Consider the following 70,901-nt stretch of genomic DNA (forward strand, 5'->3'; position numbering starts at 1 on the left):
GGTATGGGACTCAGTCTACCAAGAGCCCTGTTCCTACATCCCGTCTCTGAGCTGTCAGACACCCTCTTGAAGATGACATGGGAGTAAGACCCATGGAACGTGAGTTCAAAGGGAGAGAGCGAGAATGGAGAGAGAAAAAAAACGAGGTTGAGTCAGAGGAGGAGATTTTAACACACTGATCGCTTAAACTAACACATCAAAAAGACAATTCACCCACTTGCTGAGCACTGGTGTCTAAAGCTTGTCATCCTAACTACTAAGGAGGCTGAGATCTGAGGCTCATGCTTCAAGGCCAGCCCGGGTTGAAAAGCCTGTGAGATTCTTATCTCCAATTAGCCAAAGAAAAAGCAAAAAGGGGAGGCGCGCCTCCAGTGGAGAGCCATTACCCTCCAGTGAAAGTGCACTCAGCTCTGAGTTCAGGCTCCGGGTCTCTCTCTCTCTCTCACACACACACACACACAGAGAGAGAGAGAGAGAGAGAGAGAGAGAGAGAGAGAGAGAGAGAGAAAATAGCAAAACACTGAAAACAATTTCAATTCCGATCAAGAGAAGAATAAATAAAACATGGCGTGCTGACACAAGGCATCAGAACGATGTATGTAAATCATTTAAACCAGGACCACATGTGTCTTTGGGAGAGAAATCTCAAAAGCAACAGTAAAGGATAAAATGTGAGGTGTAGTTCAACACGTTTCATACACAACGTCCAACACATCAACCAACAATGCTTGTTAATACTGCATAGAACCTTCCAGAGAGGCTTACATCTGCTGAGAAAGACACTTTGCAACTTGGAAATAGCTAGACCTACAGAGGGAGAGAACATGAGAGGAACAGACAAAGATTTGAAAAAACAGGCTGTAATCATATCTGTTCCTTTATTTTAAAAAATCCAAATCAAACGAGGCAAATTTAAGATCCATCCAGTCTGACTCTCATTTAGCACAGCAAGATTCCAGTCAGTATTTTCTGCACATCTGAAGCACTTGTATCATCTTGAAGTCTTTTCGAGACTGTGTTTCAATCAGGAGTAATGTGTTCAATTAGAAAACATGTGATTGGACTGGGGGAGGGGACCGCTTGCCAGCATGTGTGAAGCCCTGGGTTCAAATCCCAGCCTGGCAAATACTACGACTACTACTAGTAAGAAGAAGAACAACAACAATGAACGTATCTAATCAAGTACCATTTCCGGTGCTTTCCTTCCCTGTTGTTTGACCTGTCTTTCTTTTCTTCACATGCTGTAGATAGAATGTTGGCAAGATGACCACCTTTTTTTTTTAATGCACAACGTTAGAAGTAGAGGACGGACAGCACCGTCGGCTGACGGGTGTGTGATTCTATCACCAGCTCACATTGAATAAGCTAAGCACAGGCTCCCCTGTCGGGGCTCGCAGCTTGAGAGCCAGGCAGCGCTCGCCACAGAAGGGCGAGAAGCCCAGGCAGACACGGCCGCCTGCCCCGCACCGCCCCGCCCGGCCGGCCATGTGCTTCCCATCCACGGCCTCGGAGGGCATTCCCACCTCGGCTAGAGAGACAGCCCCAGACTCCAGGCAGACCTAGCACACGCACACGTCGGGACTCGGCAGAGGTCTCTCCACTGGAGAACATACGGGGCCGCGCAGATGTAAGCGTGGAGCAGTAGCTTCGGCAGGGGCAGGAAAGGCAGGAGACCAATGAGAGAAGTGGGAGGCCCACCATAGAGCAGGGCAGTGGAGATGACAGATTAAAGTCAAACCTACAAGGCCCGTCCCTACTGCTCAAGGGGGCACCCAGCCCAAAGGGAGACTCAACCTCTCTACCCCCTGACACACAGAAAACGGTCCCCCAAATGGCCACACCTTGGCTTGGAGTGTGGCCTAGTGGTAGAGTGCTTGCCTAGCATGCATGAAGCCCTGAGTTCAATTCCCCAGCACCACATATATAAAAAAGCCAGAAGGGTGCTGTGGCTCCAGTGGCAGAGTGCTAGCCTTGAGCAAAAAACAGCCAGGGACAGTGCTCAGGCCCTGAGGCCAAACCAAATAGCAAAAAAAATGTCTACACCTTCTCCCCAGAACTAGTAAATGTTTTAGGGGGAGTTGGTACTAGGGTTGGTATTTGCTTTCTGGTGCTCTACTACTTGAGCCATATCTTCAGCCTGGTTTTTTGCTGGTTACTTTAGAGAAGGGACTTTCTCAGACATTTTGGCCTCAAATGGGTTCCAGTTTCTTGGCTGTTTTTTTTTTTTCCAAGCAATTAGTTATTTCATCTCAAATTTCAAACCCATTGTAAATTTATCCTAAGGAATTGGAAGACCTATCTTACTCTTAGGATCTTTGTGAGATCTAGCATGGTGCTCCATGTCTTCATTTTTTGACCTTGTTTTCCTTTATTCATTACCAGTATTGCTAAGGCTTATTAATTTTATTCAACTGTAAGATATTTTATTCTAAGAATAAAATATACTATTTAGCCAACGACCAGGGGCTCATCCATCTAACCCTAGTTCCTTAGGAGGTTCAGATCAGAAGGACTGTGGTTCTAGGCCAGATCTGGCAGGAAAGCTCTCGAGACTTCTTTTCAATGAAGAGCTGGACGTGGTGGTACATGTCTGTCACCCCAGCAATGATGGGAACCCTAAAATAAGCAGATGTGATTCAGGTGCATGGCCAAGAAAGAAGGAAGATCCTATCTAAATAAACACAAAACCAAAAACCCACCCCAACAACAAAAGCAAGAGATAAAAACAGGACTGGGGTGCGGTTCCGGGGAGAGCACCTGCCCCGTAAGCGGTAAGCCTGGAGTTCAAACTTTTGTGGTACTGGAAAAGGAAAACGACAACAACATAGTCTGGTCATTGTTACCTAGTTTTTCCTGTTTCTTGTTTCATTTCTACATCTGGTTTTATCCATTTTACTCCTTCTCATCTACTCGTTCTGGTGTTACTTGATTTTATAACATAAAGTGGAAACTTACATTGCTGACTTCAAAATGTCCTTCTAGTTATTCACTTAAAGCTAAAATTTGCCTGTAAGCACTACTGCTACTCTATCCCACAAATCTTGACATATTGTGTTTTTCTTACTCCATTTGAAATATTTTTCAATTTTAGAAATTTTTTCTTTGGCTCATGGACTCGACAGAAATACACTACTTTACAAAGCTGAACCTTCTCTAAAAGTTTTCTTATTACTGATTTATGTTTTTATTCTGTTGTGGTCTAAGAACATGTTCCATATAATTTCATTCCTTGAAATGCATTTCATTGCTCAGCATACGGCTCACTTTTATGGCTTTCTGAGCGCTTTGAAGAAGACTGCACAAGAAGATAGGCATGGCAGCATACGCCTGTAATCCCAGCTCCGTGGGAAGCAGAGGTCGAAGAGCCACAGTTTGAGCCTAGCTTCTACAAAGGTATCAAGACCCTGACTCAAAACTACAGTAAAAATAAAAGGACCAAAGGCCTGGCTCTTATTCTTATTATGCATAAGACTGTGGTTTTATCCCCAGTATTGTAAAAAGAAAAAATTGTGTAATCTGAAGTTATTGGAATGATGTTCTATAAAAGAGATCTGTTGTAGAAAATAAGAAAAATGCGTGGTTCTCAATAGTAAGAGGGAAAGAGCCATCGTCTTTCCTTACTTACCCGCACGCTTGCCCTTGGCGACTCTTTCCCCTTTCTGTGACACGGCCTGCAATGAAGGATGTGTTTTATAACTGCATTGTAGGCTCAGCCTTCACTAACTACATTCATCCACAAAACAGTGACTTACTAACTTCCATAGAGATTAACTGACACGGACCACAGACCTTCACTAAAGGGTTTTAAACACCTAAAACTCCTCAGAGATAGTATAGAAGGGAATTATAGATAACTTTGGTTTGGGGATCACTTTTTAGATATAACACCAGAAGAATGATCCTTGAAAGAAAGAATTAATAACCTGGAATATATTAAAATTTTCTGTGTAGAAAAATGCGTTATTAATAAAATGAAGCTGGGAGGACAGGGAATACAGCCTAGTGGGAGAGTGCTCACCGTGCATGCATGAAGCCCTGGGTTCGATTCCTCAGCACCACATAAGCAGAAAATGCTGGAAGTGGCGCTGTGGCTCAAGTGGCAGAGTGCTAGCCTTGAGCAAAAAGAAGCCAGGGACAGTGCCTGAATTCAAGCCCCGGGACTGGCAAAAAAGAAAATAAAACAAAAAAGAAAATGAAGCCAGGCACTGGTGGCTCATGCCTATAATCCCAGCTACTCAGGAGGCTGAAATCTGAGAATCATGGTTCAAAGCAAGACCAGGCAGGAAAGTCCTTGAGACTCTTATCTTCAGCAAATGACTCAGAAAAAGCTGGAAGTGGCATTGTAGCTCAAGTGATACAGCTTTAACCTTGAACAAAAGAAGCGCAGAGGGCTGGGGATATGGCCTAGTGGCAAGAGTGCTTGCCTCGTATACATGAGGCCCTGGGTTCAATTCCCCAGCACCACATATACAGAAAATGGCCAGAAGGGGCGCTGTGGCTCAGGTGGCAGAGTGCTAGCCTTGAGCAAAAAGAAGCCAGGGACAGTGCTCAGGCCCAGAGTCCAAGGCCCAGGACTGGCAAAAAAAAAAAAAAAGAAGAAGAAGAAGAAGAAGAAGAAGAAGCGTAGGGACAATGCTGAGTTCAAGCTCCAGGACCTGCACAGAAAGAAAGAAAGAAAGAAAGAAGAAAGAAAGAGGGAGGAATGGAGGGAGTGATGACGAAAAAAAGGAAGGAAGGAAAGGAGGAAGAGGGAAGAAGGGAGGGAGGGAGAGAAGAAAAAGAGAGAGAAAGAAAGAGAAAGAAGAAAGGGAGAGAGAGAAGCTACAGAATGAGAGAAAATATCTGTGAATATTCTATCAGGAAGAGGACTAGAATACAAAATAGAGAGCGAATTCCTGAAATTCAGCCATAAGAAAGCAAATGACCCAAGTAAACTATAAGCCGAAGACCTTAATGGCGACTTCCCCAAAGAAGATATGAGGATGGCAAACACGCAGATCAAAAACCTGCACAGCACCATGTGATTGAAAGTTGCAAGGACACCACTATGCATCTACCAGAATGGCCGGGCTGCAAACTACAGCCCCCCCCCCACCATGTGTGCAAAGCCGGGGGTCCCGGGCCTGCTCCGCTCGCGCCCTGTTGCAGGGCGTGGAAAACGCAATGGCTAGCGCAGGAACCAGCTTGCCCGTCGTCCAGGACAAGTGTTCAGCCTCCGAGAGGAAGGAGCTGGGCTTCGGGGGGCACTCCACGTCACTCACGCTGTAAGGATGGGGTCACCGTGCAGGGCTAGCCCCGGCCAACCCCCAAAGCAAACTCAAAGCCAAAGAACCCACGAGTGAGGGGCTAAGTCCAACCCACAGCACTGACAAAGCGGGGCGCTGCGGGGAGACAGGGCAGGGGGAAAGAAGCATCTCTACGCGAAAGACGGCAATCTGGGGTGTCTCCCCACCATGACGGTTCCAACGGGGTGACATCCCGGAGACGATGAAGCCACGCAGACCCGAACACGCAAGTGGGAGGGAGGCAGGCCAGGCCCGTGCCAGAAGCGAAGCCGGTCTCCATGACAGGGTACCCCCTGTCTTACTGACGGTGTACCCCATGTCTTACAGTAAACACACATTGAGCCTCCAATGCTGGGGGGAGGCCCAGTTTAAACTCTGGGCTTTGGTTGACCCCTGTCAATCAGGATTTGTTGACTGTTCCAAATGATGGTGATAAGGCGTGAGAGCAGAGAGCCAAGGACTGAGTCTTTCTGTTCAATTTTTCTATGAACCTAAATATTAAATAAATAAGTTAATCAATAAGCTGGGTGCCAGTGTCTCACGCCTGTGTAATCCTAGCTACTCAGGAGGCTGAGATGTGAGGATCGTGGTTCAAAGCCAGGCCAGACAGGAAAGTCTTTGAGACTATTAGCTCTAATTAACCAACAAAATGCCAGAAATAGAGCTGTAGCTCTAATGGTGGAGCACTAGCCTTGAGCATGAAAGCTCAACAATAGCACACAGGCCCTGAGTTCAGGCCCCAGGACTGGCATTATATATATATATATATATATATATATACATACATACATGGAGATACTAATCAATATTGATGCAAAAATAAGGACATAGAAATATCACCAATAGCATTGGAAACTTTACCTATAAAGTATGATTAGAAACGTTAGCTGCAAAACACCAAAAGACTTCTGAACCTTCTAAAACTGATGCTGTCATTCCACACACATAGTTCTAGGACAAATATCTGTCATCATTCATCTAGGAAGAAGGTTATTTAAGCAAAGAAAGAAGCAGAGAAAGCAACTGTGCCCAATTCTGGTGACGAATACAATGACAGAGTTGTCCTCTTAATTTAAACCATTTGGAGAAAAAAGCCTATTACAATTAAGTCTATTCAATAGACTGGAGTCAAAATCATGGAGCGATTTAGTTTTAAAAGTTTCGTGGAAAATGAAGTGCAATTTAAGATGGTTTATTCTAACCGAGTGTTGCAGAAAACAGTTTTCTCTTCTCTCAAAAAGAAGATGGGCCTATTCTCACCTTAAATCTTCAGAACGATTTCAATGCAAAAACGCCACCATAAATCTGGAAGTTAGTCTAAAGCTCTAAATAAAATCTGTGTGACAAAATCCAGTCGGCATCCTTGTTTTATTTGGAATGACTCCCATGAAAACTCTCTTTAAAAAAGATAAAGGTGTACTGTTAGAAGAGAGAATTCTGGCCTCACAAATTTTACATTTTGTGTCCTCTAGATTTCCGTTGATGTCTCCAGATGCCGGACTGAAATTCAGCCGCCGGACTGTTGTTGAGCTCTGCGTATTGACTTCAACATCAGCAGGCCATTTCAGAATAGAAAGGCTCACATCTAATAAAAAGGTGATTCATGGCTGAATTTTGCCAAAAGAAAAGAAACAAAGTCACTGAAGAAATCTGGACGCATAAAGCCCTGCCTTGTAAAAGTTCTCAGTTGGGCAGTGTCTAAGGCCTCCTTGAACTTGACCTTCACCACAGGAAGCTGCTGCCACCTGCTGGAGAAGTAGAAGATCGCACTTAGAAAATAATGGCCCTGCAATGAACTGGGCAGTGGAATTCTAGTACTCAGGAGGCTGAGATCTGAGGATCACAGTTCAAATCTTACCTCAGCAGAAAAGTCTGTGAGACTTTTATCTCCAATTAACCAGAAAAAAGCTGGAAGAAGAACCGTGGCTCCAGTGGTAGAGCACCAGCCCTGAGTGAAAAGGCCACGAGGAAGCATGAGAGCCAGTATTGTTCAAGACCCAGTATTGGCATGGTAAAATAAAATAACCCAAATGTTGCGTGATTTTGTACTAATATGTACAGACTTTTTTCCCATTTTTACTGTAGCAATTCAAAAGTAATTTAACTGTAAAATAACTTATTCTATGCTGGATTGCCATAGTATGTATTGTACGTGACATACCTGGAAAAGGAATAAAACATAATCTTGCTTTAAATTATGGACTTCTTTATTTCTTCATTCAAATTCCATTCCCCAAACATGCCTGTACAGAGAAATAGCCTGACAGAATAGCCTACAACTCTGTACTAAGCAACATGGTTATTTTTTAAAAGTAGACTGGGTACCAGTGGCTCACGCTTATAATCCTAACTACTCAGGAGGCTGAGATCTGAGGATTATAGTTCAAAGCCAGCTCAGGAAGAAAGTCCATGAGACTCTTATCTCCAAATAACCAGCAAATACCCAGAAGTGGATCTGTGGCTCAAGAGGTAGAGTGTTATCCTGAGTACAAAAGAAACTAAGCAAGAGCATGAGGCATTGAGTTCAAGTTTAACTATCAACAGAGAGAGAGAGGGAGAGAGAAATAAGTAAAAATAACTCGATATAGTATCAGTAACATGAGTGATAAACTGTATCAGAAAGCAGTAAAAATGAGGAACTGTAAATTTTTATTAACAGATGTAAAATAAGAACTTAGCAAGTGGAAGGATATGCCATGTTTCCGGGTGACAGGGCTTATTGTCACTTTTATCAATTAATATATAAATTTTATGCAGCAGCTCTCAGAACTTTTTTTGTAACTGTGGAATGATAGCCAAAATAGTTTTTAGGAACAGGAGAGGAGAACTTACAGTGTGAGCGTACTGTAAATCAGAATGGTTATGGGCTTGGCACATCTGCACTGATGGAAATGGAAAGGATTATAGAAGCAGGTTCGACTACATCCTACTGTGTTCATTCGTGGGTATCGAAAGAAGAACCAACGGCCTGTCTGGCAACGTGGCCTCCTAACCTTTCACTGTCTTCTTTCACACCTTACCATCTTGACGGGCGTTGCCTTTGCCCTGCCCGCTGCCTTGTCTTGTCCATGCTGAAGTATTGCACCTCTTAAGGAACTCCTATTCTTTGACCTTACTTTGTTGTTGTTGCTCTTGCTGATTTCATCTAATTGCAGTTCCATCACATATCATCTCAGAGCCACAGAAATGCAGCCAGAAAACAAACAAACCCAAGCAAAAACAAACTAAAACCTCTGAAATCGTGAGCCCAAACACATCTTCAGGCCTTTCCAATTATTTCTCTCAAGGAGTTGTGACTACCATGACAATCTACTGCAGAAACTGGTACCGGAAGAGAGGCTGTTACTGTGACTACTTGATGATGTATGTGGATATGAGATGCCTTTGAAACTGGCTTGTGGAAGGAGAGGATTTGAACACACGGGCCTAAGGTGCTATATGCCAAGCTAAATCTTTTTTCCTTTTGCCAACCCTGGGGCTTGAATTCTGGGCCTGGGTTCTGTCTCTGAGCTTTTCTGCTCAAGGCTAGCACTCTACCACTTGAGCCTCAGCTCCATTTCCAGTTTTCTGGGTGTTGATTGGAGGTAAGAGTCTCACAGACTTCCTTCCTGGGTTGGCTTCGAACTGAGATCTGAGGATCTCAGTCTCCTGAGTAGCTAGGATTACAAGGGTGAGCCACTGGCACCTGGCCTGAACTTAATCAATTTTGACAAAAAAAAAAAAAAAAACAGAAAAGATTGTGCCCATAAGATTTCAGAGGGGAAGGAGGGTTCTAGAAATTGGACTGGGCATCATTCACGTTCTATTGTGGCAAAGGGCTTGACAACTTGTTTACAGTGTGTCCATGCCCTTAGACTTTGTGAGCAGTTAATTTAAGGTTTGTAGGGGTGAAGGGAATTTGAAGGTCATTCAGCATTCTGCCTGTGGCACAGTTAGTGCTGATTCTAGCCAGGTTTAGAGTAAAAATTATGAGTACAAAGCAGTCAAAAAGTTTGAAAAACTGAGTGTTTGCCTGGAAAAGACACACTGTAAAGTTGGGAAATTTTTATTTGGGAAGAGGTTAAGGCCAGTATAAAGCAGCAATGTACTTGGAATTGGAACAACAGAAAAATTTGTTTGAAGGCCTCTCAGAATCAGCCATATCCTATCTACTGCAAAGGTTTTAACCCATCTGAAAAGACACTTTGAGACGGGAGTAGCAGGACACCCTGCTCTTGTAGGGGTGGCTAGGGAAGTAGCTCCCCAAATTCCACCATTCAGACACTCAGAAACCACGGCCAGGTTCCCAACAGAGGCAGGGGGCCAGTCAGAGCTCAAGCTGAGGCAGACTCTGGTAGCCTTCACATGATACTGGCTTTCAAGAGTTCTGGAGGCTTCCACCCAACTTCAAAGTAAGACCTGAGAGGCTGAGAGATAGATACATGGCAGCGCCTGACAGGGCAATGTCTGAAGCCAGGAGGGAAAGTGAGAGACACAGTGGAAAGTCCAGGGATGGGGAAGGTCTTGTGAGGGTCGCGGCAGGCTGCATGCAGGGCCAGCCAAGGAAAGAGGTCCTGTGGGCTGCAAAGGCCAAACCCTAGGGGCTGACTGCCGACGTTCCCTGAGGACCGAATCGCACGCCAATGTATCCCAGATGCTTGGCATACGGTATAGGATTTAATGATGGGTTTCAATGTTGCTTTGGTCCCACTCCTTTCTATACTCCATTCCTCCCTCTCGGAATAGGAATGTTGACTCTGTGCCACTGAATTGGAAGTATGTAATTTGCTTTTCAATGTTTACAAAGGCTCCCAGTGTGTCTTGTTTCTCAGAAGAGACTTTGGGGGCCGTTGGCAATGGATCAAATACATTCTGTATGGAGATGTCCAGGATCCTCTGGGGCCCAGAAGCAGAATATAGTGGTTTGAATGTGAATTGTTCTCCGTAGGCTCATTGCTCGAACCGTTGGTCCTCATCTGACAGTGCTATTGTAGGAGAATCAGCACACTTGAGGCTACCTAGAGAACCTACCTAGAGTAAGTAGGTTACTTGGGTGGGTCATGGGGGAGGGTGTCTTGTGTCTGGTCCAGTTCTCACTCCCTGCTTCCTGTCCACCCTGGGGTGAGCTACTTGGCTTCCACACGTGCTCAGCCCTGCCACGATCAACCTCACCTCGGCCTCACTGCCATGGAAGCAGCCACACGTGGGCTGAGACCTCTGAAATCATGAGCCAAAGCACAACTTTTCTCCAGGTGTTCTCAAGAATGTGTCCCATGGTCAAGCCTGGTGGCTTATACTGCAGCCCTGGCTACTCGGGAGACTGAGATCTGAGGACTGCCGTTCAAAGGAGACAGGCAGGGAAGTCTGTGAGACTCTTACTACAATTAACCACCAAAAAGCCAGCAGTGGAGCTGTGGTTCAAGTGATAGAGCACCAGTTGTGAGCACTCAAGCTCAGCAACAGTGCCCAGGCCCTGAGTTCAGGTCCTAGAATCAGCCCGCGTGCACACGCGTGCGCGTGCACACACACACACACACACACACACACAGTACAGCAATGAGTATCTAACATGCTGCCATTCAAGTCTACTATGTTCCCCTAGTGAAGTTTCATTACTACTTATCTTAAATAATTCCCATCCTTTCCTTCTAGCCCTGCTATTCACCTTGGTGGTGATTGTTTATTCTCTTTTCCCAGTCCTGGGGCTTGAACTCAGGGCCTGAGCACTGTCCCTGGCTTCTTTTTGCTCAAGGCTAGCACTCTGCCACTTGAGCCACAGCACCATTTCCTACCTTTTCTGTATTTGTGGTGCTGAGGAATGGAACCCAGGGCTTCATGCATGCTAGGCAAGCACTGTACCGCTAAGCCACATTCCCAGCCCTGGGGTGATGGTTTTACACAAGCAGCACAGAAGCAGTTGGAAACGAGTTCTTAGTCTTCTCCTATCCCAAACCTACCTACCTGTCCTCACCTGCGTTCACCTGAGGTCCTGCTGTCTGCACTGCCTCTCTTCTGTCTAAAACCACAACCTTCACCCAGCGGTTCGCATCCTTTCTCACCCACTCAAGAACTTGATTCCTATGTATTGGCCTTCTTGTGAATGCATTATCTCCTCACTCCAGTAAATCACTCCCATCCACATATGAACATTTTGTAATCTTCCCAGACTCAGAACCCTTCCACCTAAAACTCCATTCCAGCTAGGTATCCGTTCTCGCTTCCTCTCCTTTCTCCTCTCCCTATCTCCGTTGTAACCCACACTCCCATCAGGCCCTTTTGTTCCCAGGACGCTACAATCCGTCCAGGTCACCAGTGACCTCTGTATTTACCAATCCAAACGTAAACTCTCCATTCTTGTATGTTCCGACTTTCAGCAGCAGAGAGCAATGTTTAAATACCCATTTTTATACCAGAGGATAACAGAGCCTGGAAGCAGGACTGCTGGCCTTGAATAATCAGTATAGATGTAGGCAAGTTTCTTCCCTCCCAATGCCAAGGTTGCTTCATTTGTAAAATGAATGAGATGCTAATACTATTCTAGTACCGAGCTAAAGAGCTCTGGAAGGAGTCCATGATTTCGTACACATGAATACTTTGTAAATGGCTGGCAAACAATCTTCACTCAACAAGCACTGGCTAAATTGCTATTGATGGTTCCCTCCTTCTGATCCTCAGATAAAGACTCCTAGGTTTTGGACAACCCCTCCTCCCAGAGTCTAAGCAGAAGGAAGTGGGGTGTATTCCTTAGCACTGTGTTCCTCTCCATGTATAGACGTTTTCTCTCCCTTGGCGACGTATGCTCACACTTGTGTCTTTGAGGTTCATCTAGATGCTGAATATTCTCAACTATATGTAATTTGCAGCTCTCTCCTCTCTTCTGACCAAAAGTCTTATGCAGACATCAAAATTTTCACTGGGATATCCCATACACAACACAAACTTACTAAATTCAAAGTAATTGTCCTTTCCTAACATTTCCCCCGCTGTCATTCCCGTCTTATGAAGGAGAAGCATTTTCCCAGCCACAAATGCCAAATGCTGAGGGATTATCTCACCGCTCACCTTCGTCATTCAGTGAGTTTTACTGAGTCATCTTTCAGGACAGCCCTGCTTCATGTCACGGAACTGTGCCTCAGGAGTGGGGAACACGCCGCTCCGTGATGTTCTTGTTGTGCAGACACTAGTGTGCTTACGGAATTAAGGTGGCAGCATAACCCAGTCACGTAAGCGGGCCGATGTGGACCACAAGGTCGAAACGCAGCACAGGACTTTGCCTTGCATCTGATTCCTTCTCCACTTCCTGTTATCACGTTTATTCCAATCCATCCACGTCTTCTCAGTAGACATCCTTCTGCCAGGCCTCTCAATCATGCTCCCAAATATCAATTTTCCAAGCAATGTATGGGAAATAGTATTTCTGTGGCAGTCAAGTACCTTCCCAATCACTTTTCCCTCCCTCCCTCTGCTCCCCTCCCCCCCTCCCTCCTTTCCTCATTCCTTTCCAGGACTTCTCTGCCTTTGGGGACAGCAATGTGCCTAACCTGTCGTATCTTCCTTTTTTAACACCTGTGGCCAGGTGATTACATTTCAGCCCATGAAAATGAGAAGTTAGTATTACATAGACCCTTAGACGTTTCTACAAGGAGCTAGCCCCATAGGGAAGCATGCCGTTTGTCTCTCTCCTTCCTGCACTTGGAATATGGCTGTGAGGAGCAAAGCTATTTACCAGCACCGTCGGGATGTTATTTACTGAGGAATATGGAGCCACCAAAGCAAACCACGAGCTAGCACAGAAGCCTAAGGCAGAAAGGGCGAGGGAGCCCTCCCCTTCAGTAGTGCGCAGTGATTCTGACCATCTATACAAAGTCTTACATGTGGAGACAACCACTGTGTTCCATTTTATTAAATATGGCAAACATAATCCTAAGTGATCCACTGTTTTCAACTACAGCTTGAATGGATCTGATTACTTCTTACCGTTACCTTTACTGCAACCCACCGCCTTCCTTCGGATCTATCACAATTGGCAGGGAGTGCCAACTCCGCCTGGGCACAAAGGTCCACGAGGTCAGACTCCAGCTCACTTCCTGTGTCCACAAACAGCCGCTATCTGCTGGGGTCACGAGGCCGGACCTGTGTGACCCTTCCACGGCTGTCGGTCACCCTAGGATGCTCCTCTTCTCCAAGACCGGGACACAGCAGGAGTCCTTGTTATTAAGGCCTCCGCCCGAACAGCATTTGCTCAGAGGGTTTGCTTGAGGCCATGCATTTCCTGCTCTGTAGTTATTTTCTTCCTACTGTTTCTCAGTCATGTAGTTTATTCTAAGTTCCCCCAGCCCCTACGTGGTAGGGCGGCTGTGATCATTCTACTGAGGACCTAGGACAGTGTCTGGAAGAAAGGAAGTACGAACCCAGAATAGCACTGCTACTACTCAAGAGGAGAAATGTTTGTTTTATAAATAAAGGTAGATTTGCCGTGATCAGCAACTATCATAAGATAAATATAAAACTATTATAAATACAAATAAATTCTGCATGAGATTACACACCAAGAAATGTAGACAATAACGAGCAAAAAATAAACCTGTGAAAGAGTGGTAGAAAATGTACAGGACTATTTGTGTCATTTTGGGATGGAGCTGCATTCTTGATTGAAAAGCGAATCCAGGGACCATAGATTGAAAGATGTCAGTGTGTCTGTCCACATGAAAATGAAGAGGGGGGAGGAAATGCAGTCACCAACAAGCCAGAATGATGAGTGAAATCGCAGATGATCACAAAGGATCTCACTTGCATAAAATAGCAACTTCTATAGACACACTACTACATACCTGTGTGTAGGTGCAAATGAGCATTTCTCCATCGAGGCCGGGAGAAACACAGAGTGCACGCATGGCAGGCAGGCGGGACGGGACCACTGGGACGTGATAGGGAATGTTCCGGTGATGCAGAAAATCAAACAAAAGAATACAAGACACCGCACACCAAGGGATCCTTAAAATAGAAAATATGAGGGGCTGGGTGGGAGGGCATCTGTGATCCTCACTACACAGGAGGCTGAGATCTGAAGATCAGTTTGAAGCCAGCCTGGGTAAAAAGTCTGTGGGACTCTTAGCTCCAATTAACTACCAGAAAAGCAGTACAGCTGTGGCTGAAAGTGGTAGAAAGCTCCGTGACAGTGCTCAGGCCCGGAGTTCAAGCTCCATAACTGACCTCCCCTCCCCCCCCCAAAAAAAATTACTTATATATGAGAGGATAAAGTTCTTCCATGTAGATATCCATGAAAAATGTGGAAGTAATATCACTGAAATGGCAACAGGTATATGAAAGAAGTGCCTTTTCAAGTGCTAATAAATATTTAGTTGGGGAAAACGTCAAACTGGTTTAAGCCAATAATTTTTTTTAAATTCATTAGCTCATAGTGGAAGTCCAGAAATAAATCATACTTTAGGTAGAGTTTGCTCTAGTGGTTTCAGATGGCTTGGGGGCTCCAACTCAGATGCCCTCTCGTTTTCTGTGTACTGTGTCACGCTGGCTTCGTTACATTCCACCATTAGCTGCAGCAGGAGCTGAAAACTCCTCACAGAATACTATCAGCAAGTCGTTCTCGTCTCGATACCTAAGGAAGCCTCAGCAAGCACCGCCTCAGATTCCAGGGGCCTGATCTGGGGCACGTGTCATCTCTGAACTATTTACTATGTGAAGGAGGACACTGCGTAAAGGTAAGTGGGCCAATCTCGGTAGCTAAATCTGTCCCAGGGCCTCCAGAGCCATGGACCTAAGGACGAGCAGGGATGTAGGGGGGTGATCTGGAGAAAGGGGGAGCGGTGGTGTCACTCCTGAGGAGGAAGTAGACGCCGACAGATAACCACAATACAAGAACCAGGGATTCAGACCAAAAGAAAACCCAGTAAGACACAACAAGTACTCAGCCTTGTCAGGTTTAAAAAAAAAAAAAAAAAAAGGCGGGGAGGGGGGGAGGGTGTCAGTGAAGACTCCCGTAATCCTAGCTACTCAGGAGGCTGAGATCTGAGGATCACTGTTCCAAGCCAGCTGGGGAAGAACATCTGTGACCCTAATCTCCACAAGTGGATCTGTGGCTCAAGTGGTAGAGCTGGCCTTGAGTACAAACAGAAGTTCAGGAACAGCACCCAGGCCCTGAGTTCAAGCCCCAAGACCAGCATAAAATAAAAAATATGTAAATGAGGGAAGTCTATGCTATCACAAGATAAAAATACCTCAAATCTCCCTCACACCTAGTAGAAAACTATGTAGTTTTCTTTTTTCCTTTTTTTTTATTGGGGGGAGAGGGGGCGCCAATTCTGGGGCTTCAACTTAAGACCTTGTTCTCTTCCTGAGCTTCTTCACTCAAGACGGGCTTGACCACCCTTGAGCCACACCTCTACTTCAGGCTTTTTGGCTAATTGGAGCTAAGAATCTCAAGGATTTTTCTGCCTGGGCTGACTTTGAGCCAGGATCCTCAGATCTCAGCCTCTTGAATAGCTAGGATTCTAGGCCTGAGCCACTAGTGTCCAGCTGTTTATTTCTTGAGTATGCTAACTATAATGAGTCAAATCAAATCTAATTCCACTGCACTCAAGCAGAATGTCCACCAGTAAGTCTGAAGACGGTAATTATGTGGCAACCTCTTTATCCCCAGCTGGATCCCATCCCTGATTTTTATTTCAAACCAGACTGTTTGAGGACTTATCAGTCCAATTACAAATAGGGAGTTCAGCTCTGGGAAGTCCCCTAACTTTGTATCTTTAGTAAAGCAGAGATTTTTATTCCACTGTGAGACGGTAGAAGAAATGAGACACCATCAATTCCACTGCATAAACATTTATGTAAGTCAAAGGACTTATGGGGTGGGTGTACGTCAAAGGATTTACCATAGAAAATAAATCCGGAATGCTTCTATTACATACAACTAAAGGATGTGTGAAATAGGTAACAACTAACCATAATAAAGGAAACAGCATAGTTTTTCAGTTCAAAAATGAAAATATTCCGGTGGGAGCCAGCCTGACCACTGTTGGCTAGTAACCTTTGGGAAGTTACCTGCGTCCTAGTCTCGTCATTAAAATGGACACCTAGACACCACACCAGCCCTCCTGGAGCAGAAACAGAAGCAGCCAACGCTGAAGGGCAATCCTGGACACACAGTAAGACACAGTCTCAAAAAGGCAAAACAAAATCTGGATAAAAATAACGAGAGGCATAAAATAAGCACCAATCTGTAAGCTTCAACGAGACAATTCGGAACTTAGAATGACACCTAACACCCAGGAAGTTTTCAACCAATGTGCACCATTACTCATAAATTGAAAAGTATTTGTGTAGACCTATGTTGGTACTTTCAGAATTCAAAATACGTCTGTATTTTGAAGAATCAGTGAACTAATTGTTCTACTTTGCATCATCTCCAGACTCTTTAAGACGATGTCAAATCATTTTAACAAGAATTAACAAAATTCTGCTATGAAAGTTCCTCGTTTAAGGCTGGGAATGTGGCCTAGTGGTAGAGTGCTTGCCTTGCATGCATGAAGCCCTGGGTTCAATTCCTTAGCACCATATATAGAGAAAAAGCCAAAAGTGGTGCTGTGGCTCAAGTGGCAGAGTGCTAGCCTTGAGCAAAAGAAGCCAGGGACAGTGCTCAGGCCCTGAGTTCAAGCCCCAGGACTGGCAAAAGAAAGAAAAAAAAAGAGAAAGTGCTTCATTTTAGATATTATAACTATTAGATAGTATATGATTTTAAATGTCTCTTTTAACTTAAAAAAATCTCCACTATGAAACGAACACCAGGCTTACAAGAAAACAGTAAAATAAAAGCCATATGGATATAAAAGAGTTGAAATCATGCCATATGCAAACTTCCTTCTGCAGATGAGAATAACAGGGAAATGTGTAAAATTTTCTGCAGAAATACATCTAAGGAAGGCAGGACCTATTGACTCAAAAAGTTACACTATCAATCTGACAAACAAAACTAGCATTTAAAAGGTACATTCAATTGACTCACAGAGATCTAAATTTTGGCTCAATGAAGACAATAATCCAATAAACAAAAATAGTATACAGCTTAAGGAGCAAAAAGTAATAAACAGAAATCTTGTCAGTACAAACTCTAAACAAACACCAAACTTGAAGTTTAATGTAATATAAGTGAATCATTAGCACTCACGTCAGCTACTTTTTTCTCTGTTATAGAGGTACTGTTGGAAGTGGCACCATGGCTCTAGTGGTAGAGCGCTGGCCTTGAGCTAAAGAGCTCAGGGACAGCGCCCAGGCCCAGAGTTCAAGCCCCACATCCGCCAAGAAGAAGAAGAAAAAAAACAGAACTGTTTCATGTTTCATAAAAATAGAAAATGTGTAAACCCTTAAACCTAAGAGTAAACCAAGTAGAACGTGTAAGGTTTTCATAAGTGAAGGTATCTTTCAGAAGGAAGCCAACTGAAGTAAATTCATGAACACACATATTGCAAAGATTCACAAAAGTCTTTTTATCATTTGCAATTGTACATAGAGAACTGCCAAGAAATTAATATCAGAATCTTAATGAGGAGTATTACAGTGACTAGCTTTAAAGAACAAATTACTTATCTGGGGCTTAATATAGCAGAGGTCAAAGTAAATTAAATAATGGGTAAGATAAAATATAATGTACAATAGCAAGAGGTTAGAAAACTGAATACTGTGGAAAAGATTTATTAGTCTGTACAGTTGGTTTTGATAAACTACTGGTTCCATGTGATAGCAAATTATCAACCTTTTCACCGCAGCAGCATTTCCCCACACACGTCAGAATCTGGAAGCAATATGCCTTTCTCAAATGCTTTCTCCTCACTTTTAAAATACAGAAACAGGTTTCTGAGGATCAACTATCCACTTGTGGAAGCCATAAGACACAGATATTCAAAAACATTACATGGGTACAGTTGAGGTCCCTGGATGGACACTAACAGCACATGTAAGAAAAGGTGGTGGTTTTCAAGGTTGAAGGTACTAAAGTAGTGTAGTATACTGCTCTGCTCTGCTCTGCTCTGCTCTTCTGGGACCAAAATGGGGGAAAATCTTATTGCCATTCTGCCAATCACCAGGCACTAAAAACACTGTGAAAGGATCATAAATCCCATGGACACATTACAGGATTAAAACTCCAGTTAAATAACTGAACTAATCATTGAAGTAAATTTTTAAAAAATCTCAAACTTCTCTAACATGTAAGTACATTTTTGAAGCATCATCAGAACAAATGGAGATTTAGTTATGAATTGACCTGGGCTACATTCTGAGAATTTTGCTTAGTTCTAAAAGAATCTCCCACATTCTAGAAAAGCTGTTATTCCTCAAAGAAAATCTGACAGGTAGGATACCTGTATACCAAGTAATTCAGTAATTGACAGGAATAGTTAAGCAAAAAAGGAGACCAAAAGTAGACTTTATACCAATGTATACTAGACAGATGGATGTTTTTAAAAAATTACATGATAAATGTAAATCATAAAATCCAATGTACACCTAACGGTACACCTATTTTATGTTACATAAAAACCTAGAGACGCCAAACTGTGCATGCTTACCATAACATTCTACCTGGGAAAGCCAATGAATGGGATTTCTTGCAAGTATTTACTGCCATGATACAAAACAATTATGTGCAAACTGCAAGGTCCCTAAAACAGCAGTGAGTTTATACACAGAAAGATGTCACTATCTGATCCAATATGCAAGAGAGATGGAGTTTCCCAGAGTTTATAACACAGAGCAGTACCCGCCGCAGGCCCCTCCGTGGCTCTCTTCCCTGTGTGACAGCTTCACGCCCTTGTTCTGGTTCTCACTCTCCCACAGACCCGGCGTCTGGATGATCTTCTCCACCAGTTCTTCAAAGGCACATTGTACACCATCACAGGTTTTTGCACTTGCCTCTGGAATTCAAGGAAGAAAAAAAAAAGGTAGGTCACAGTCCATTCTTTTCTGGTTATACTCCCATGTTTCTTCTGGGAAATGATCATTACTTAAGAATCAGCCTAGAAGATATTGAAAGCCCAGCAATTTCTATCCACAGGTTTAACAATAATGAATTTCTCCAAACTCACAAACTGAAATTAAATTTTATTTATTAAGAACAATGGCATACACTCCCAAAACGGAATTAAATTTTAATAAGAATAATGGCATACAATGCTAGGTGCTGGTGGTTCATGCTTATAATCCTAGCAAGTGAGGAGGCTGAGATATGAGGCTCAGTGATCAAAAGCCAGCCCAGGAAGAAAAGCCCATGGCACTCTTATCTCCGACTAACCAGCAAAAAACACCAGAAGTGGCGCTGTGGCTCAAGTGGTAGAGCACTAGCCCTGAGCACACAAAAGCTCAGGGACAGCACCCAGGCCTTGAGTTCAAGCCCCAGGACTGGCACAAAGTGAAAAAATAATAATAATGGCATACAGTCCAAACATGTAATCATGAAATCCATTCCTGTATAATACAAGCCAATCAAGAAAAAGAATAATGGGGCTGGGAATATGGCCTAGTGGTAGGATAAAGTGCTCGCCTGATATCACAAAGCCCTGGGTTCGATTCCTTAGCACCACATATATAGAAAATGGATGGAAGTGGCACTGTGGCTCAAGTGCTAGCCTTGAGCAAAAAGAAGCCAGGGACAGTGCTCAGGCCCTGAGTTCAAGCTCCAGGACTGGAAAAAAAAAAAAAGAATAATGGCATGTAGAATTATAATTACTAAGGCTATAATCAAATATTGTATCAAAGTTATCTCCTTTGATTTTCAGTCTGCCTTTAAAACAAGCTCCCAAAGCATATATTCCTGTTTGAAAATAAGAACATGCGGACATGAACTGTGCTCTTGAGCGGGGCTCAGCCCGGCTCTCCAGCCCCCCGGCGGCCCGGGACTCCGTCTCACTGCCTCCTCACGGCTCCTCTAGCTCTGCTGCTGATCTGGCTTTTTTTAAACCTTGGTTGGGAGTGTTTTAGTGGTGGGAAATGAACTGAAGCCTTGCACAAAGGGTATATTCTACCACCAATCTACACCTAGTCCTTTCAAATCCAGCCTCATGTTGAAAACAGAGGCAATCTGGCCACAACTAACTGCTCCTGCCATGTCAATGTAGCAAGCTAACTGCACGGACACTCCCATGACCCACCAGGCCCTTCCTCACTCCTTGGGCCCCTCCTCTCCTCAGTCACGTGTTCTCTCTTGTCTAATATGCCAACCAGTCCAAAAGGCCGTCAACTTAGTTTTCAACTCATTAAAACCCACACAGACGCCCTACAGCCCACATACCCTTCCTGGAGTCAGTTTCTCAACACCCTAGGGAGTGAAGTGACCTAAGTTGCTTCCACTGTTTTCAGTTTTGTTGAAACGGTCTTGCTAGGCAGCCCAGGCGGGCCGTGAACTCACAATCCTCCTACCTCCTCTTCGTGAGGCAGTGGGACGACAGGCATGCACCATGACACCTGGCTGCGCCTCCACTTCCTCATCTTACATTCTGTCTTCAAATGGCAGCAGGCTGCTTTACCCACAGGGAAGATGTACAAAGATACACACACTATTTTTATGTATGCATGCCTATAGTAAAGCTTAATTTGTAAATAAAAATAATCAATATAATTATAATATTCTGTAACAATAAATAGTTCTAAGACCGCAGACTGTTTGTATGTCAAATCTTCCACTAACTTAAGCATGCGTAGAAGGTTCTGCTATACTCAAACTAGGCCTTCTTTCCCAATCTCTAAACCCGTTCTTCTTGACCCCTTTTACCTGGTCAAATCCAACATGTCAGCCCTATCTAGCATCTTTCGGCATGTCTCACTGCCAGTCATTTCCCCTCCCCTTGAAACACCAGGACATGGACTGTCCCTGGGGATCCCCCAGCTCAGGGCCTCGCCCGCTGGCACCTCCTCTTTCGGGTGACCTCTAGTTCTTGTGGTTCCCCAGGGCTCAATCTTCAGCCCTATTCCGTCCACATTCTTCAAGAGGTCCCTCCAACTGCAAGATCTTTCTTGGTTGGTCGGTTGTGGGGCTTGAACTCCACGCCTGGGCGCTGTCCCTGAGCCTCTTTTTGCTCAGGGCTAGTGTTCTACCACACTGAGCCACGGCTCCACTTCCCACACAACCTTTTAAATAGAACCCAAGTGCCAAGGGCTACTGGTCACCTGGAAAATGTCTCTGTGTTCTCTACAAGAGTGTGTAAGCTCCAGCAGGTAGGGAGTTTGTCTTGTTTACTGTCCATGCTCAATAATTACCAAATAAACCAGTAAGGGTAGTATCAATTCCCTTCTGAAAACTCTCACACTGCCTCTCACAGCACCTACTGCTGCTACATACAATGTGCTCCCCAGTCCACCTGCAGATTCCCAGCCAATTCTATGCCATGGAATAGCCATGTCACGAATCCTGAAAGCGGGGTCCAAGCCACGATCGCTCTGGGTGCTCAGTCCTGTGATAAAGAATGGGGTCCTGTCATCTCAAAAGCTCCCCGGGGGACTGGGGTATAGGTAAGCCACCTGTCTAGAAGAGAGCAAGCATGTTCCATGAAGGGTCAGAAGGTAAGTGTTTTAGGCTTTGTGAGCCATATGGCCTCTGTAGCAATCAACTAACTCTGCCATGCAGCAGACAAGCAGCCACAGACAATAGGTAAACAAATGGACACGGCTGAGTTGACTGTCCACGCAGGAGCCAGATTCGGTCCCTGATCTAGTTTGCTGACCCCTGCTCTACCTGAAACACAAATGTGCACGAGAGTTGCATGAAGATCTTGTTAAAATGCACACTGCCATTAAGGAAGTCCAGGGGAAGACTGTGAAGCCCTTCTGACAAGCTGCCCTACCAGGGCACAACTTCCGCACTGGGGTCTGAGCTTTGCTGACCCCGGCATATCCTAGGAGCAACAGGTTAGTTAGGGTTTACGTAATTTCTCATAGTGAGATGCTATTTTGTTTTCAGAGAAAGAAAAAGTCTCTTCAATTTTGTAGCACTATAAAATGAATAAACAGAGTTTTTGGAGCATAATAAATTTAACAAAAACTGCATTTTAAAATTCCTCTTTAAAAAAAAAAAGGACAAGAATTCATTGCCATACTTACCTATAAATAACATGGAATGCTTTCGTGCGAATTTCAGGCCCTCATTTCTATCAACTTCGCGATTTTCCTGGAAGATAAATGGAATGATTAGGAAAAGCAGCCAACAAGTAGAAACCAAACTCCACAGGTCTGTTTCTTACCTTGTCGATTTTATTTCCAACTAGCATGTTTACTATGTCATTTCTCGTACAATATGTCTCCAATTCATTTAACCAATTGTCCAGCTTCACAAAAGTGTCTCTTCTTGTGACATCGTAAACTGAAATAAAAGCAAAGTTGTTTAATGAGAATAAATAACAATAACATAATAAATAATAATAAAAATAAGAGGCAATAACATTCTATTACTGATATGTAATTATAAGCTAACCTTCATAGGCAAGCCTGGCTAAATTTTCAGTGCTAAACAATGAGTATCTTGATCCACACAGCACATTTTTTTTTTTTTTTTTTTTTTTTTTTTTTGCCAGTCCTGGGCCTTGGACTCAGGGCCTGAGCACTGTCCCTGGCTTCTTCCCGCTCAAGGCTAGCACTCTGCCACTTGAGCCACAGCGCCACTTCTGACCGTTTTCTGTATATGTGGTGCTGGGGAATCGAACCTAGGGCCTCGTGTATCCGAGGCAGGCACTCTTGCCACTAGGCCATATCCCCAGCCCCACACGGCACATTTTTTTAACAAAACAATTTTACTGGGACATATTGTAATGGAAATGAAATTATATACTGTGTTAGAACTAAAAACCATACAGTAATGAAACAAATGTCCTATATGTAATGATAAAAGAGGGCTGGTGGGCTGTTTAAACACCAAAAACAGATTCCAATCTTAGAAAATCAGAAACAAATACATAATTTTAAATTTTCATAACTGTTTCGGACAAGACCAGAATTTACACCTCTGAGAAAGGAGTCTTGGGCTGGGAATATGGCCTAGTGGCAAGAGTGCTTGCCTCTTATACATGAAGCCCTGGGTTCAATTCCTCAGCACCACATATATAGATAAACGGCCAGAAGTGGCACTGTGGGTCAAGAGGCAGAGTGCTAGCCTTGAGCAAAAAGAAGCCAGGGACAGTGCTCAGGCCCTAAGTTCAAGCCCCAGGACTGGCAAAAATAAAAAGAGAGCGAGAGAGAGGAAAAAAAGGAGTCTTGTTTATATTTTTTTACTGGTAGGCAAAAAGTTGAAAACAATCTTTAATTCTAATACTCATTAATGCCAATGAAGTCACTCTAATTTCAAGTTACATAAAAGTAGTCCTAGAGAAAAATAAAACTAAAATGTACGGTCCTTCCCAGACAATGAAATTTCAAAATCCCAATAAGTAATATTTTTGACAGTATATTAAAGTAAAAAACTTACCTAATATAACACCTTGTGCACCTCTATAGTAGCTGGGAGTTAATGTTCTAAACCTCTCTTGACCAGCAGTATCCTAAAAGTGACAACTATTATTAAACAAAACAGTATAAATAAGAGACCTTCAATACACACTAGTTTGAGAGACTCTCAACAGTGACTTGGGCCCCTACGTTAACAAAATGCAGGAGCAAAGCTAGCCTCCATCTGTAACTACATCCTCTGCCCTAAGCCAGGGTCTCCTGCAGTCCCTTTCCCTTCTCTTGGAAGCCGGGAAGGAGCACACAGGAGACCTGACCACGTGAGGCATCGGGCCTCTTGCTTTAACAAGGCCCACCTGGCCAATCCTGACAATGGGCTCGCAGACTACCTAGCATGTTTTCGCTTACTGAGAAATGTCAGATAAAATAAATTTAACAAACACTGATTCAGCTTCAGAAAACAGCAACTAAGTAAATTTTAGATTACACAAGTTAACATACATGATATCCACCTCTTTGGAAGCCATGATTTTTCAACCCCCGTGGCACAATCAAATTTTCTGATAGTCTTTGTGTCCAACCCCCAAAGATTGGTCTAGGGTAAGGATAGGAATTTTTTAAATCTCAGGTTGTGGAATCAATGCTGAAAACTACAAATTTCAAGAGCAATATAGGGTTATCTTATTGTTAGTACAGAATTTTTTTAGGTTGGGCTATTTTAAGGACTTCTATCTACTCATTTCTGGGTAAATGCATAAAACTACCTACTCCTCATTCTGTTTCTGATCCAAGATTAATGCGCTATAAAGGACCTCCAATAGGCAGGAAATGCAAATATCTGAAGCAGAGACTTCATCTAGAACATAACCACTGCAGATAGCAATCCAGTGCCTAGAGCAATTCTTGCCACAGGCCAGCAGTTCAGAATTCATTAATACTGGGGAAGGAGGAAGGGAAGAATGAACTTAATTTAGCAAGCCTCTACTTCCAGGCCTGGATGTTTTAGTCTCCTTGTTACCATCGCCTTTAGAGTGTGACTTCAAGGTGACTAAGATCTTAGCAAAGCAGCAGTGGGCAAACTGCAGCCTGCAAAAAGCATCCTGAAGGAAAAGCATGTACACAAACCTCAACTACCAGTCTCACGGGGTGAATACAAGTTTTGTTAGGGGACAAGCAGAAGCTCCTATTTTGTCAGTCCTGGGCTTGAACTCAAGGCCTGGGTACTGGAGCCTCCCTATGCTCCATGCTAGCACTCTACCACTTGAGCCACAATGGCCTTTTTTATTCCCCCTGAGTAATTTATTGGAGATAAAAGAGTCTCACATGGAGCTGGGAATGATGTTTAGCGGTACAGTGCTTGCCTACCACACATGAAGCCCTGGGTTCGATTCCTCAGCACCATATAAACAGAAAAAAAAAAAAAAAAACCAGAGTGATGAAATGGCTCAAGTGGTAAAGTGCTAGCCTCAAGCAGAAAGAAGCCAGGGACAGTGCTCAGGCCCTGAGTTCAAGCCCCAGGACTGGCAACAACAACAACAACAAAAAAGAGTCTCACAGACTTTTCTCCCCAGGTTGGCTTCAAACCACAATCCTCAGATCTCAACCTCCTGAGTAGGTATGATTACAGATGTGCGCCACCAGTTCTAGCAGAAGCTCCTTTAGATAGAACTTTCAGATACAGATGTCATTAACCTCAAAGGCGTTTACAAGACTGGAAAAGAATGAAAACGGCAATGAGGGGCACAGCTACACTAGGTTTCTTTTCTGGGCCAAGGGAGAAAATATTATAAGATAACAAGAGTATTGGGGGAAATTCATTGTCCCAAAGGAAAAACTTCTAAAGAGAAAACAATTTTCCATTTAAATCACTTTGTATGCTAACTGCTGCTCCAAAGATACACTTATAAAAATGCAGGCTACCTTGAGATTCTCACTATGAAAGAAACTAACCCCTATTCTGCCATGGCTGAGTAAAGAAGTTACATTTTAAAAACTAAACATTCTAAACAAATAAATTTGTGAGCTGAAACATGATTTTTCTCTTTCCAAAAATTCCTTCGGCTTCAAAGGTTTTTCTTTTTATGAGTCCTGACTCTAATATTTAAAGTCATTCAATTTGTATACAGGCTTAACTTTTCAAGAACAGTAAGATAAATGTAAAGCTTCATAAAGCAGAGTTACTATCTAAGCATATAATTGATACTAAAATATAGGCCAATAATTTGATATTTTTCATCATTAATAAAACATAACATGGATATCCAGCAATCTCTTTTTGACAGTCATACTCAAGTGATCAAATCAACCCAAATTTGTAAAGAAAAACAAACTGATACTGATCATGCTGGTAACTGCAATGTTTAGCTATACCATCAATATAGAAAGTAACTGATGATTACGCATCAAAAAGTACAAGTGCTCCCGTGAAAGGCAACTTAAAAAGATGTTCTTGCTGGGTCCTGTGAATTAACTACAAGTTCCTCAACTGTGTCTGTATCTGTGTCCTTTGAGCTGAGGTTTTGTTGCTATAGTCCCTTTGCAACCAACCTTGGGCTCCAGGAAAGAGAAAGTTAACTGATAAGTATCTTGGTGGTGGTGGTGGTCATGGGTCTTGAACTCAGGGTCTGGGCCCAGTCCCTGAGCTCTTTTTGCTCAAGCTAGTGCTTTACCACTTTGAGCCACAGTGCCACTTCCAGTTTTCTGGTGGTTAGTTGGAGATAAGTCTCACCGACATTCTTGCCCGGGCTGGCTTTGAACCACAATCCTCTGATCCAGTCTCTTGAGAAGCTAGATACAGGCATGAGCCAGCAGCGCCCAGTTCTGCTAAGTATCTAGTGTGGAAGGCAAACTACCCACTCAAAGAGGCAAGGCCTTTATCATCTTGAAGGAAAACAGACAAAAACTCAGGACACTTCCAGCCAGGAAACTGTTTCTGCTCTCTCCCAAAGTGATAACAATTTCTCCAGAAGTCCTCCAGAGACAACTGAGCTTAGGAACAACCAGGTCACATCTGTGGCTTGGGACTTTCTTATATGAATACTTTTCTCACCCTCTACCCCTGGGGTCTAAACACCCACTTTCAATGTCACTCATCTAGCTTTGAGTACTACAGAACTGGGAGGGCAGGCCCAGTGCACTTCCAGGAGACCACGGGGTCAGGCTGGGCTTCACTATGTCCTGCTTCCTCCTAGAAGCTTCCAACAGGAGAGGAACTCCTGCTATACATAAATAAACCCCAAACAGAATTATAATGAACTACGGATTCAGCCTGCCTAGCCACAAGAGAACATTCACCACGCAGAGGCGATGAGACGAGGAAATGATCTGAACATCTAAAAACTAAAACCCTGCATCTCATCCCCACCAGGTCTCCCCCATCTCATCTCTAAGATCTGAGTACATGACGGACTGAGAAACAAACCCAACATAGCATAGCAGAGAGTTAGTATTATTCTAATGTATAAGAACATAAACAGGGGGCTGGGAATGTGGCCTAGTGGCAGAGTGCTGGCCGTGTATACATGAAGCCCTGGGTTCGATTCCTCAACACCACAGATATAGAAACAGCCAGAAGTGGCGCTGTGGTTCAAGTGGCAGAGTGCTAGCCTGGAGCAAAAAGAAGCCAGGGACAGTGCTCAGTTCTGATTGCTGTAAAACATTTAGAGAGGGACATATACATTACATGCTAGAAAAAAATGAACACAAAAAATTAAACACAGCCACTTAATTATTATCTTGAAAGAAAACGTATTTTAGAAAGAGCATGCCATCCAGAGACTGTCACTGTGTAATACATAAGCCATGCTGTTCAGTCTGCAGCTGGTGTGCATGCAGCGTTTACCAGCTAACCTCCCACTTGGAAGGAGGGCTCAACCTGACAACTGGCAATCAGTCCTGTTATTATTTAGCATGCTGTAAGATGTGTGTGTGTGTGTGTGTGTGTGTATACACATGTATATATGATATGCAGAAATCAGGCATATAAAAGAACATGACTTTACAAATAATATACATAACCTGTACTTACAGATTAGCAATTATATTACAGACTAACAGCCAGACAGACCCCAGGCCTTCTGTATGTTTTTGCCAGAAATGCCACTTGACTGAGCACTAGCTTAATGAGATCTTCTCAACAGCGCAATGTGAACCAGAATGTAGAAATCACAGCAAAATGAAAAGAAGCCATTAAGGAGAGACAAGATATTAAAAAACCAAGTTCAAGCTGGCAAACTCCAACTTTATAAACATTACACATCAACAGGGCAGAAAAATACTATTTTTCCTAGGTGTCACTTCATTTTCTTTTCCCTCAACAACTGCTGTTAGTGTGGTTCAGTCTCAGGGGTCTTTTTAAAACTCTAGTGAAACCGTCCAGTAACAATGATTCTCCTCAGCAGAGTAAGTGATGCTATTTATACTCTATTTTGTTTGGGAATCCTCTGGAGAAATTATACATTGCACAACTGTAAGGGGAACAAGTCTGTAACCATTATAAGATATAATTATCCTTTCAACTAACATCAACCTTCCTAAGTAAAAGTTATTAAATACAAGTTCTTTATTTACCTTTAGAACACCAAAATCAATTTTTTTCCTGAAAAGTACTGGTTTAATATTTATAAAAATACATTTGAAAAACTGTCTTACCCATATTGCAAGTTTAGCTTTATTTCCATCCACTGAAATTGTTTTCACCTTAAAGTCAACACCTTGAAGAAACGAAAATTCTGATAAGTCACCCAGTAAATTAAACGTTTAAAATCCATTATCAAGAAAAGCAGAAAAGAAAAAAGCTACTTTTATCAAATGCTCAATTTCACACCTTAAGTTCTCAGAATTCTGGATATGAAGATAGAGGAAAAAAGTGTCACTAATGATCAGTTACAGAGGATTTAATAAGGTTAAATGAAAAGCAAATACTTTAGAATTAAAATACTCACCTATTCCCAAAAATGAAAACTAGAACTCAAGGTAAAGTGATGATTGACTATGTATATCTAAACTCAAGAGCTAGAATTCTAACAGTGCTAATACAGAAAGAATATTAGGGGCTGTGAATCCTTGCCGTTTCCAAGGATTCCTTTTGCATCCACACAATACTGTTAAGAGATTTATTCAACTACAGCCAAGGGCTCAGATCTCACCTGAGCAACCTGGAGGGCTGGAAAAACAAACAAACAAGCAAACCAACAGAATGGCCACTCACTCCCTGTCCTATGAATTCTTGGTTTTTACCCTAAAAGATTATGACTTTACATAATCAATGATCACTTGATACTGTACAACTTCAAAAAAGAAATTTATATACATGATTGTGTACAACCTTTTAAGAATTCTAAGACTCTTACTGAAAGAGGGTAGCCCATAATTCTATTTTTGAAAAAAGCTTCTATGAATACTAATTCACGTAAGAGATGAACTTCATAAGAAGCCACACAAAGTTTTATTACAGCAGCTCCAAATAAACTCATGCCTTTCCAGGAAAAGGAGCTGACACAAGCCATCTGGCTTAAATGAACAGTAACCACCCACATGTCTTTAGAAGAGTATCAAAAATAATGTGCAGTCCATTCCACTGGCAGAGGGAAAGTATTAATAGCTCAAGAAGTTTGTATATAAACATAGAAAAAAGGATCTTATTAGCTTGTGACAATTAATTCAGAAAAGCTACAACTAAGATGAACAAATAGCATCCTCATGCACTAAATGCCTAATAGAACACTGTCACCAATACGGAAAGAGTAGCAACTTCTGATGGATTTGTAGTAATTCACTACAGACATAAATTAGTTAATAAACGCACATATAAAATGTGGCACTGTTTCCTGTATGACAAAGGTATATTGAAAATGAAATTTTGTATTGCAGGGTAGGGTGATAAAAGATGATATGCTGTTCCTAGAACATGAGTGATCTGACACATACTCAAGAAATAAAAATAGCCATGTCTGAGATGGGATTAACAACAGACTTAGACTCTGTAGGGGAAAAATACCACAGGTAAATGTGAGGAAGTGGCAATAGAAATCTCTCAAGGTGAAACAGAAAGAAGAGATCAAGGCAAAAGAGAGCTGTATTTGTTATTTTGCCAGTCCTGAGGCTCAAACTCAGGGCCTGGGTACTGTCCCCGAGCACTCTGCTCAAGGTTAGTGCTCAAGCATTCAAGTCACAGCTGTACTTCCTGTTTTTTAGAGGTTTGCTGGAGATAAGAGTCTCATGGATTTTCCTGCCTGGGCTGGCTTTGAACTATGATCCTTAGATCTCAGCCTCCTGAGTAGCTAAGATTACAAAGCATGAGCCACCCGCATCTGACAGGAATATTTCTTAAAACATTCCTTCTTGTCTAGACACCAGTGACTCATGCCTATAATCCTAGTTACTCAGAAGGCTGAGATAGGAGGACCATGGTTTGAAGCCAGCCCAGGCAGATAAACCTGTGAGACTCTTACCTCCAATAAAATACTCAAAAAAAGTCAGAGTGGTGTTGTGGCTCAATTGGTAGAGAGCTCACCTTGGGCAAAAGAAGTTCAAGGACAGTGCCCAAGCTCAGAGTTCAAGCACCAGGACCAGGAAAATAAATTCCTTCTTTACTGTACTCATTCATTACTCTATAGCATTCCTTAATTATTCTGTTCATTATAGAACAGGAATGTTATTTTAAAAAGTTATTTTAAAAAAGTATGCCAAAAAATAACATCTACCAGAAATAATTCAAGAAACAGATCGTGAAGAAAATAGACATAGAATATATGTAAAGTGACATGTAAAAGGAATCAACGCATGTCATGAAAAATCAACTAAACACAAATCACAACAGTAATGCAGAAAATAGAAATTTAAAAACTGTTTAAGGAAAAAAATGGCAGAAATCCTTCTTTATTAGTGACTATACTAAATATACACATTAAATAAAAGGCAAAAGTTGGTGGAATAAAAAATAATAAATGATATACTGTCTATGAGAGGCACACTTCAGACCTAGAGATTCATCCAAGTTGAAAGTAAAGAAAGGGAACAGACACAGTAGCTCAATAGTATAATCCCAGCTACTCAGAAGGCTGCATAAAAGGGTCACAGTTCAAGACTAGTCTGGGCAAAAAAGTCCATGGAATTCCATCTCAAAACAAGAAGCTGGATTTGGTGGCCTATGTCTACCATGCCAACTACTAATGGAAACATAAGATAGGAGCATCATGGTCCAGGGAGAGACTGGGGAAAAATGAGACCCTATCTTAAAAATAACCAGTGTGAGGTACCATTCAGCAACACAACTAGAATGCCTATGTAAGCCAGAGAGAAGACCTAAATTAAAAGCCTAATTACACACACACACACGCACCCAAAACTAGAAAGAAATAAGCACACAAAGACACACATACACACAAGTAACTGTTAGAATAACTTATTTCAGTAAAGATGTAGGATATAAATTCAGCAGGCCAAAAATCAATTCAATTCTATACACTGAGCAATAAAAAAGTCAAGAAAAAATTTAAACTACTCCACTTAGAATACAGTAAAAAAGAATGAAATACTTAGGAATAGATTTTAATTAAAAGATAAAAGACTTATACACTGAAAGTTATAAAAACACCCTGAAAAAATTAGAGGTAAACAGATGGAAAGACATCCCATGTTTATCAATTGAAAGGCGTAATATTTTTAGATGTAAGCACTACCCAGAGTAATCTGTAGAGTCAAGAGAATCCATATAAATATCCCATTTTGGTTTTTCTATTCATAAATGGAAAACTAATAAGTAAGTTCATATAAAATTGCCAGAGGCACTGAAAAAGCAAAATAACATTGTAAAAAGATTAAATATGTACCAGATACACTAATGGCTCATGCCTATAATCCTATCTACTCAGGAGGCTAACATCTGAGGATCATAGTTTGAAACCAGCCCTATCAGGAAAGTCCATGAGGCTCTTCTCGCCAATTAACCACCAAAGGCTAGAAGTAGAACTATGGCTTAAGTGACAGTTCGATAGCCTTGAACAAAAGAAGCTTAGGGACAGTACCTGGGCCTTGACTTCAAGCCCCAGGACTGGTGAGTGCTTGCGCGTGTGTGCTCGCTCACTCACACACACACACACGCACGCACGCGCACACACACACACACCCCAACTTACTGGTAGAATACATACTTCCTAATTCCAAAATGTACTAAAACGCTACAATGATTAAAATAACATGGTACTATGTATATACATACACACATATGTGATCAATCAAATAGTGCAGAAATAAACCTTCACATATTCAACTAACTGGTTTTTGACAAGAGAGCCAAGAATCATTCAATAGCTAAAGAATAGTCTTTTCAATAACTGCTACTGGGAAAAACTGGATGTCTGCCTTTGAAAAGTGTGAAGCTAAACCAGTATCTCACAATATAAATAAAATGAAACTGAAAACGGATCAAAGATCTAAATATAAGAGCTAAATCTATAAAGGTCTCAAGAAAGCAAGAGGAAAAACTTAGTAATGGATTGGCATTGGGTTTTTGGATATGACACAAAAATATAGGAAAAAAGAAAAATAAGTACAGATAAAAATTCTGATAACTTTGAGAATTTTAAGTCATTGAATGAAGCTCGAGTTGGTGGCACTACCTATATATGCAACTACTTTAACATTCTGAGGAAACTGATCTGTGTGCCTCATCAGCTACACTACTCAGATTCTCACTAGCAACGCACAGAGTTCCAGTTTCTCCAGAGTCTTGTCTGCACTTCTTATCTTCCTTTTTTAATATACGTAAAAGCCATCCTAATGCGTGCTAAGAAGTATTTCACAGTGGTTGTGATAAACATGTCCCTAAGGCCTAAATGTTGTTAACCATTATTTTATGTGCTTATTGGCCATTTGTTTATGTTCTCTGAGAACGCCAGCTCCAATCCACACCCTCATAACAGCAATTGAGTTTGAGCTGGGGGGGGGGGGGGCTTGCACTTGCCTGGCAGGCACTCTACCACGTAAGCCACATCCCCAGCCCTTTATGCCTTTACTTTTTGCATAGATTATTGTTTATGTACACATATTAACTGCAGTTGGTACTCAAACATACATATACTTGGACCAGTTCATAGTAATATTAATCACAATTGCCAAAAGGTCACGCTAACTCAAGTGTTCATCAGTAGATCAGTGGACAAACAAAATAGGTAAGATATATATAATGAAACAACATGAAATCATAAAAAAGAATGAAGCACTGATATATGAAACAACATGGACAGACCCTGAAAACATTGTCTTAAGAGAAGGAAGCCAGACAGGCAAGACAACTGCATGACTCCATTTATGCCAGGCATAACAGCTGGCAAGTTCCACACAGACAGAAAGTGGAATGAAGATCACCAGCAGCTGAGGGAAAGCATCGTGTGGGATTTCTGTTCAGCTAGTTCAGAGTTTCTGCTTAGAGGAATGTGAACAATTAGGAAATGGTGGGTACTGGCAGTTGCATCACAATGTGAATAAACTCTATACCAGTAAATTACACATGTAACCGTAGTCTATATGTCTTATAATGTTTGTTATATTTGATCACAAAAACACCGCAAAAAAAGCACTGCAAAACACAGTAAAATAATTAAAATGGATAACCTGCAAAGTCCTATTACCTATTAAACAAACTGACTCTCGTTAACACCCTCCTCATGAGCTAGGTGCAGTGGCTCAGCCCTTAATCCCAGATGCGTGGGAGGTGGGTACTGAGAGGACCACAGCCTGAATCAAAATGTTCCTGAAACCCCATCTGAACAAACTGAAAAAGCTGGCTACAGGTGAGGTGATACTGACCTGCCAAACCTCCTACAGACCACACTAGGCAAAAATTGAGACTTTCCTACAAAAATAGCAAAAGGAAAAAGGGGTGGAAGTGTGGCTCAAGTGGTAGAACACCTGCCTAGCAAATACAAGTATCACACATCAAAAACAAACAAAAAAACAAAAAAACAATAAAAGCCCTGTCTGTGTAAAATGTCTCTATATCCTACGTGAATTCTACTAAATACTTAAATAATAATCCATTCTATACAAATTCTTATCATAGTGGTGGTTACCAGTGTGTAGGATCAAGGGAAGAAAGTAAGTGGAGATGTGGTTCAAATGGTAGAGGGCCAGCCTTGAGCAAGAAAGCCAAGTGAGCATGTGAGGCCCTGAGTTCACACTCAGTACCAGCACATACAAAAAAAAAGTAAGGTCAGGCACTCACCGGTGGCTCACGCCTGTAACCTCAGCAACTCAGGAGGCTGAGATCTAAGGATCACAGTTCAAAGCCAGCCCAGGAAGAAAAGTCTGTGACACGATTACCGCCAATTAACCACCAGAAAACTGGAAGTGGTGCTGTGACTCAAAGTGGTAGAGTGCTAGCAAAAGGAGTTCAGGGAAGGCTCCAAGACCCAGAGTTCAAGCCCCAGAACTGACAGAAAAGAAAGAGGGAGGAGGAAGTTGGGATACAATGGAACAAACAGGTAGTTTTAGGGGATGGAACTGTTTCTTACCCCAACTATAGTGATAGCTATATGATCATATATTTCAAAAATGTATCTATCAGAACCATCCATGTTAAGGTATTATAATTTTAAAAATAATGTTGTCAGAGGCTGGGAACGTGGCTTAGTGGTACAGCGCTGGCCTAGCATGCACGAAGCCCACATACACAGAAAAGGCCAGAAGTGGCGCTGTGGCTCAAGTGGTAGAGTGCTAGCTTTGAGCAGAAAGAAGCCAAGGACAGTGCTCAGGCCCTGAGTTCAAGCCCCGGGACTGGAAAAATAAAATAAAATTTTATTTTATAAATATATATATACATATACACACATATGTATATGTCAACTCACCAGCTAAAGAGGTCAAAAATATTAACTGAAAAAATAAGTTACTAGAGTATATATCATAGAGCCTCTACTTTTCAACTGAACATTTACTTTGCTGCCAACTCCAAAAGTGATTCTAAAATTGGCTTTTAACGTAACGAGTTATTTAAAAGATTTGTCGACTTTGTATTTTACTTCTTAATAGGAAGTGGAGACAGAGATCCTGGAGTTCTCATCAAAACATAGTCATCTCTTTCTTTCCCTGGTGCTACAAGGACAAACAGTATCTGTGACAGAAATGGCCTGTGGTACTGCGGGGCTTCCTCTCCCAACTTCACAAGATACTGCTGTAAACAGAGATCTGCCCTCGTTAAAGCTGCTCAGCTTCTGGAAGCCTTGCTGCTGTCCCCGAGCCCTGAAGCTACCGCACCCTCTCTCCTCTTCCCACAGGCAGCTCAATCTCCAATGCTTTCTGGCAGCCATTCTACATACTTTGTGGTTTGCCTGGGGTTAGCGATCTTCTCGGTTTTAGAGTTTGTGCTTTATCTTTCCCTCTCCTTGTTATTGTGCTAGTTGCCAAGAAGAAACAAAAGAAAATGCCAGCATCATTTATAAGGCCATCATAAAACATAAAATCCAGTAAAGTTCTTATACAAAGGAGAAACTGAAGTGTCTCATTATCACAGAAAAATAAGGATGTCTACTGTGAGATAGCATACAAATTCTCCATGAAAACATTAACTTTCACAAGGCCATTAATAACTGAGCTAATTTATTTTTAAAGTTCACCGATTATGATCAAAAGCAATAGTATGATCCCTAGATGTAAAAGAAACTTTTTTAAAGATATTTAAGATGCCGGGCCTATTTAAAAAACAAACTGAGTATGTTCTAGTCAGCATAAGCCTTAGTATTTGTTTTGATAAAAGAATAATCTTTTTTGTAATAAGTCAGTCCACAATATTGGTCTTTCTGCAAGCCTCCATAGGTTACTGGAGTTTGAAATGAAGATACTTCCTTTTGGGGATGGGAGAGGCTGGTATCAACATCTGAATTCAGAACCTCAAGTTCTTGTTCAGCTTGTTTTTTCACAGCTCTACCATATGAGCTATTGCTTTATGTCTGACAATTAGCTGCTTAATTGGTGATGGAGTCTCATGGACTTTTCTGCAAAGCTGGCTTCAACCGTCTATACCTCCTGATCTCAGCTTCTTAAATAAGACAGGATTACAGCCATGAGCTCCTGGTGCTCAACTTAAAATGCTGCATTTCAGTAGCACACACAGGACCAGTCCTTCGGTAAAATTTTAACTCTAAGCAAGTCGATTTTTCTCTAGTTTCTACTCCTCTACTCCTCACTCTTCATTACCAGGCCTGTTCTGAATAAAAGTCGGTTTTACTACTAAGTAATTTTTTGGTGTGTGTGTCTGTCCTGAAGCTTGAACTGAGGGCCTGAGCACTATCTCTGTGCTTTTGTGTTCAAGGCCAGTGCTCTACCACTTAAGCCACAGTTGCACTTTCAGCTTTTTTGGTGGTTCAGTGGAGATAAGAGGCTCACTGTCTTTCCTGCCCAGGCTGATTTTGAACCGCGATCCTCAGGTCTCAGCCTCCTGAGTAGCTAGGATTACAGGTGTGAGCCCAATGCCTAGCCGAAGTTTTTTGTTTTTTTTTTAAAGGAACCGACAATATTCTGAAACTAAATTAAAATGGGTTTTGAATTACTAGTGCTTTCGATGACTCCCTTTCTTATGACACACATAAGAGGAAATCTATACATATCAATCTTACAAAAAGCTAAGCAATGATGATTTACTAAAAATTGATAGGAAAAAAAACAAGAGTTCTCCATACAGAAAAAAAAAAAAACACAAATGAAGACAAAAGAGGAAATGTAAAAAGCCACTTGGTGACCATGCTGAATAAGAGGATGGCCTACTGTCCTCCCTACCTGCCGTGGGCAAGACCTCTCAATAAATGCCAAAGCACGATATGTAAGTAGTCTTGAAGTACCTGTCCACAAGAAATCTGTCAGTCACAAAGGAAAAAGAACAATCACCGTATGTGGCAAAAGTCCCACCAAGAGGACTAACAGATGTGATGCACTTCCTAGAAGAATGCTCTGAGCACTTCTGTAGAATTCCTGCCCCAACTAGACTCTACCCACGAGAACATAGTAGACAAGCAAAAACCAAAGAAGAGTGTACCAAACACCTAGCCCGTACTCTTCAATAAAGGCCAGAGAATAACAAGAAAGACAGAACTCGTCACATTTAAAAGAAAATAAGAGAAATGACAACAAAATTTAATGTTTGACCCTGACCAAGATATTAGAGAAAACATGTTTTCTTTTGTTATACAGGACATTAATGGGAAAACGGATGGAATCTGTCAGTAGACAGCAGAATTTCATTCATGTTCATTTAGGAAGTGCACATGGAAGTACTGAAGATTTAAAGACATATATATACACATACATATACATATAATGAAGGAATGATAAAGCAAATGTGATAAATATTAACATTTGGAGAAATCTGAGTAGGAAATATTTTTATAGTTTATTTTCATAATTTGTCTCTAAGCTTAAAATTATTTCACAGTAAATAAAAACAAAGTCAGTTAAAGAGGAACTTTCCTTAACAATAATTCTAGATCATTGTTTTTGTAGCCTACTCAGCAGATCATAAAATTTTAGAATTGGAAGAGAAATCCAAACTCAATTTACAAGTGGGGATAATGAAGGCACAGGACTTGATCAGGATCATACCTAGTTCAAAGCACAGCTAAGACAACTTCCCACCTTGACTCAATTCAGCCCTTAAACTATTTCACAAGGAGCTGGGCACCAGTGGCTCACATCTATAATCCTAGATACTCGAGAGGCTGAGATCTGAGAATTATGCTTCCAAGCCAGCCCAGACAGGAAAGGCCAGGAGACTCTTATCACTGATTAACCACAAGAAAAAGCTGGAAGTGGGCTATGTGCTCGAAGTGCTATGGCTTAAGTGGTAGAGTGCTATCCTTGGGTAAAAGGGAGCTCAGGGACAGTGCTCAAGTTCAAGGCCCAGGACTGGCAAAAAAAACAAACCTCTCCTCACATCTTCACCTTTGTGATGCTATTTACTCCCCAAAACATGACAGACCCAGATTTCCATCCTATCTTCTCACACATTCCAATGTTACTGTGACAAAGCCATTTTTAGGCAATCTTAAATTTTATATTTAGAAAGTATCATTGCTCCTAATCATCTTTAATAATGCCGAAAATATGTGGAATTGAGGCTACATGCTATAATATAGTGTAGTAAATATTAAAAGTATAAAAGTAACACACTTCACTGTTGACCCCCAATACATAAAGACATTCTTTTTCTCAAGTGATCTAGGTAGACTTAAAAGAGATTTAGTGAAAGTTAATTCCTAAAAAGTCAGTACTATTTCAAGAGACATGTTAGTGGCAGGGTGGCGAGAGGAGGGTAGGGTAGACAAAACAGCCCAAAGACAAAAAGAAAAAAAAAAAAGCAGCATTTCTACTGAATGTTTAGACACAGGCTTACCTATTGTTGCCGCAAGTTCTGGATCAAAAGTATCATCTGTGAACCTCAGGAGCAGGCTAAAATAGAGTTTAAAAGGCAGATTAGAAACTTTACATTTACTTCTAATCATATTATGTGTTCATTACTATTGTATTTTGTCACAAATTTTTATACACACAGTTATAAGCTGTTGATGTAGGACCTCCTCCCAAGAATACTGCCTGAATACAGTATACATTTCTAATGAAATTATTAAAAAGACGATTTGAAAATCCCAAGAGCTCCAGGCGCTGATGGTTGATGCCTGAAATCCTAGCTACTCAGGAGGCTGAGATCTGAGGATCTGTTTGAAGAAAAATCCCAAGAGACTCCAATAAATTACTCAGAAAAAGCCAGTGGGGCGCTGTGGCTCAAGCGGTAGAGCTCTAGCCTTGAGCAAAAGAAGCTCAGGGACAGCACCCAAGTCCCATGTTCAAGTCCTAGGACTTGAATAACAAATATAAATAAACAAATAAAACCCCTAGAGTGGTCTATTAACAATGTATTCCCATGCTCCTCCACCCACCCAATTGTTGTTTCAAATCTGCACTGATAGGCCATTCTGAGAAAAGTATTCTGGGCAGGTCAGGCTTAAATGGACACTTGAAATGTACACATTCACTTTTAAAAACCCTGTTGTGGAATCCAGTCTGCATTCAAGTGAAAATAGAAGGTGAAAAGCCCTATGATTTTGTAACTAGTAGTAAAAGTTAAAATGAATAGAAGATAGGAGAAGCAGTGAAAGCTAGAGTAGTCACACCAACAAATGCTAAGCAGTGTATGAAGCCAAGCAAGCAACTGGTAGCTAGAGAAACTTCTGATGACAAAGAATGATAGACCTGCTCTACATTCTAAAATGTTAAGGATACCAAAACCGGAGGAAAACCAACAGAAAGGAGCTGCCACTACTATGACAGTGGAAGAAAAAGAAGAATGGACAAAACTTTGCAGGTGGGGAGGGGAAGGGGAGGGGCGCGTTAAAATGGATGCAAGAAAAATACCAGAGTAAAAAGGTACTAGGATTTTTATGTCTCTCAACATTATTTTACTTAATATACAGCAGAACTGTCAGTTATTGGTTCTTTAAGAATAAAATCCAAGCTTTTGTTAAAGCCCTAAATATACAAAATAATCCGTCTTCCTTTACATTAACTTCTAAAGCAGAAGACTAGTCTATTGATCTATTTACAGTAATAAAGTCAGAGAAACAGCTATCAGATTTCTGAATTATTGAAAATTTCCTCAACATTTAAATCTATGAGTTTTGCTATGAGTATTGCTGGTAGGTGTATTTTCTGTCCACAGAGTAAATGGCAAAATATATTATGAATTATATTTAACTCTCCTTTTTAAAATTTTTTTCATTTGCCCAAAACACAAGACACTATAAAACTGAAGTAAAACAGAAGAGCCAAATTCCAGATTTTCTACCTAATATCTTTCTTTGTTTTTGTTTTTTTGAGATAGGTACTCTCTATGTGGTCCAAGGTGGCTCTGAACTAACCTCAAAGTTATGATCCTCCTGGCTCAGCCTCCTACAGTAGCTAGGATTATAGGTATGCCTGTCGTTACAGATACTTCCTGGGAAAAGATAAGGTTTTCTCATGCTGCGAACAATAAACTTTAATACAAGTTCTGAGTGTAAGCCAGATCTTAGCTTTATCCGGAAGTAAGCTATTAGCCTAAAGTATATTCTATACAATACGAATCCATTTTTCTTGACAAAGAAGCATTTTCTCTGATTAGATTTTAAAAGAAATCCATAACCCTAAAATGATTAAGAATCACCATTCTTATGTGTTTTAAGACATAATATATTCAAAGTTAGAGGAGCAAAATGTCTCAGTGCAGAGCATCAAGTGGAAGAAATAACTACGTTTGCCACTGAGATAAGACCCATCTTATAATAAACAGGTTATAGATGAGCTGTATATCTCAATTTACAAATGAAGTTCATCTAAAGAATGCAAATGAAAAGGGTAGAAAAAAAAAGAAATGTATGTAACAGGTTTGTATAATCCCTACCAGTTACTGACACATTTTGCTACACTCTTACTTCAACCAAGGCAAGCCACAGATCCATAGACTTAAAACGGTACATTTGACATCAGACTGGAAAGCTTCTATTCCAGCCTGGTCACACTTCCAGTAAAGATCCAGTTTGTTCAACATCGCACATCACGTTACACAAGGGGCAGCGCTCGTTTCATAATCCTCATCTCTTGGCTACTCTCCCCAACTCGATGCACTAACTATATGAAATAGGCTGGAAATAAACCTACTGCTCTCATTTTTTTTTTAAAGACACCCTTTGGGGGTGGGGAACTTCCTTTCAAGTGGCACGAGGCGCGTCTGACAATCCCAAACCCTGAATTCAAACCCTAGTCTTACCCCCCCCCAAGAAAGAGAAAACAAATCCTTTTTGTGTGTGCAATAATTACTCAACATCATAACTGCTACCTCACACACTTACTCCAGCCTGTAAAAAAAAAAACAAACAAAACAACAAGATGTACTAGTTGGAAGGGTGCACGAAGATCATGTTTGTGACACACGACTTTTTTTTTTTACTGTGAACGAATGGTGGCCTTAGAGGCATAGGCTTGTACTATGGAGGAACCCTTCGTCCTCACACGACCATCCGGCTCAAGGCTGCTCCTGAGCTCCGATCGCCCAAGAAAAGGTTCTAACTTAGCTCAAAAACGCAGCTGCCCCTCGGATGCAAACCCCGGATGGAAACAGACGACCTGAGCTGCCATTAAGCACCTGGAACACGGAAGCCCGGTTAGGCCCAACCACGGTTGGGGGGGGGGGGGGGGGACCCGGGGAGCTGAACTTGTTCGAGGGGGGGTGGGGAGGACCCGGGTGGCGTGTCGGGGCGCGCCGCGCCGCGGGTGGATCATCGCCCGACGAGCTCTGACACTCCATCTCCGGCCCCGACGCGCGATCGTCCACGGCGAGCGACGCCTTCCGGCGGGGTCACCACCGGCGGGGTCACCACCGGGGGGCGGGCCTCCCCCGCCCCGGCCCCCCCGGGGGCCCGTCCCCCCCCCCTCCCAGGCCTCCGCTCGGGACGCGGGTTCCAGGCCGCTCTGGGCTACCAAGGGGCGGCTGTCTCGAACGAATCTGAGACCCAAACACCCGCGCACGCGCACGCGCACACGGACACGCGCGCACCGAGGTCGCGGGGGCCGTGGGAGCCCGCGGGACGGCGAGGGCGCCGCGGCCTGGAGGGCGGGGCGGGGACCCGGGTGAGAGAAACCCCGGCCCCCGGGCCCCCACCGCGGGGCTCCCGCTCCCACCCGACGCGCCCGAGCCCCCAGGGCCGGCCGGGACCGGGACCGGGACGGGCCTCGGGCTTCGGGCCTCGGGCTTCGGGCCGCGCCCGGGGCTCCGGCGGCGGCCGCGCAGGCGCAGGCGCGGGCCGAGCCGCGGCCTCGGGCGGGCGGGCCGGCGGGCGGACCGGACCCCCCGCCCCCGTCCCCGGCGTGGGGAAGTCGGGCGCTGACGGGGCCCGGTGACGGTTCGCGTCGCGGCCCCGGGTGCCCGGGCCCGAGGAGCCGGGCCCCGCCGCGCCGCCCCGCCCCGCCGGGCCGCCTCACCTGGACTTGCCCACCCCGCTCTCGCCGATGATGAGGATCTTGAGCGTGGTCAGCACGTCCTCGTCCATCCTCACCCCGCGCGGAGCCCGGCCCGCTCGCCCGTCCCGTCCCGCGGCGCCGCGCAACCCTTCGGCCGCCCGGGAGCTGCCTGCGCATGCGCCGCGGCCCCCGCCCGGGCCCGCCTTCCCCCCCCCCCCCTCCCCGCGCCGGGCGTCCGGGTCGCCCGCCGCCGGCGACGCCTCCGTTCCGCCTCGCGGACGCCGTGCGCCTGCGCGGCGCCCACGGTCGGGCGTCTTCCGGAGAGCCTGGGCCTCCCCGCGCAGGCGCAGAGGGGTGAGCGCGCTAGCCCCGCCCCCCCGCCCGGCCGGCCTCACCCTTCTTCCGGTTGCATAATTGACAGGTGGAGGGGCGGGGCCGGGCCATCCACCAAGTCAATCAAACCCAGCTACAGGGTGTGCACCTGGCTGGCCTCCCCAGTCACTCACGCGGCGGAGATCCGAGGATCCCAGTTCAAAGCCAGCCTGGGCCAGAACCCCGATTGACTGTTAACCCCCACAAAGCCGAAGCGGGGCTGTGGCTCAGGTTGCAGAGCATCCTCGTGGAGTGCAAAGACTGAAGGAGAGCACCCAGGCCTGAGTTCAAACCCCAGCACACACACACACACACACACACACACACACACACACGTGTGCACACACCTGGGTATTCCTGAACTGTGGTCTGGATCAGAATCCCCAGGCTAACTCTCGGCCATGGTGATTGTTTCAGCAGTTGACCTGGGCTTGGTTAATCAAACAACAGTTATGTGGTTCAGTTATCTGACCTAATTTGAAGTAAAAATTTCAAATATAAGGTTGGTGTCCACTGGCAACTCCTTTCCCAATCCTAGTCGGGTCTTTTTTCTTTCCAGAAATAACCACCAGCCTCATATGGAGACTACCATTCGCCAGCATGCTTTGGAAATACTACTGTAAGCAAATGTATAAGTAAAGTATATATTGCTTGCCAATTATTGAAATGCATTTGTTGGGGGCTGAGAGGGAAAAAACTGAAAGAAAGTGAGGGAGAGGGTAACACTGTTCAAAACGAAATGTACTTGTTACCTGATTTACGCTACTGCATCCCCTTTGTACGTCACCTTTACAATAAAAATGCATATGTACTGTACAAATGGCAAGTTGTAATTTTATTCAAATGTATATATCTTTTTCTAAGTATATCCGTTTGTGTTATATGTTATATTGGCCTAAATGCTAGGAAAGTTGCCAGGCACCGGGCACCAAGCTTGTAAATCCTAGCTCTTCAAGAGGCTGAGATCTGAGGATTGTAGTTCAAAGCCAACCCAGGCAGAAAAGTTTATGAGACTCCTATTTCCATTAAGCACCAAGGGGGGGGGGGGGGAGCCAGACTTGGAGCTGTGGCTTAATTGGCAGAGTGCTACTCTTGAACAAAATAACTCAGGGACAGTGCCTGGGATCTGAATTCAAGCCCCAGAACCAGCATGAAAGAAAGAGAGAGAGAGAGAGAGAAAGAGAGAAAGATAGAGAGATAGATATCAGCCTCCCCAACCCTAAGTCTAGGCCTATCCCTGGCAGCCTGCAGCCCCAGTTGAGTGCTAGCAGCACTCACTCTTTGAGGTCACCATCTTCGGCTGTGGGCTGGGTCGCCATCGCCTGCCTTATCATCTGCAGGACTGACCTTTCTGCCTGCAGTTTCTCTCCCTCACTCCAGACTGCAGCCAGAATGGTGTGCTTCATTGAAATGAGTCATCCTGCCTGCCCGCCTTGGCCACCCACAGGCTCGCTTTACAAGGATGCCTTTACGGTGTTTGTTATCTCACTGGAAGCCCTCCAACCTCACCTTTTGCTATTGCTTACCTTGCACTCTGTGCTGCCCAAACTGAACTTCTCTCATACATCCAATGAGCCATGTTTTGCTTGTCTCCTGGACCGTGCACAAACGTTGTCTTCTTAATGTTACTTCCCCATCCATAGTAGTAACATCAATTCCTTTATAACCCTTAATATCATTTTTCTGCATACCATACTTTTTCTGCACAAGACTTCCAATGTACTAGTTTTGTTAAAGAATTCCCCTATGAAAAGCCTCTGGGCCTAGAGTATATTCCCTGTTTCCTGTCTTTGTAGGAATCCACACATCTTTACTTGCATGACTCAATGGATTACATTGGGGTTTTTTTCTGGTGTTGCTGGGGATTGACCACAGGGCCTTATGCTTACTAAACAAGAACACAGCACTTGAGCTATTACCCATCCCTTTTTGCTTTATTATTTTTTAAACGGGGACATGTGTTTTTGCCAGGGCCAGTATACTCCTACCTCAACAAAGATTACAAGTGTGTACCACCCATCTTTGCTTTTGTTTTCTTTTTGTTGGAAGTAGAGCTTGAACTTGGGGCCTGGGCGCTGTCCCTGAACTCTATTGCTCAAGATTAGTGCTCTACCACTTTGAGCCACAGCTCCACTTCTGGTTTTCTGGTGGTTAATTGGAGATAAGAGTCTCACGGACTTTTCTGCCCCTGCTGCCTTTGAAAGGCACTCCTCAGATCTCAGCCTCCTGAGCAGCTGGGATTGCAGGCGGGAGCCACCAGCACCTGGCCCATCTTTTGTTTTCTGAGAGTGTCTTGCTAACGCTTTTGCCTAAGCTTGCCTTGAAGGACGATCCTTCTGTCTCCACTTCCTGTATATGCTAGGATTATAAGACACTGATTATTTTTGGCTATTGAATCCATCTTACATTCCAGATAAACCACAGTTAGTTTGATTGCATTGTTTATTTTGCACATTTGGACTCAGTGTGCTAGTAATTTCTTTGAGCATTTGTATAAGCTATTGGTTTATGGGTTTTTTATACTATTGGGAGAGGGAAAAGAGTCACTGGGGTTTGCTCAGTTTGCTTGCTCTGCTAACTAAATAGCCATGTAACTTCATTAATAATTCTGCTAAGATTCTTCCAAAAAATAGACTTGCTAATAGTTTACTAGCAAATTCTACCAAATAGTGAAGAAAAGAATGATGTGAATTCAACCCAATTTCTGAATAAATTACAGGAGAAGAGAGAGTAAATGCAGGCAAGAATCCAATAGATACCCTACACAATTAAGAAGAGTGAGTGGAAGGGTAAGTAGGGGAGGGGTGTGTGAGAATGTTGAAAGGAATGACATTGATCAAGATATACTGTATTCATGAACTGCTTTGTTAAATGGCAACTCCTTTGTACAACTACTTAAAGGTAATAATTTTGACAGAAATTATATAAATAGCATTTCAAAAATAAAGTATGAAGACCAGATGGTTTAGTTCATGAATTTATACAAATATTTAGAGTTAAATTTAAGTTATGTTTAAGACAATTCTCTACAATTCCCCTTAGAAAATAGAAAATACTTCTTGATTCATTTTATGAGATTAGCATTACCTTCATATCAAAGTCACACACTAATAGTGCAGACAAGCTGGGAGCCAGTGGTTCTCGCCTATAATTCAAGCTACTGGGGAGGCTGAGATCTGAAGAATCACAGTTCTAGGACAGCCCAGGCAGAAAAGTTTGCTATATTCCATCTCCAAAATAAGTAGCAGGGCTGGAGGCATGGCTCAAGTCATATGGTGACAGACTTCAAGTTCAAACTCCAGTAGTTACACTGGAAGGAATGGAAAAAAAATATTTATAATTGCTTGTTGGAGCATTCTTAAAAAGCAGTAGTAAATTTTTTTGTCAAATAACCTCAAAATCTTTGTCATCTTATTGGAATCTACTCTTTGTATTTTGGGAGTTGAAATTCTCCACTTTTTTTTGGTAAACTGGATCATTTTAGATTGCATTCCAGACAGATTTAAATAGGCTATGAGACTGTGAATCTCGAGTCCTAGGAAAGTTTGGCATTTCCCCTAAACAAGGAGCCTACCTCACTAGAGTGAGGAAGCTAGCTCTGTTGGTTGTGGTCTGAGTTGGGCTCCACTTTCAGTTGTTGAGGAAGTATCTCTGTCTGTGCCACGTATGCACTTCCCAGTGGCCAATCTGGTGTCTGGGGAATGGCTGGGGTGCTGAATAGGAAGGGACTCGATCACAATTCCTGGGGTCAGATGGTATCTCAAGGACTCCTGAACAACTGTGTAAAACACCTTGGTGAGCTCCTGTCTCGCTCACCTACCAGGCGCTGTCTGACTCCCCGTAGATTCTCATGTCAGCCTTCAAACCAGAAAGCTGAGACTTTTGTTACTGTGCTATGAGCTTACATGACTGAATGCCTATTCGTGCTCACATGGGGGAGAAGACAGAGAGAGAGACACAGAGAGACAGACAGAGAGAGACAGAGAGAGAGAGTATGTGGCTGGATACAACATCTTCTACCCTAAAGCTCCACTGAGCAGAGATTTTCCCCCTTCAAGTTTGTTTTTGTTTGATCGTGGGCTTTGAACTCTGGGCCTGGGCATTGTCCCTGGGCTCTTCAGTTCAAAGCTAGTGCTGTACCACTTGGGCTATAGCTCCACTTCCGGTTTTCTGGAGGTTAATTGGAGATAAGAGTCTCACAGACTTTTCCTACACATGCTGGCTTTGAACCATGATCCTTAGATCTCAGCCTCCTGAGTAGCTAGGATTACAAGTGTGAACCACCAGCAAAGACTTGGTATCCAACTAAGACTTGGAACCAACTAAGACTTTTAAGTGCTAGAATTTCTGGGTCTTTAGTCTACCTATAAAGCTGAACCATTGAGTAACAAAGAATAGCTCCCATGGCAAAGGCCCAAAAATGGAACAGACCATCTTTCATGAAGATATTTAAAATATAATGCTGGTGCCCAGCTAAAGCATTATGTTTTAAATATCTTCATGAAAGACAGTCTGTAATCCTGACTACTCAGGAGGCTGAGATCTGAGGATCACGGTTTGAAGCCAACCAGGGCAAGAAAGTCTGTGAGACTCTTACCCCCAATAAACTACCAAAGGGCCAGAAGTGGAGCTGTGACTCAAATGGTAGACCACTAGCTTTGAGCAAAGGGAGCTCAAGGACAGCACACAGGCCATGAGTTCAAACCTAAGGACCAGCAGTAAATAAGTAAGTAAATAAATAAATATTCATTGATCATTGACTGATCTCATTCAATACATATGAAAGACATTGTTGGAGCCCTTCCCACATTGTTATCCACTCTGTTTTATTGTCTGAGAAATGTTTATTTGGATAGGCTGCCTGCCTCTCTCCCCACCTTGATCAGTGATGAACCAGCCAGCACCCCAGTTAAATTTCTGGTCTCTCTAGTGTCATCAGAGTGCTTATGTCAAACATGTCTATGGTTCAAGTGCACCAGGAGGTATTGGTAAGTATGCTTCATAAGAAATCTGAGTCTTTCTATGGTTTCCTTCATAGAGAATAATTAGTACAGGGTCAGGCTACTCATAGCAGAAGATGACAAAAGTCCAATAACTATGCCCATATGAGGACATAAGATGATGCTAAAGTGAAATGAACTCCATGTTATGGCAACAAGTGTTACATCACTGTTGTAATTATTTTCAATATGCCATGTGAAACCGTCGCGCTTTTTTTTGTTCTTTCTCTTGTACCCCTTCCTGTGGTTGTACCTCTGCTATTACTGTATCTCATCTGAGTACCCTGGATACTGTATATATGTGTATTAGAACTAGGGAAGGGAAAGGGAATATCAAAATCAAGAGACAAAGGATAAAAAGACAAGCGACTACAAAAGCAATACTTACAAAATCATTTGGTGTAAACTAACTGTACAACTCATGGGGGGGGAGGAAAGGGGGAGGGGGAAAATGAGGGAGGAGGTAACAAGTTGGATAATAAATGTACTCACTGCCTTAGGTATGAAACTGTAACCCCTCTGTACATCACTTTGACAATAAATAAGTAAATATTTTTTAATCTGAGTCCTTGCTTTCTTTTGTTCTATTCAGAGAGTCAGGGCTTCCTACCCCCAGTTCTAGGGTGTCACCTCCCATGGATAGAGCCAGCTGGCTGTGAACTTCTTCCTGACTCACTGCTGATAGCTCCATTGTCCATGTCCTGCTTTCTAGTTCTGAGAAGATTCTTAGAACAACCCGGTTCTGTACCTAACCCTTCTACTTCCCTGTTCTAGAGAAAGCCTGGGGCCTTGTCCTTTAGACCAAGTTCTCCTTGTTAAGGAACTGGACTAAATCTATCCACCTATTAGTTACTAGAAAAATTCTCCCACCATCTATTTGCAATATGTTTTCTATATCCTTTTCCCTCCATGCGTTGAAGAACATTGGAAAGACAAATAATGGTGACAATAATGTCCTCCCCCCCACCCCTACACTTTTGTTTTCTATTTTTAGGAGACAGGGATTTTTCTGGTTTCTCTTGCCTAGCTTGGAGTTCCTGAGCTCAAGTAGCCTTTCTGCTTCAGCCTCCTCAGTAGTTGGGACTATAGGTACATGTCATCAGGCCCAATTTTTCTTGTTCCGTGTGTGTGTGTGTGTGTGTGTGTGTGTGTGTGTGTGTGTGTGTTGGTCCTGGGGCTTGAACTCAAGCGCTGGGGACAGTTTTTGAGCTTTTTTGCTCCAGGCTAGCACTCTGCCACTTCAATGACAACTCCACTTCTGGCTTTTTAGGGTTAACTGTAGATAAGAGTCTCACAGACTTTCCTGCCCAGGCAGGAAGTCCAGTCCTCAGATTTTAGACTCCGGAGGACCTAGGATTACAGGTGTGACCCCCCAACATCTAGCTTCTTGTTCCTACTTTTAATAGGAATATCTATACATAGTTTCACCTATGGCTTATTGTTGCTTATTGTTTATTAATGCAATGAATTACATCAGTAGATTTTGTTATATTATGACATTAATCAATCTTGGCAAACTCTTTACCTACTAGCCAATTAAATTTTCTGGCTTATAGTTACAAGTTTGTATATATAAATACGTGAGACTTTTTTTATATTTTCCTATAAGTTACTGACACTTAGAGGAGACAAAGTAAAGCAAGCATTTTTTAAAATTATGTATACAGAACATAGGTATTATTGGAAAGATTCTTGAAGTAGATACTAGCTACTTCTTATCGCTTCTAATCTGTTTCCCCTTCTTTTCTTTAGCAAACCTTTCTTTTAATATTACTTCTGGAGCATTTATCTTCTGTCTCATCAATTCTGGAGGTAGCATAGAACCAAGGCCCAGATAACCAACTCACGCAAGTAAAAGTGACTTTGATCTATACAGGGTCACATGATTCAACAAGATGAAATTCAAGAACTCGAAGTGAAATTGTTGGAAGAGAAAAGTACATTTTGTAAGAGATGCCAGTTGGTTAAGATACAGACTTAAGACATAAGTTAATACATGCTAGGAGCCCTTGTGCATTCATGAATAAAGGACCTAAATATGAATGTAACTAAAGACCCAAGGGAAGAGTCAGTCCTAACAACACTGAATGACCCTCTGAATTGACTCATAGTTAGATACTCATTGATCTTTCTGGGATCTAAACTGGTAGATTCCCTTTATAAAGAAATTTATGAAATATTTAACCAGACACATCTAAGCAGTGGATAATAAAGGAATCACCAAGTTTTCTCAACTGTGTTAATAATCGTATGTGTTAGATGTTTAAGTATGAGACATTAAACACCAGAGGCAAGTTTAAGACACTCTGTGATCCTCCCTGATTCTTTCCCTCTCACCCAGCCATAATTACTGTCATAGATGTAGTGTTTATTATTCCTACACATGACGCTGTGGTTTTACTTCCTAAACACATATTCTTAAATCTACTATACAAACTTAAGGAGGGGATGATGAACTAAAATTTTAATATATGACAGAGTAGGACTCCCTAAGCCCCTCCCCTTCATCAGGGTCTGCGAGATAAACTGTGATGCGGAGAGTGTTCCAGTAGAATGACCAGCTCATCTCACGTTCTTCCTACCATGGGTCCTTCAGGGATCATTGAGGACAATAAGTCCCAGTACCAAAGGTGGGTGTGGCTGTCGTGAGTCCTAGAAGACAACCTGGCCCTGGGAGTCGTCCAGCGTGGTTTTAGGGGCATCTTCCTGAATGTCATCACGGTTAGCAGCTTTCTCCAGGGGGAAGGTCAGATTCCTCATGAATGCACGTGGGGAGGACTGGCACCGGGAAGATGGCAGCGAGCTTCCCATTCAGCTCTAGGGTAACCTTGACCTTCGCGGTGGACACACAGGCCTTGTCGGGGGACACTCCATGGCCCTCACACCGCAGTCTTCCAGAGAGGTCTTTGAAATTCATCTGGATGGTGGCTGCTGGCAGGTACTGCGGTCAGGAGCCCCTGCTTGGTATCAGAGTTGTCACGGGTGACCTTGAACTGGGGACAACGCAGTCCACAGTACAGTCACGAGGGAGTGGAATTAAGTGAGTCAAACTTACTTTGTAGTGTTGACTGTATCATAGGATGCTTCACCCCTGTCACCAACATGGAGGCATCAGCCGAAAGGACAGAATTCCTTTGAGTTCCACCCTACAGGTGAGCCCAGATTTCTACATGGTAGTGAGAATACCAAAGGACTCAATCACACACTCAGCCTCAGAATCGCCCCATCTAGTGATCTGGAAGATACAAGTGGCCTTGCCATTGACGACAACTTTACTTTCTCGGCTTTGGCTGCCAGGGAACTTGCCCTGAGTGGAATCATACTAACTCATATACACAGTGGAATGTAGGTCAACATAGAAAGCAGTCCTGAGAGGCATACAAATGGAGCCCAATCTGCCCGTGAACTTCACCATCCTGAGTCAGGGATATGGCTGGCAGTGCTTGGTAAATGGGGAAGGGCAGAGGACCCCATTCTATACAGTTTTACCTTCTAGATACAGCTACAACTCACCCTTTTACTTATATCGAGAGCTGTAGTTGTTGCTTCATTTGAAGTGCTGCGGTCTATGTTTGCTAAAGCTATTTGCTCGTCCATTCTTTTTCTCTTTGACATTTTTGTAGACCAGAATATTCCACCTGAAAATATAGCATCAGAATTATTTTTAGTGGAAGGCATTTGAGATTTAACAGTTGCACAAAGATTCCTTCCTAGAACTTCCTCTATCTGATGGAAAGCAAAACTTCTGAGAAGTGAAGACTGCAATAAATCAATCTCCTTTCCTGGAGAAGTTTTATGGCTACAAAAAAAAAAAAAGAAATCAATGCCAAGATAGACATCTGAAAACTTACCCTATTCCAACTCTTATCCATACATATTTACTTTTCAGCCTTTAGAAGCCTATGGCCTTTTGGTGTTGTCAATTCTTACAAATTTATCGTTCTGTTAAGATATTATATAAGCCCAAGCTGTAACTAACTACCTTAGTGAGTTACTCATTGTTTCTCCACATATATGCCCACCACCCAAGTTAGTAACTTCTATTTTCCTCTTGTTGATTAGTGTGATTCACAGCTCCCCAGCCAGAGAACCTAGGAGAATATAGATATTTCCAATGTTTAGTTAATTAACTTCCTTTTCCTGTGATAGACTATGGTTGGAGTCTCCTTACTCTCCAACTAGAGTCTTGCTTGATCCATTGAGAAAATCTCTAAAAGCTCCTCATAAACCTCTCTCTTCAAGGTCCCTAAAATCCTCAACCTTGGAGTTAAATCTTGGTTAAGGTCTTGACTTTAGAAGGCCTGCATATAGTGAGGGCATTATCCAGGAAGATCCAAAGATGATGATAGCGTATCTCATACAGAGTATAGTATTGTTACCACTTTGAGAGGAGAACAGTATAGTAACTGTTTTCCTGAGAGACTTAGAAGGAACAGAGCAAACCTGAGCTAGATTGCAAGTGGTGGAGACTGAGAATCCTGGCCTGGAGAAGTGCAACCTAGGTGGGGCTAGCAGCCCTGCCTTGAAGCAAAACATGAGATACTGGCAGATCAGTATCAGACAGATGTAATCAGACAGATGTGGCTTCAAAGCCTCACTCCTTTGTTCACTGCCTGTGTGGTCCAAGGCAAGCCATTCATGTTTTTTAGCTGAGTTCTTCATCGTGGAACAAAAGGAGTCAAAGTTACTTTTTTGTGTTGACTCTGTCATATGATATCATGAACGTACACAGTATGTGGCAAGCAGTACACGATGGCTATGTGATTAGCCTGGAGACCCATCTGTCGTGGAAGTTGGCGATTCCCCAGCGGTTTCCTGTGGAGGGCTGGCTTGAAAACTACTTGCACTGGCATCAGTTTCAAAGCCGGCTTTTAACGGGGTAAAAGGATTACCGGGGAGTGTCCTTTTCTAATAATAAATCATTTGGGTGGTATCCATGTCCCAGTCCACACAGAGAAAAATACTAGATGAATAGGAACACGTGGAGCAACTGAAAAGGAGGGAAAGATAGGCTATCTCAATTACATCCCTTCGACATTCCTCCACATTGCTAGAATGCAATACTTGACGCACACTGCTTATGACATACAAAAGATTTGTTTTAGCTTTCTGTTGTGGTGAGTCAAAGTCCAAAACCATAGACAAGACTTCATAAGAAGAGCTATCTTGCCCCTGCTTCTAGCCCAGCAGAAGCCTGACCAGTAGCAAGGGAGACTGCATCTCAGACAAGGAGCAGGGAGACTACAGGAAGGACTAGTGTGGCGCCTTCCCTACCGTGCATTTTCAAGAACTGCTAAAGAGGCTTCTTGGGAAATACCTCATGCCCTGAGCAACCTAAAGACCTCCAGTCCATCCCTACCTCCCTGAGGTTCCAATGCCTCCGTACGGTGCCACCTGGTGTAATAGAGAGGTCAGATCTGGCCAGTGCCATCATTAACTGTGGAGGGACTTCAGGTTGACTCCAGCTCAGATAAGAGCAGAAGCCAACTCCACCTTCACTAGGCTCTCCCCCACCCTATTCAGGGAAGCTCCTCTTTATTATGATAAGTTATGTAGATTGACCACCTGAGGCCTGGGAGCTTCAAGGGAACCCGTGCCCTCCTATGAGTAGGCGTATCCACCTGCATCTCGTGAGCCCCGCCAAATCCATGCGCCAATTCTAACTAGAATTCTAACTAGGTTAGTTCAAATAGATATTATGAGACAGACTGTGACTCTACTGGCCACCTGCGTGCGGCCTGGCATGCTCTGCAAGTGCTGTATCCTCATTGGCCACCTGCGTGTGGCAAGTTTGTCTGTGATGTTTGCCTTATAACCAGGCTGGAAGGCCACACAGGGGTGCGCGGTTCCAGCTCCCGAGTCTGGGCTGCACACGTGCGGGAGGCCCCGGCTCCTGAGTCTGGGCCCTGACCCTGCACATGTGGTCGGCAGTTTTGGCTCCCGAGTCCGGGCTGCGACCAAGGCCGGTCGGTTCACTTTTCATCCACTTTTTACTTCCCCAATAAATCTGTCTTTTTGTCATCTTGTAGCTGGAGACTGTGTGGTGGACTCTTGGGGGAACCAGGAATCCCCTCCCTTGGGGGGGACCCCGTTTCATTGTAGCGAACCCCCACTCTACTTCACCTGGAACTAATCTTTTGTGTAGGTGTGTAGGTGGCGGGCGTAGGGCTTTGCTCAAGTAGACCTTACCAGAGAAAGACACACTGAAGTGTGCAGGAAAAAACCACAGCCTCGTCTGGGGGTGGGTTCTAGTGGCCAGATCTTCACCACCAGGGATCACCGGGGCTGGGCACTGCCCATAGTCCTAGCAACTGAGATCTGAGGATTGTGGTTCAAAGCCAGCCTGAATAGGAAAATCCATGAGGTGCTTATCTCCAATTAAGGGCCAAAAAGCTGTAAGGAAAGCTAGCCTTGAGCAAAAATCCCCAGGACAGCACCTGAGCCCTGAGTTCAAGCCCTAGGACTGAAACATGAACACACACACACACACACACACACACACACACACACACGTGGATCCCAGGGGGATCTGGTCATTCCTGCCCAGTGCTTAATGAAAGTAAATAGTTAGAATAGCAGAATAGCAGGGTATTTTGCTGGTTCAAGTAAGACTTTTAATTTTTTTTATTTTTTTATTTTTTTGGCCAGTCCTGGGCCTTGGACTCAGGGCCTGAGCACTGTCCCTGGCTTCTTTTTGCTCAAGGCTAGCACTCTGCCACTTGAGCCACAGCGCCACTTCTGGCCATTTTCTGTATATGTGGTGCTTGGGAATCGAACCCAGGGCCTCATGTATATGAGGCAGGCACTCTTGCCACTAGGCCATATCCCCAGCCCAAGACTTTTATTTTAAAATGGAAAAAAAAGAGAATTAACTTTGGGCTAAATTTTTGGTTATCTGCTCTTGCTGAATAATTTCAATTGAGCTGGAAGGGTGTTGCAAGGAAAGGTTGAAAAGTTGCAATTGTTTCATTATTTTGTATCAACATCAATTAGTGCACAAAGGGACTTCATTTTGCCACGTCCGTTTATGTTACATGCATCTTAATCTAGAATCAATCGCACTCTCCTTTCCCTCCCCCTCCCTCCTCTCAAACTGGGGTTAACAGCTTCATTGTTTCATTTTCATGAAGTTTATAGATCATATTCACTCTCTCCCTTCACCTAACTCTTACCCTCTACCTCTTACACACAAAATGATTCTCTTAATTATGTGTGTATGTGTGTGTGTGTGTGTGTGTGTGTGTGTGTGTGTCCTAGGCCTTGAGCTTTTTTGCTCAAGGCTAGTTAGTGCTCTACCACTTGAGCCACAGCTTCACTTTCAGATTTTTTGGTAGCTCATTGGAGATAACAGTCTCGTGGACTTTCCTGTCCAGACTGGTTTTGAACCATGATCCTCAGATCTCAACTTCCTCAGAAGTTAGGATAGCAGGCATGTGCCCCAGTGCCCAGCCTCCTAAAATTCTTTTTTGTTCAAGTAAATGTTAATTATTTAGAGGGGTTTAACCAATGGTATCTCACAACAGATAGACCACACATTAACAGCATAGAGACAGATACATATATACTTAGACATGTCTTTATATATTTATATGTGTGTGTATTTGTGTATGATCCTTTCTGTTTTGTGTATGTACCTCTCTTAAGTGTCGGATCCACAAAAGAGAGCAAATCTGTGATCTCTGTCCTTCTGAAGCTGGCTTATTTTGTTGACTATGCGAGCTTCTGATGGATCCATTTCCTTGCAAATGACATTTAATTCTTTTTTTTTTCAGATACAAGATAACATTTTATTTTATTTATTTTTTAAAATTTAATTTATTTATTAATTGAACACAAATTTTTTTGACAAGGTGTTGTGCAAAAAGGGTACAGTTACATAGTAGGGCACATTTCTTGTGATATCTTACGCCCTGTTTTTCTATCCCTTCTCTAGGCCAGGTAGACATATATACAATATACAATGTATCAAGAACATATACAGTAGCCTACGCCCAAGAAAGTTCGCCTAGGGCTTTAAATGCAATGTCGATATTAGACAATATGTCGACAGTAGTCTTATATGAACGTACAAACATAGCTTTTGAGCTATTGTATTCCCCTGAGAGGTCAATTTCTGACCTTTATATGTTGAGTAATTGTTTGGTTTTAGTTACATACTGTTGGGTCGCTGCCCCAGTCCTGTGGGAAATACCATTTGACAAGCAGTTTTTGGTTTCACAGACTTGGTCTCTACTGTCTCTCCGTCTCCCTTTCTTTTTTTTTTTTTTTTTTTTCCCCGGCTCTCCACTCTGAGGCTGCCGCAGTCCCCCGGGGGTCTTCTCCTTTTGTGGAAGCTGAGGCCTCCTACCCTGCCCCTGTGCTCCCCTCTGCCTCTCAAGCAGCCCCCCAACTCCATCACTTACTAAAGGCCGGCGATGATGGCTGCTCCTTTCTCCCTGTCACGGAGACTCACAAGATGGATTGGCCTGATTTCCCATCTCCCACATTGGGGGCATCGCCGGGGCTGGGCCTTGTCATCCTTCTTGTTTAATATACGTGAGGCTATCTGTCACAATTGTCACCCCAGAGCCCCTCTGGCCCACCCAGGCGTGGAGAGGAGGCCCGCTCTTCCGGGAGAGAGCCGGCCTGTGCCCAGGCCCAGCAGGAAGACCCAGGCTGAGGGGCTCTGGGGGGCTTGGTCCGTCTCCCTTTCTTAACAGTCATATATCAGGGAGATCATGCCCCTTTGTTTTTTGTGTTCTAGGCTTGTCTCGCTCAACATTATTTGTTCGAGTTCTGACCATTTCCCTGCGAATAACAATATTTCACCATTCCTAATCGCTATGTAGTATTCCATTGTACCATATAGGTACATAGGTACCATATTTTTTGGATCCATTCATCTGTGGAGGGGCATCTGGGTTGTTTACATATTTTGGCTATTGTGAATTGTGCCGCGATAAACATGGAAGTACAAATGTCTTTTTGATATCTTGGGTTTTGCTGTTTAGGATAGATGCCTAGGAGTGGTATGGCTGGGTCATAGGGTAGGTCTACATTGAGCTTTTTGAGAAACCTCCATACTGTTCTCCAAAGTGGTTGCACTAATTTGCACTCCCACCAACAATGGAGAAGGGTTCCTCTTTCCCGCACCCCCTCTAGCATTTGTTGTTGCCTGAGTTCAGAGTATAGGCCATTCTAACTGGAGTGAGGTGGTATCTCAGGGTTGTTTTTATTTGCATTTCCTTTACTACCAGGGATGTTGAACATTTCCTCATATGTTTCTTTGCCATTTTTATATCTTCTCTTGTGAAGTCTCTCTTTAGCTCCTTTGCCCATTTCCTAATTGGTTTATTGGGCTTGGAGGGGCTTAGTTTTTTGAGTTCTCTGTAGATGACCGATAGCAGGCCTTTGTCTGTTGCTGTGCTGGTAAATATCCTTTCCCATATCGTTGGCTGTCTTTCTATTTTGGTGGCTATGTCCTTAGCTGTGCAGAAACTTTTTAATTTGTAGTAGTCCCATTTGTTGAGTCTTTCCCCTATTTGTTGTGCCCCTGGGACTCTATTCAGGAAGTTCCTTCCTGTGCCTATAAGTTCTAGCATCTTTCTTACTCTGTCCTTCAGTAGTTTCAAGGATTCAGGTCTGATATTAAGGTCCTTGATCCATTTTGAGTTGATCTTGGTGCATGGTGATAGGCTTAGGTCTACTTTGAGTTTTCTGCATATGGCTGCCCAGTTCTCCCAGCACCAGTAGTTGAAGAGGCTATGTTTATTCCATTGTATGTCTTTAGCTCCTTTGTCGAATATCAGCTGACTGTAAGAGTGCGGTTTTATTTCTGGATCTTCAATTCTAATCCATTGGTCTTCTGATCTGTTTTTATACCAATACCAGGCTGTTTTTGTTACATTTCATTCTTCTTTGTAGCCTAAATACGACCGCTTTTCAACATTAGTTACATTTGAGAAATATCTAAAACATTCAGATTGCCCATTCCAGATACCATTCCTCAAGACATTCTGGTGTTTTGCTTTAGGGTAGGTTCTGAGGAGATTTTCTAAATGTTTCTTTCTTTCTTCTTTTCTTTTCTTTTTTAGGTAATTTTAATGTGCTGACAGTGATGAGATGCACAGGGGCAGAGAATCCTACAACTTCAGACAGAAACAGTTGCAGTGTAAAAGTAGTGGTGTTGGTGATTCTGGGAGCAATGAATTTCCACATTGCTGGTAGAACTATAACTACTTATTGAAATAGATCAGATCCGTAGAACCAACTATGGCTTCAATAAGTATCCCTCAAAGGCACGTGTCTTAAGAGTTTAGTCACCAGCCTGGGAACTACTGGGAGGTGATGGAATCTTTAGGAGGTGGAACCCAGTGGGCGGAAGTGAGGTCATCAGAGGTGTGTCCAGAGGTTGGGAATCCACCTGCCTCTTTCTCTTTCTGGCTGCCATGAGGTAAGCATCTTTTCCACCATAATATTTGGCACAGGCCCCAAAGCAACAGGCCTACTATTGGAATTTAAGGTTCACGCTAATCCCTGTTCAACTGAAGACCTAGGAGACAGAAGTTAGTGGAAGGAAGCAGATTTATTCAAAGTCAGCTTTGAACAGACTGGAAGAAACCAGAGGAGGTGTGTGTGTGTGTGTGTGTGTGTGTGTGTGTGTGTGTGTGTGTGTGTGTAGGTTTCTGTCTTCAGGGGTCTCAGCACACAAACAGCTCTTATGGGAGAAAAGGAGTGCAAACTGACATGGTGGACAAGAATCTAACCACACCGGTAGGAGCCCTTTACATCCAAAGGCATGACCTTTTCTCTTCTCTGGCTGAAACGTTGTAATGGACTTTGATCTCCTGTAGCTAATTAGCTATCCTTAACTCTAATTAACTGCCAGAAATGCCAAAAGTGGAGTTGTGGCTCTGGTGGTAGAATGCTAGCTTGGAGCCATAAAGCTCAGGGAGAGAACCAGGACTCTGATTTCAAGCCTTAGGATCAGCACATAAAGAAAGAAATCCAAACACAAAGACCAGTGATGTTTCCCTGATTCCCTGCTGAGTCTGCAAGCCACTGTATTTACAAACTGACTGCATTCTCCATGATTTGAAGACTAATATAAGACATTGTGCTTCATGTGTGAACCTCTGACTAGATGTAGCACAACAATAAAACCACATTCCTTTACCCCTCAGAGAGAGCACAGAAGCCAACATGTACAGGCTCTTGGTCAATAAAAACTCCTACACTGACTAAGGGAACAAAGAAGCTTCTGGAATGCTTGTAATGTTCCATTTCTTGTGCTGGGTGCTGGTTACACAGGTATAACCACCTAATAAAGAGCTTGGGGTTGGAGATGTGGCTTGGTTGGTAGAGCACTAATGAGTGAAAGCATCAGGTTTCGAGTTCAAGCCCCAGTCTCAGATTAAAAAAAAAAATTAGAGACCTGTACACTTGTGAATCATGTACTTTTCAGAAAGGGTTTTATGTTTCAATATAGAACCTTTTTAAATATTAAAAATGGACTAGCCACTACTTCCTTTGAAGATGTTGATGGGAAATAAGTGATTTTTATCTATGGGAAAAGGAACGTTTGCTTTGACTTCTTCCATTTACAGAGCTTTGAAGGAGCTAGTGGGGGGTGAACAGAGGAAAGACAGAGACAGCAATGTCCCACTGGCTCTTCAGTGCCGCACTGGGGTCAGCAGGTGGCCTTTTTGGCAAAGTAAGGAACCTGTCTTCAACTATGCCGCAGCAGAGCAGAGCAGAGCGAAAGGTGATGGAACCAGGAAATTGGGGAAGGAAAAGGGGGTACCTGAGAGAGAGGAGTGATAAGCTATGTGCTAGAAGATTGGAGCCTGGGAACTATCCAGAAAAAAAACACTGGGAATTGCATTCTGAGAATAAGATAGAAAAGAACTACTGAGACAACGAATATTTCCACTGTAAACAAGTGTGGCAATATGAAGTCTCCCGTGTGAAATTAATAGAAGACAGTAAAAATGAATACCTAATATTTAATTTCAAGTTTGATTCTCTGGCTGCATTAATAGCCCCTCCATTGACCCAAATCCCCAATAATAGCTGTTTTCCTACATATCCCCCTGTGTTCTTCCAAAGTCCAATGCCCTTCCACGTGGAAGGGTACGGAGAGAGCGGGAACGGGATGGTTATTGTGTAGTGCCTCTTACACAATGCTGAACTAAACTTCCTTTTAGTGGTGATATATGTGGTGTTAGTCTGTTCTCTACACTGGTGAAATACACAAAGCTGGTTCCTTTATAAGCGAAGAGGTTCATTTAACTCACAGTTCTTGCGGTCCACGGGCGTAGGGCTGGCACTGGCTTTGCTCCTGTGAGGACTTCATAATGGATGTCATTGTGGTGGGAGCACACGCAAGGAGGAGAGACTCCATGCAAGTCAGGAGACCCCAGGTGGACCAGGCGAGAACCACTCGCGCTGGGGATTTGGTGGCGGTGTTTGGGCCTTGCTTTGTGCTGGTCCTCAGGCTTGAACTCAAGGTCTGGGTGATGTCTCTTGTGCTTAAGGCTTACACTGTACTTGAGACACAGCTCCCCTTCTGGCTTTTTCGTGCTTAATTGGAGATAAGAGTCACAGACTTTCCTGCCCTGGCTGGTCTTGAACCTAGATCTTCAGATCCCAGCTTCCTGAGCAGCTGGGATTACAGACATGAACCACCTTAGCCCAGCAACATATGAAGCTGTTTTGTAACAATTTTGATTGAAGAGTTAACCAAGATCCCATAAGGACTATATCAATTTATTCTTAGGGCAACAACTTAACTACTTCCTTTTAAAGAGACCACACCTGGTTCTGGTCCTACCACACTGAAGGGAAATCTCCCAGCACAGGAATTCTTGGGGAAAGTACATTAACCATCTCTACACTAATTGCAATCTGATGATTTAAGACTCTTAACTAGGAAGCACAAAAGTGCCCTAAAGATGGCCTGAGTCCTTAGGAGACAGATGATTCTGAGATAGAGATGCTAATTGTTACTTTCATCTTCCAGTGTGAAGCAGATCTGGGTGGGTCTCCCCGGAAGCCCAGACAAAGAGTAGTAAAGCTTGGAGTCAGATGACTGGCTCTGTTCCTTGGGAAAGCTATTAACATCTCTAAGCTTGTTTCCTCTTCCAGGAAAAAGGATGAATAGCTGTTACAGTCTAAGTGGGAGAAGGTACTACAAGTAACTCCTTTACCAGGCAACCATTCAGGAAATACATGTGAAGTATTGATTCTTTTCACTCTTTAAAAGTGTGATCAGAAGGGGCTGGGAATATGGCCTAGTGGTAGAGTGCTCGCCTTGTATTTATGAAGCCCTGGGTTCGATTCTTCAGCACCACATATATAGAAAAAAGCCGGAAGTGGCGCTGTGGCTCAAGTGGTAGAGTGCTAGCCTTGAGCAGAAAGAAGCCAGGGACAGTGCTCAGGCCCTGAGTCCACGCCCCAGGACTGGCAACAAAAACAAAACAAATAAACAAAAGTGTGATCAGAAGCATTTTATAAACTGTAAAATGTTGGGAAAATAGTTGTTAGGAAAACTACTGAAGCCAGACACCAATGACTCAGGCCTGTAATCCTAGCTACTCAGGAGGCTGAGATCTGAGGATCACAGTTCAAAGCCAGACTGGGCAAGAAATTCCATGAGAGTCTTGTCTCCAACTAACCAACACAAATGAATAGGGGCCATGGTTCTAATGTTAAACCACCATCCTTGAACCAGAATGCTAAGGGAGAGTACTGAGGCCTTAATTTCAAGTCCTGGTACTGGCTGGCACACACACACACACACACACACACACACACACACACACACACACACCATTATTGAGAGCTAAATTTTGTATGTGGGCCGATGCTTTACAAATCATATTCCTTCTTCACAGCAAATTTCAAGAAGCAGAGAGATGATATTTATACAGATAAGTACATATTTACACAGTCAATTAAATATGATTTTTTGAGCCAGGAATCATTTCACCTTCCACAGACCACTGGGCAAAGGCTGTACATTTCCATAGCGCCACTGTCCCAAAACCTGTTCAGGTGGTAAGTCAAGTTAGTCTGGATCATCTAGGGTTCAGCTCTCTTGAGAGCCTACATGGATATTAATATTCCTTAATCCTACGGCATTCCTTCCTTGCCCTGTGAAGCTTCAAGAGAAAAGTGAGAACACTCACTTGGAAGGTGACCCTGTGCTTACACACTTAGACCATGGGCCTGTGTGTGTCAATGCAGAGTTCCCCCAGGAAATCCAGACAGCTCGACGTTCTTCTCCATGCCCCATTGGAAACTGTTTTCTATTTCCTAAACGGTTATCATCTTGGGACTTGTACAGTCCTGCCAGCCGCAGCAGTTCTTAGTAAACTAAATTCCATCCTACATAACTCATTCTCTGACAGTGGACGGAGCGTCTTCCCCGTAGCTGGTAGCACTGGAGATTGCCACAATGTGGGACACCGCCTCATGACAACTCCAGACATTCATGTTAGAAGCAGAAGGACAGAGCCACAGCTCGTGAAATGACTGCTCAGAAGCTTTTCTGTTTCTGCACAGCACTGTGCAGAAATGCTCTCCCTGCCTCAGAAGCGAATAGAGTGTGTGGCTAATAAACCAGGGACGACAGAGCCACTGGGATCGAATCCCACCTTTCCTGCTCCCCCACCCCATGGCTGCCTTCCTGTTACTGCAACACCAGGGGCTCCCCAAGTTGAGCAAGGTCAGAGCTGAGTGCAGGGCAAAGCATGCTGGGAAAGCGACGTGCAACAAACAGCCAGAGGGTGGTGACATGTTTCTTGTGATCATTTGGGGGCAGTACTGAGCTTTAAACTTGGGTATTGGTGCTTTCCTGACAGGTGGGATTACCATTTACCATTTCGTTGGTTATTGTTGAGGTAGGGGCTCGCTTCCTGCCTGCATCCGGGTACAATCCATGTGTTAGGCTTCCTGCGAACCTAGGATAACAAGCACCCACCGAAGCATCCAGCTCTTCATCAGAAAGGGGTTTCGTGAACTTTTCTGCTCAGACCACCCACAAATTCTGATCCTTCCAGTCTAACCCTGGCAAGTGGCTTTGATTATAGGCATAAAACACACACACACACACACACACACAATTTGATTTGACCTTCCAACAACCCATCGATGAAGACAAAGTAAATATCACCATCTAGTATGCAGATCTATCAAGAGTGCTATACTCTAAATTGTGCCATCAAGTGTCAAGGATCCAAGTCTTCTCACTTGGGTTTTTACACTCTAGTACCCAGGAGTACAGCTGGTGTGCAGTTGTCCCTGGTGCGCTCTGGCCTGCTAGGGGAAGAAACCCTCATTGGAACGAAGGTATCTTAGTTTGCTGGAATTTCCCCAACTCCAAAGCCGCTGCCCTACCGTATTTACTCATTTCAGCCAGGCGCCGGTGGCTCACAGCTCTACTCCTCACCACTCAGGAAGCTAAGACTGCAAGATCGCAGTTCAAAGCCAGCCCAGGCAGGAAAATCCATGAGACTCTTTTATCTCCAGCTCGCCACCATGGAACTGTGGCTCAAGTGGGAAAGCGGAGTCTTGAGCCCAAAAGCTCAGAGACAGCACCCAGGCCCTGAATTCAAGCCCCTTGAGGAGCACCCAAAACAAATTAATTGACGAATCAATTAATTCCTGAAAAGCCATTTTCATAACAGTCATCTTGGATGGATTTTTCCCCCCAAAATTAGTCCTTATTCTTGCTCTAATTGAAGTCATATAACTGTGGTTTTCTGTGTTTTTCTTCAGGATGCTTATTTTAAATATTTAAAGATAGCTTGTTTCAAATTAGCAGTTTTATGACCTGAATATTCGTGTGTGTGTGTGTGTGTGTGTGTGTGTGTGTGTGTGTTGATTCTAGGGCTTGGATTCAGGGCTTGGATGCTGCCCTGAGCTTTTTTTTTTTTTTTTTTCCTTAAGTCTAGTGCTCTACCACTTGAGCCACAGCTCTACTTCTGGCTCTTCTGGTACTTTAGTAGAGATAAGATTCTCCTGCCAGGGCTGACCTCAAATCTTTTCTTTTCTTTTTTTGCCAGTCCTGGGGCTTGAACTCTGGGCCTGAGCACTGTCCCTGGCTTCTTTTTGCTCAAGGCTAGCACTCTGCCACTTGAGCCACAGTGCCACTTCTGGCCATTTTCTATATATGTGGTGCTGGGGAATCGAACCCAGGGCTTCATGTATAGGAGGCGAGCACTCTTGCCACTATGACCTCAAATCTTGATCCTCAGATCTCAGCCTCCCAAGTAGCTGGGATTACAGATGTGAATATTCTTATTCTTTTCAGTCAGTCTCTCATTCTTTTTGGAAAGGACTCCCCCATTCCTTGATTTCCTCTGTAATTGCATATTAAATGTAATTGTATTCCTGCAGAACAGAAAGATGGTTTCTTCCTTCTGCGAATGTAGAGCCATGCTTGTCCTAGGTATACAAAGGAAGTTTTAAAGTGATATCTTTTTTTATGAGCACGTGTTAGCTATGCAAGGGGGTGTTTCATTGTGACAATTCTGCCATAAATACAATGTATTCCAAGGGTCCCCCCCCCCAAACACCATCACTCTCCCTTCCTCTCTACCTTTCCTAATATCATTTCAACCATTTCAGTGTTCTGAGTTCATACATGCAACCTACTTTGACCGTTTTCATCCTCATCCTTATCGGAAGTGTGTGTGTGTGTGTGTGTGTGTGTGTGTGTGTGTGTGTGTGTGTTTGCTGGTACTAAGGCTTGAACTCCGAGACTGGGCACTGTAAAGCCCTTAGCTTTTTCCAAGGCTGCCATCATTTGAGCCACGGCACCACTTACAGCTTTTTGGTAGTTAATTTGGAGATAAGAGTCCTGTGAATGTGTTTGCCTGGGGAGCTTCAAACTAAAATCCTCCTGTCTCAACTTCTTGAGTAGTTAGCCATTGATTAATTAATGGAGTAGTTTAATTAATTGAGTAGATTAATTAATTAATTGAGTAGTAAGCCATTGGCACCCAGCTGGGCAGGTAGTTTCGATGAAGATTTCATATGTGTATTGTGAATGTGTCCAGGGATAATTTTAGTTTTATTTGGTCTGCTTTTGGAGGAGTATAAAACTTCCACAACTGACTCTTACTACTATTTAAAGTAAGGAACTGTTCATATATAGCTACAGAATTATAGTTTGCCATGCTAACTAGGAAGGACAAGAACATTATAGTATTTCTATAGCAGTCCGTTAAAAATATGCCCCCAATGATGACTATGCCCCTTCTAACTTCTACAACTATAAGTCCAAATTATTTATTTTTGCTATTACACTTTGGAAATTCTTAACTACTAAAACAAAGAAAAACGCCAAGTGAGCAGCTGTAATTCATCTCATTTCCATAATAACGAACATTTCAACTAGGAAAAAAACAAACCATAAAATATTCTGTTTTGCTATCTATTACCCAGAGAGAACAGGGAGATGGTTATTTAAGTGTTACTGTGAATTTACAGAAATTCAGCACAGATAAGAAGAGTGGGGGCGTGACTAGAGAGAACTGAAGTGCTTTATTCACTCGCCAACTCTTCAGCATGTTCCTTCTTATTTATCTTTGAACTATATAGAAACGGCTTTTGCCAGGCAACAATGGCTCACATCTGTAATCCTAGCTATTCAGGAGACTGAGATTCAAGGATCAGGGTTCAATGCCAGCCTGGGCTGGGAAGTCTGTGAGACTCTTATCTCAAATTAGCTAACAGAAAACTGGAAATAGACACATGACTCAAGTGGTAGAGTAGCAGTCTTGAATAAAAAGGGATTTAGGCCCTGAGTTCAAGCCCCACTATTGCCTCCCCCACCAAGAAAAGAAATAACAAAAAGAAGCAATGAATTGAAAAGTTGATGGTGATCACTCTTACCTTTTCTTGAACTCCAGAAGTGACTGAATGATTTGGCACAACATTTGAAGCTGCTGGAAGCTTTCTCTGATAGTCTCCAAATCATTTGCCTCTCTTTTAACAACTGGTAAGAGTTTTCAATTGTCAATAGTAGTGAATTACAACAGGGCTCATTAATACAGGATGTATATTTTTGTCAATAAATTACATATAGTGATTTACTAATGTTAAGTTTTCATTTTGAACACAAGCCCTAAAATAGTGATGGATTATCCTGTTTACACAGACATCTGTTTGGTTTGCTTGTGATTTTCTTTTGTGTTATTGTCAGGTTTTAGTAGTAAATTTATCTTGGTTTCATGGTGTAAATCTTCCCTTTTATTTCTATTATCTGTTAGATTTAGGGCAAGATAGCATTGGCTTTCTAAATCATAAGTATGTCTCTCGGCTTCACAAGCTTCCGGTTCATCTTTTGAGCCACACAGAAGTTCTTGCTGGGGCTAGGAATATGGCCTAGTGGCAAGAGTGCTTGACTCATATACATGAAGCCCTGGGTTCGATTTCCCAGCACCACATATATAGAAAACGGCCAGAAGTGGTGCTGTGGCTCAAGTGGTAGAGTGCTAGCCTTGAGCAAAAAGAAGCCAGGGACAGTGCTCAGGCCCTGAGTCCAAGGCCCAGGACTGGCAAATAAAAAATAAAAAAATTCTTCCAAGAAGAAAAAAAAAGAAGTTGTTGCTGCTTTTGAGTAACAACTCAACTCTGGGGTCTTCAGAGTTCTCTCTCCAGCCTTGGACAGTTCTGCAGTCTGCCCACGGCTGCAGTTTGCTTATACACTGTGCTTGTTCTCCCAGGACTCGTGTGCTGGAGGCTTGGTCTGCAGTGTGGCAATATAGAGCTGATGGGCTCTCTAAGCGCTGGAGCCTGAACAGGTGCCAGTGGCTCACGCTGAGCATCCTAGCCGCAAAGGAGGCTGAGATCTGAGGATCGCAGTTCAAAGCTAACCCAGGAAGCAAAGACTCTTATCTCCAATTAACCACCAGAAAACCGGAAGTAGAAGCGTGGCTTATCCTCAAGCTAAAAAGCTCAGGGACAGTGCCCAGGCCCTGAGTTCAAGCCTTACTACCACGAAGAAGAGAGAAAAAAAGAAAGGAGAAGCAAAGAAAGAAAAGAAAAGGCAGAGCCCAGAAGGCTGCAGGGACCAGGGTCCCGGTCTGTCTCTCCTGCCACTGTGGTTATGTTTACTTTGAGGCCTTCACGTGAGCAAGCACCTTCTACTACTTAAGCTCATAGTTTTGCCCAGGATGGCCTTAATCTGCCTACCAAGTACCTGTCAAATAGCAGGGATTATGATCACCGCCATGCTTGGCTATCCATTATGTAAGTCTATGAGACGTTGTAGAGTCATAAAGTCTCTTGCTAGATAATAAAACAACAATAAGAACATTCTTCTTCATCTTGTGACTCATAATTCTCCAGTGTTTTCATGATCTGGGAGAAAAGAAACAGCGGCAGCAGGCGCAGCAACTGGAATTACATGAAAAGCCCAAAGATGGCCTCAAAGGCCCTTCAAAGGAGCACTTGAATTCCACTCTCGTTAATATTATATCCATGTTTTGCGTGCAAACCTTGCTTGTCATGTTTCTCCACTTTGCATTTTTCCCCTTGCAATACAGCATTTGAAACATCCCAGCAAAGGGACCTCAAAGCAATCTTCCTCTTACATAACAACTTCCTGATTATTATTATTATTATTTTAAAAACTGCCTTTCCCTGGCACATATTACAAAGAACTTTTCTTACAGATCAAAACCAAAAACTTGGACAGGGACAAAGTTAGTTTCACCTTGAATCATCGCCCACCGGGGCCTCCCTCAGGCTGGTAGAATACTGCTTCTGAGCATGACCAATCTCTGCACCTCCGTCCTGCTCAGGTGTAGAGACCTGAGATTAATTAGGAGAGGCAAAAAGGCAAATTTGACTAGAGATAAATTCTAGGAGGCAGCAGGGATTGGAGGAGCCCAAACCCTTGGCGAGGAATGTATTGAAATGACTTTCTCGAATAAAATAGTTTGAGAAGGAGCAAGGTTGTTCGTGATTTCAAGTTGTTGCCAGAGATTTGGGGGTAGAAATGCTTTCAATACGAGAGTTTTTCCTACTGGAGAAGCTTAAGACCTGAAAACCAGTCCTATTTAGCTATTGTAAAACCTCGCAACATGAAAAAGTGTTAGGTATGTACAGGAATGTACTTTGGACAAAAAGAAATTGGGTTTGATCTGTTGTTGGCTTCTGTGAGTTCCCTTCCAAAGCAAAGCTTGTATAGATCAAAGTTCCATCTCCTGTCAGCTTAAAGGAAAAAGTAAGGTTTACACTAGACAGTTATTGCTCTTTTCTTTGTTCCATAACTCTTCTTTGGGGTGGTTCTAGCTTTTAAAAAAGTATCACCTTCCTTCTCATGGAAACTGTTTGCTAAGGGCACCCATCAATGTCTCTCTCCCAGGGCCTAGCAGTGTGGTGAATGTTCCTCAAAGGTGGCGAGGAGGAGGTGTTATAACTTCATCTGGGCTTTGTCATGAGCCACAAAGCCAGAGAGACATGTATACTGCTTGCAGGAGGGTTTATAGACACATATGCTTGCAAAGTCATGATAATTTCCAGCTGTTCCAGTCAGTGACTGGATGGATTGGGGCAAGTAGTTTAATCTCAAAGGCCAATTTCCTCACCTGCAAAATGCAGCTACAGTATATCATATCCTACAGAGCCGAGCTGTTTTTAGGATTTAGATAGATTGATAGGTAGGTAGAACAGACAGACAGACACATACATACATACATACATACATACATACATACATACATAGGATAGATAGATGTAGATGGATATAAACATATAAGCTAGATGGATGTTAAAAAAATAGACAGATATAGAAGATACATAGATAGACAGTAAAATCAGTGCTGAACGTATATGAGCCATTATTACCTACCATGTTTATGTGCATGTAATTCATGTAATTGCATCTGGGCCAATTTTCACTTATATCACCAGGATTTCATTGTCAGCTTTCATTGGAAAGCTCATGTTTATCGACTTCTCTTATAATTCGAAAGAGATGACCAAAAAATAAAAAAATGATGTAGGGGCAGAGGGAGAACAGGGAAATCTCTAGGTGGTTGTTGATTGCGCCAATGTCTTCTTAGCAGGCATGGCCGCTGAAAGCTCCGAGAGTCATCCAGGAGAAGGCACTCCTGGGAGTCTTCTGTATGGCGTCCAGTGTTCTCAACAAAGACTGAACTCTGCTTTGGCGATGCATGTCCAAGAACCACAAGGAGCAGTCCATAGAAAGAAGTGTTATGGTCCTAGAAGACCACAGAGGTACTTTGCTGCTGCATGATTGATTCCATGCTGCACACGAAGAGGCTGCTGACATGGCTCCAAAAAGTGAAGCACACAGGTGTCATCTGAACAAGCTGTTCGTCTCACCAGTGTCTTTATAGCACTGAACAGCAATCCAACTCCCAATAAATTAGCAGTAAATAACATTGGAAAGGTGGAGGCTTTATTGCTCTTGCCTGGATTTTGCCAAGGACATTTTCCACGAAGAGACTCGCGTAGCTAGTGAAAAGACACAAAACTACTGCATCGAGGAATATAAAGTTCATTGAAAATTACCCACATCCTTTAAATTTTTAATCTTAGGTCTTTCTTTTGTGTTTCCCCTTTTCTGCAAGGAAAATCTAATCTTTTTGGCTTGTGTTTTGCGAGAGCTATAGAAGAAGCGATCTTCACTTTGCTGCCATTTGAGAGAGGTGGTATTCCATACCCGGGTGTCTGGTGCGTTTCTGGTGCTATTGGAAATCTACTCCTTGACATTCAAATTGACAACATGGTTCCTCATGTACTAGGAATTATTTTATTGTTCCACTGGTGAAATTAAAGAAAAAAGAATTCAACCATCCAATAGGACTCCACTAAACCCAATAACATCTTCTATAACATTCTGCTATCAAACGCTACCAAAGTGTTGAAAGTGAAGTTATTTTTCTAGTTTCAAAAATTCTTGAATTTTCTCTGGTGCACTGGTAAAGCATGCCTGTAATCCCAGCTATTCAGGATGTCGAGACCTCAGAATCACCACTCAGAGACCGCTGAGCCTCTTCTCGTTAAGCAATCAAAAAGGCATCTCTTGGGCTGGGGATATAGCCTAGTGGCAAGAGTGCCTGCCTCATATACACGAGGCCCTAGGTTCGATTCCCCAGCACCACATATACAGAAAACGGCCAGAAGCGGCGCTGTGGCTCAAGTGGCAGAGTGCTAGCCTTGAGCGGGAAGAAGCCAGGGACAGTGCTCAGGCCCTGAGTCCAAGGCCCAGGACTGGCCAAAAAAAAAAAAAAAAAAAAAAAAAAAGGCATCTCTTACCAGCCATCTAAAAATCAACCCTCTTGGTATTCCAGACTATTGATTCCAGACGATTGCACATCAGACCCACTCAAAGCGTGTAGAAACCCAAACACCCAAACTGTACTCCAGACTAACGAAAAGACAATCTCTCCAGGTGAGATCAAACAAGTCACAACGTTCCACAAGTCTGCAGTGTTGCATGTGATCATGAATCTTTTCTCTTCACAGCATCTATTGCTATTGGCATGGAAATAATGTGAGTGTGTACACACACATGTATGTATGTAAGTATGGATGAATTTTTTGCAGGTCCTGGGGGCTTGAACTCAGGGCCTGGGTAGGCTAGGGCTCTACCACTTGAACCACAGTTTCATGTCTGACTTCTGACTTTTTGTGGTTAATTTCTTGTCCAGGCTGGCTTCATACTGCGGTCCTCAGGTCTCAGCTTCCTGCGTTATAACAAAAATTATTTTTATATTGAACATAACTGTCTATGTGGAAACATTAGAGCTAGCTTGACTCCAGACTACTCATTTCAGAATATTCATTATTAATTAAGTAATTTGGATCAATGATAAATTGTTACCAGCTTTCAGAGGTAACCCATTAACTATAAGATAAAGTCTATCCTTGTTGGATGTATGTGTACACACACACAGACACACACACAAACAGACAAACAGACACACACACACATACACACACGTCTTACAAATTTCCAGGAAAGCAAAATCAAATACCTGTCATTTTTTGTATGGATGGCTTTTAATTTAAAAATTGCTACTCAGTTCAAGATTCAATGCATATTTATTTTTGTCTTCAACTCTACCTCATTTTATACCAACTCTATGATGACTATTTTCTTCACCCGGTTTTAGTACTATATATATGTATATAATTTTGGTAATGATTGCAAAAACATTTTTGACAAGTATAGAAAATAGTAGTTAATACTTTCCATCTGCTACATGATATGCCAGCAAAAGAATCAGTGGCCCCACAGACTAAGAGAACTCAAACAAGAACATGACAGAAATGTAAATGTCTAGTGAATTAACTTGGTTCATTTGCTTATATATTTTTGTAAATGTTCCCATATGTTGTCTAAATTACCCATTACCAAAATCAGGGCCTGAATGTAGTCATTTCCAGAGCTTCACTCTGGAAACTTCAAAAAAATAGGTAATTATTTTTACATTTATTTGTATAAAATGTACTGTCATTTGGGGAAAATAATGTAACTACTGCCTTCCTACTGGGATATTTCTAAATATCGAATGTCTAACTTGAGAGTTATAAAGTCTCTTTCACTAGTTTTTTTTTTTTTTTTTTTTTTTTTTTTTTGCCAGTCCTGGGCCTTGGACTCAGGGCCTGAGCACTGTCCCTGGCTTCTTCTTGCTCAAGGCTAGCACTCTGCCACTTGAGCCACAGCGCCCCTTCTGGCCATTTTCTATATATGTTGTGCTGGGGAATCGAACCCAGGGCTTCACATATGGGAGGCAAGCACTTTTGCCACTAGGCCATATCCCCAGCCCCTCTTTCACTAGTTTTAACGGTGTGGTGGCACAGTATTTCGTTTGTC

The 70,901-nt window shown here is 43.0% G+C and overlaps 1 protein-coding gene across 1 annotated transcript; it reads right to left on the reverse strand.

The window, feature by feature from the left end:
• Window positions 1–17,752: 17,752 nt before the first annotated feature.
• Rab18 (RAB18, member RAS oncogene family) lies at window positions 17,753–41,837 on the reverse strand. The gene is made up of 7 exons (XM_048367698.1): window positions 41,709–41,837; window positions 38,089–38,144; window positions 28,356–28,417; window positions 23,728–23,800; window positions 22,511–22,629; window positions 22,371–22,437; window positions 17,753–19,192 (listed from the first exon to the last, which is right to left on the reverse strand). Exons 1-7 carry the CDS (start codon window positions 41,774–41,776, stop codon window positions 19,020–19,022), a joined length of 618 nt encoding a protein of 205 aa, XP_048223655.1. The 5' UTR covers window positions 41,777–41,837; the 3' UTR covers window positions 17,753–19,019.
• Window positions 41,838–70,901: the final 29,064 nt, after the last annotated feature.

Source organism: Perognathus longimembris, chromosome 18 (assembly GCF_023159225.1).
Source record: "Perognathus longimembris pacificus isolate PPM17 chromosome 18, ASM2315922v1, whole genome shotgun sequence".
Classification (NCBI taxonomy): Eukaryota; Metazoa; Chordata; class Mammalia; order Rodentia; family Heteromyidae; genus Perognathus; species Perognathus longimembris.

Coding starts and splice junctions, on each gene's coding strand:
- Rab18 (XM_048367698.1), bottom strand. CDS start 41,776: ATGGACGAGGACGTGCTGACCACGCTCAAGATCCTCATCATCGGCGAG. Junction 28,418..38,088: donor AGAACTTGCGGCAACAATAG/GTAAGCCTGTGT, acceptor CGTTTCTTCAAG/GTGTTGACTTTAAGGTGAAA. Junction 22,438..22,510: donor TTGGAAATAAAATCGACAAG/GTAAGAAACAGA, acceptor TTTATCTTCCAG/GAAAATCGCGAAGTTGATAG.